This window comes from Solanum verrucosum, unplaced genomic scaffold (genome assembly GCF_900185275.1).
Source record: "Solanum verrucosum unplaced genomic scaffold, falcon-dt-bn FXZP01000109.1, whole genome shotgun sequence".
Classification (NCBI taxonomy): domain Eukaryota; kingdom Viridiplantae; phylum Streptophyta; class Magnoliopsida; order Solanales; family Solanaceae; genus Solanum; species Solanum verrucosum.
The window spans coordinates 853,049-916,065 of record NW_026020594.1 but is presented as its reverse complement, the minus strand read 5'-3'; the positions used below and the strand labels follow the sequence as shown (position 1 = coordinate 916,065).

Here is a 63,017-nt window from a genome sequence, read left to right as displayed (position 1 = left end):
GCCCAATTCATTCATAAAAAATCAAGAAATTAGTTTAGTCTAGCGGGAGACATTAAAAATTGACAAATTTTCAGTTAAACAACTAAGCCTTATATTTATTATACTTTATATATTTATACTATTCAAAATTTGTATTATTAAATATTTTTCGCTGATATAGCAAGGGTGAGACAATACATTCAAAATCAGTGTGCGAAGGTTTAAAATTGGTCAATTTATATTTCAAAAAAATAAATATTTTAATTCACTTTCTTTATTATTATTTTCTATACCACACACCATAATTGTCATTAATGTCATGACAACTGTATTAATTGTTATTTTTTCAAATTTGAAAATCGCCACCGTTATTATCTCCTTCTCTTTTTTCTTTAAATCTATTTATTACAACAATTGTTATCTTGTTCTTCGGAAAATAAAAATCACGATCACTTGATTCTCTTTCTTTTGTTAGAAATATATAAATTTTTAATGATATAGTAATCAAACTTGAAAATTAAGGAAAAAGAGAGAAAGAAATAAGGATAAAGAACGATGAAAACAATGGAAAATTTAATTTAAAATTAAAATAAACTCAAATCTCAAGCAAAAAAAATCTAAATATAAATATTTGTATGAATATAACGAATATAGTTGCCTAACATCTTTACATAACATCTCAAACAGTTGTTGCGATGATACATATCAAAACTATAACTATTGATCCTTGTTAATAAGGCACAAACTATAGCAATTTTTGAAAAATTCTATTTTATAGTATGAGTTTCTAAATGTCGTTCCCTTACATCTTTTCTTTTTTAATAAAAGCAAATCTATTAGACATGACACTTTTATCTATTTTATAATACTCCATATTTTTTTTCTCAAGTCCAACAAAACATAATTTTTAGATATGGAAATAAATAAAACAGTGCAAACTAAAAATTAAAAAAATACGGACCAACTTAGGATTTATTTTCCTAAATTGATACTATGATGTGAAAGATTAAAAATGTTAAATGCTCGATAGGTACACTAAAAAATTTATGCTAATAAGTATCCTATCATTCGATCAAAACAAGTGTGTATGAGCTGAAGGCTTTGGCATTAACATAGCCAAAACTGGCCTCAATCATGAGCAACAAAGCTTGCGCCACATGGCATGACATTAGCACCAAGGGCTGCGCATCCTGGCAAGACAGTGACATCAAAATTTACATCAAGGTTGATCAAGACATAACCTAGAGTCAAAAAAAAATCAAACATCAATTGTACAATATCAAATAGTAATATACACCAAGATTGAATCTCTTGATGCACAAATATTTGGATCAAAGTTGAATCATATCCTCTCCCTTTGAAAAATAATTAAATGGAACAATAATATATATCACACTCGGACCAAATTTTTGCCATATCATACCTTATAAATTTAGGGTTAGTAGAAAAATAATAAGCATCATCCATAAATTTCCTTTTGACTACACTTACGTAACAACACTAAAGTACCATAGTGATCGCATAGAGAACCAGTGAATCTATTACAAAATATTTAGATAATGGATAACTAAATTCTTCGCTCCTAGACAATATATATTTTATAATAAATATGAAAATGAATGTTACTTAGAGCCCATTTGGATTGACTTAAAAAAAAGTAGTTTTTAAGTCAAAAACAAAAAGTCAAGTTGAAATGACTTTTAAGTCAAAAAATAAAAAATAGGGGAATGCCTACTTTTGGGTTTTAACTTATTTTAAGTAATTTTTTTTACTTATTTTAAGTAATTTTTTACTTATTTTAAGTATTTTTTTACTTATTTTAAGTTATTTTTATATTTGTCAAATACTTCCAGAAACTGACTTAAAAGTAGATTTGACCAACTTTTAAGTCAATTCAAACACAATATGGTCTTTTTAGTGCACACGCACATCAAATAAAATTGACCCATATCATATTCACCAGGTAACTCGATCGCGCTACGCACGATTATCAAATATTTTATTTATGATGTACACTATATTTATTATCAAAAATTAAAGATCTACAAATACTAATGACCTATCGAGTTTGAAGGTCATAACACCGTCTCCATTCTTAAGCCACGAGCCTTGTCCACCATGTAGAGATAATAAATCAATATAGTGTTATGCATGAATATAAATTTGTGGTAATTTTTTATTTTTAACTACTTGAAAATAAAGTAAAAGTTAAAATTTTAAATATAATACCCTAATTTCATTGGGATGCTTCACAAATAATTGATCAAATTGATTATTTATTTTTTCTAATTATATATATAAATCATACACAATTATATGCATATTATACATGTACATGCCGTTTTAATTTTAAGCGGCTAATTGACCAACTATCTACATTACTTCGATTCATTGAGACATTTGTTGTATTGAAACTAAACAATGTTTTAAGTAATTCGTACTCTGTTCGTACTTAGATATTTTGGGTTTCATCACATTGTCTTGTGAAAGAAAGTTTAGCTACACCTTATTATATGATTTCAACTTACTAATAAAACATTATTAGAAGGAAAATATGTACTAATCCTTTTGCATTATTCTGGACTAAATTTACTGGCGAACTTGTACAAAATAATGCCTGCAATCAGTTGTATTGTGACACCGCAAATAAAATAGACAGATTTTTAAGAAAAAATTACCTAAATACATGTCTTATTTTACCATAATCTCTAAAATTTCCTACCATTTTCAAAAAAAAAAATCAAAAATCTTATTCCGAATACATCACTCCCATCTAGCTGATACATCCATATCGCCCTCTCGGATACATCTCTTTCCTCTATGATACATCACTCCCCTCTCAGATACATCTCTCCCCTATGTATCCGGATGTCCTATCCCCTCTCTGATACATCCCTATCCCCTCTCGGATACATAGGGGACATCTCTCCCCTATGTATCTGGATGTCTGCTGATGTCTTCGAAAGTCCAGTGATATATCCAAAATTCATAATTTTTAAGGGATTTTTATAATTTGAAGAAGAGTTGGGAAATAATATAATTAACTCTTAACACTATGAGATTTATGTAAATTATACTTTTTAAAAAAAATTGAATTGTGGAATGGGAAGAAACGAAATGAATAGGTAATTTAATGAGAAAGAAGAAGGTGTAGCATGTGCATATAAGAATTTGCAAATCTTCCTAAAAAATCAAATATATTGATTAAGTAAAATATTGAATTCATCTAAGACTGTTTGTTAATAATAAAACTCGAGGATTTCAGTATAGTAAATTATCATATTATAATAGTAATAAAATAAGTTTATCCTTGCTTAAATTATTTTCATTCAATTCATACTTTTTTATTGAGGAATAAATCTTGACTCAAACATAAGACACAAGAGTCTGAATTTAACCAAATAATTTTGAAACACTAAAACCAATCCTTCACATGTTGAAAGAATGAAAATAATAAAATTAATCAATTTTAATACAATAAGATAGTTTCCATCAGGGGCGGAGCCACGTAGGCTCCAAGGGTGTCCAATTGGACACCCTTTGTCGAAAAATTATACTATATATACACGTAAAATTTTGACTTTATATTGGTATATATAGAATTTGGACCCCCTAAAATAACAAAGTGATGCGCAGTGGAGTTGGCAATAGTTTGTGCAATCCTACTTTTTGTCCCGGTTCGATTCCCCGCAGGGTTTTATTCTTTTTCTGTAATTATTTTGACTTCTTGAATTCAATTAAGTAAATAAACATGCGTAATTTTAACATAAAAGTTCAATAGCTTAGTGGTTAATAGTATCATGAGGTCTCCAAGACACAAGTTCGAATCCCTCCTTTACTAACTATTTTTTTTCAATTAAAATTAAATTATTTTCTTAAATTTTAATACATTTTCCTTGTAGAATAAGATTTCCTTGAATTTAATACTTTTTCTTGTGGATTTTTTTCAATTAGAATTATTTCCTTAAATTTTAATACCTTTTCCTTATGGAATAAGATTTCCTTAAATTTTAATACTTTTCCCTTATGGAATAAGGTTTCCTTTCTCTATAAATAGGAAACTCATTTACCCAAATTATATCACAATATTATTAAGAATAGAATCTCAATAATTCTCTCTCTGTTTTTTCTTCTCGTTCTCTTATTTTATAACAAAAATAACCAACTTAATATTTTAGTTTCAAGTTTCAATACACATAAGAAATTATTATAATAGAGTACCAAAAAAAGTTTGACTTCTCTAAGTCAACCAAATAAAGAAACAACGGTAGATCAATTAGAGATGTTGTCACATTCTTCTAAAAAATAAAGCATAGATTTAAATACTCTAAAAATGACTTGCAAAATCGAATGGATGATGAGTTTTTAGACAGTTGTATAGTGCCTTATGTAGAAAAAAAAGTATTTCGTACTATTTCTAATGAGTCTATTATAAAAACGTTTCAGGATATGAAACCTCGTCGAGTATAATTGTAATAATATATTTAAATTATGTTTTCAATAGTAGTTTATTTTCTTTATGTTAGTTTTGAATTATACACTTGTAATTCTATTAAAAATATTCCTATATTTAACTTGATTATTTGTTTTGGTAATTTAAATAGTCGTTTTTTAAAAAAAATTACTATTAAAAGTTTGGACACCCTTCATTAAATTCCTGGCTACGCCACTGATTTCCATTCAACATCCATATTCAATCCTTTTTGATAATTTAGCACATCTTAATAACTATACTCATAAAAAAAATCGGCTTACGTAAAATAATATGGCAAAAAAATAATAAAGACCAAAGAGAATAAAAAAAGCAGAATAAACATTAATGAACATAAAGATTTTAAAAATAGCTGATGCCTTGCATGTAACTACACCTTAAAATACTTTGAAATTATTTATTATCCTATTTCTCAATGCGCAAACTTCTATCATTTGTCTGCTCTGTCTAGATCGAGAAGGAAAAAACAAATTGTTTCAATTAAATTTCATTTAGAATATTTTATTCATTTTATTCAATGTGATTGTATTTGATTGGATAACTTTTCACTTATGTAATATATATTAGTACTAGGGGGTGAGTGCCCGTGCAAGGCACGGGCGTGTTTTATATTTGATGTGAAAATAAAGAAGAATGTGGTTGTGTATTAAATATACAGAAAAGGGTCAAAATTGCCCTTGAATTATGTTTTATAGACCACTTATACTATAGATATAACATGAAGTTTCAGTAGCTAACAATCACTGTGTCTACACTTAATTTTTTTTCATAAGGTTCTCATGATATGCTAATTTATTTAATGACTTCTTCTTAATCTTTTCCCATTGTTGATTTGCAGATGAACTGTGCTCATTTAGAAAATTGCCTGCATGAAAAAACAGAGGAAGCTCAAATGCATCTGTGTACAACTAATAGAAGAGCCTCAAAGTTTTACTTTTTCGCAAGTTTCACACGTGAACAATTGATTGTTTTCCTTTTCTTTTCCTAACTGAACTATCACCATCTATGTATCAATCTTAATAACTGAACAATTGATTGTTTTCCTTTTCTTTTCCTAACTGAACTATCACCATCTATGTATCAATTTTAATAACTTTTTCGCGAGTTTCACACGGGAACAATTTGTTCTCCTTTGCTTTTCCAACCTTATCTATTAGTATCTATTTATTATAAGGGAAATAGTAATGGTTTTTTATGTTCTTTTGGATAGCATTGGACAGGTCAATTAATGCCTATGACTCAGAGTCGAAGTAATGCCTCTACAGATACTCTCATAGCCAAAATCAAACCTCTGCTTCTTCCGCTTCGTCTTTCCTCTGTTATTCTTTATGGTTTTGCTCTTTCAGGTATGAACTGATTCATTTTGCTATGATTTTTCCCTAATTTTTTTTTGCACTATATCCAGGTAACAATCAAGATGTGATATCTTCCTTTTTTCGGTTGTTAGTAATCTATCTTACGGGTGTTACTTTTTCATTATTTTTAATAATGTCTTGGTAGAATTTGGCAGACATCTACACCCTAAAAGACCACTAAGAGGTGACAGCCAATAATCAGGGCAGAAAAAATTGCTCCAGTTTACCCCAATAGTTATCCTTAGCTTACCTCGTATCAACTAAAACAATGTTAGCTATAACAAAAGTTGAAGCGCCAGAAGATTCTTTACACAAAATAACAAAGAACTTTTCTGCTGCTGCTGTCTATTTGGTAACATAAATACACTTGATCAGAAGACAATTTCTAAAATATATCGCCTGTTCTTGCTAACAGACAACAAAAGAACAATAAAAATAAGAGCAACAACAACACGAATGTAATCATACTCAGAAACGTTGGTTCTTTACTTGCAAGTTAAGTATTATCACTAGCTATGTATCATTCTTAATAACTCTTCCGCAAGTTTCACACGTGAACAGTTGGTTGTTCTTTTTTTCTTTTCCTCCCTGAACTATTTTCCGCAAACAACTACTTGTTTCTCTTTTTCTTTTCCTGCATGAACTATCACCATCTGAGCATTATGAGAGAAAGAGTAATGCCTTTTTATGTTCTTTTGGATAACGCTCTGCAGATCGAAAAGAACTAACTTATAATAATGTCTTAATTTGAAAAGTTCATAAATTGTAAGTGATGCCTTCATCTAGGAATGATATCGTCACCTAAAATGACAACTTACTAAGAGCAAAACCCGGCAAACTCCATACTGAACCTCTTTTCATTATTACACGTACCTTCTATGTAGTTTGAAGTTGAAGTAGATATCTCTCTGTCAAGAAATTGTTTCTTTTATTTTACTTTCATTCAATTAGTGAATAATTTTTTGGAAAATCTGAAACCCATTGCAGCAATAACCTTGGGATGCTTTCAGCAACAAATTTTCCCCAATTCAAAGTAACATTAGGTTTAAAAACATAAACAACAATTTAAATATAACAATTGGAACATTGAGAAGCACAGAAAGCAACAATTTAAGTAACAAAAAGAACATCGAAGGAAGCATAAATCGAAGAAATGAAGACGGAAAGATGCATTAGAACGACAAAACTCAACACAACAAACAACCAACGGAAACACAAAGGGGAAAACTGAAGACAGCAAACAAGCAAAAACAGAATGAAAAAGAGAAATTTGTTTGTAACCCTCATAAAAAACTCCAGTTTTTACTGCATCTTCAACAATTCACTTGTTAAGTTGGTGGACGACAAAATACACAAACAAATAATTTTCTCACTTGAAGTATGAATAACTTCTGACTAAGCCTGGTTTGAACATCTTTCACTGAGAAAAACAAATTGAAATTTTTTTGCAAGTTCAATTTTAAAATGTAAAATCTATGCCTCCCTCGGTTGAAACTCTTTCACAGTAACAAAGTTTTTTTATTCTCTCGTAAAACTCTCCGGTAAATTTTTCTTTCTTGGATTCCAACATAGCTAACACATGCAGAAAGAAACAACTCAGTCAAAATTAGAGAACACCAAATTCGAATATTTTACTTTCAAAATACAAAACATTGAAATGGCTAATAAAAAGTGCAATGGAAAAGCCATCTATGGAATCCTTCAAGAATAAAGCAACAAAGAAAATCTATATATATAATAAAGCTAAATATAATCTAGGTGATGTGGCACCTCTCAATGGTCACCATCCACTTTTTTTTTTCTCCTTTTTTCTCATTTTCTTATTTATTCTCTATTTATATGCTATATTAAAAGGTTAAAAATAACATTAAAATTATATTTTCTTAATTACACCTCCCTCATTTACTCTTCTTTATTTTTCATAATTTTTTTCACTTTATGAATTCCAAAAGTCTATCACTAATCCTCTAATAACTCCACCTAAATGGTTACTCCACAAAATAAAAGGATTTTTTTATCTTTCTTGTGATTAATTCGCATGACTTCACATATCACTATATAAGTATCAAAAATACATGCTACATTTGACAAAAATTGCTAATCTCAATGATTTAGGGTATTATGATTAAATATTTATGTTTTAATATTTTTTTTATGTATAAATTTTCATCTTTTACATGGAATAATTTGTTTCTAGCATATGGAGTCCAACTTCTTATTTTACAAGTAAATGTTTAAAGGAGCATGTTAGAGGAGCGCAAGATGGATCAAGATTCGAGACAAAGGAAAGGAGAGTTTCTTTTCAATATTAGAGAAGTGATGCACCTTTTTTTTTTAAATCAATTTTATTTATTTATTTTATATTTTTTTCTACAATTCTATTTACTTATTATTGTACAAAAGTAAATATGTCAATTAGTATTTCATCCTCCCATTTCTTATATGTAAAGGAGAAACATAGGGGAGGTGTTTCTCTTTTAGGTCTCTTTTCTTATTTAATCAATTATTTTATTGTAAAGGTAATTACTTAATTTATTCTACACAAATATTTCATTAGTAGAGGAGCAATTACAACAAAAACTCTTCACATATCTATTTACAAGGACTAAAAAATATCTATAATTCACATCTCTCTAATTTTCACTCTTAAAATTTTAAATATTTTTTAACCTTCTTTGAATTACAAAATGACAATGATCTTAATATTTTAAATTCATCTCTCTTTATTATTTAATTTACGTACAATCAATCTATATATCAATATGTATAATCTATATCTATATATTAGAATATAAAAATTATCTCTTAATTATATATTTTTTATTATTTATGTATTTTAATTATTGTACAAAAATGAATATGTCAATTACTACTCCTTCATTTATTCATATTCTTTAATATAAAAACTTAATAATCTTTATTTTCATTACTCTTATGACTTTTGATGATTATTACTCTTAAATTACATTAATAGTTAATATATATATATATAATGTGTTATGTTTACAAAAAAACACTCCTTTAATTTTCTTAGTTTATGTTACATATGCAATGTTAGAAAATTAGTTTTCTTTAACTCTTCTGATTAGGAGAAAAACTCAAAAGTCCCTTGGTTAATTAATATTTTCCCACGCTATTGCATTCATCCCATTCAAGCTAATTGTTGCTCTTAAATAACCTATAAATGGGTTCTTTAAAATTTCAGTTTTTTTTATCTTTGGTTACCTATTATAATTATCTATTTCAAAGACCTTTCTTAACCATTATTGTCATAATTACATACTTATAGTGAATATGTATAGCACCAAAATGATGTCTTTCACTATTTTTTATCCCCATGTGATGAGTAACAGATTTTATGTATAACACCAATATTTTTTTAGGGATAAGGGTCTGAAAAATACTTCAACTTTGGTCGAATTTGTTGTTACGATACCAAACTTTCATGAGGACCTATTACCCCCTAGACTATTTAATACCATATTTTAAACATGTATATGTGCCCACGTGGACATAAAAAATATTGCATAATTATAAATAGTAATGTGTCCACGTGGGCACATATATACCTTTAAAATACACTATTAAATAGTTCAGGGGTAAAAAATACACTATTAAATAGTTCAGGGGGTAAAAGGTCCTCCATAAAGTTTGGTATCGTAACAGCAATTTCGGCCAAAGTTGAAGTATTTTTCAAACCCTTTTCCCTTCTTTTTATTGCGTTATCGTAATTCATATTGTTTAAAATTTAATTGTAGGTTTGATATAGTTTTCAAAATTAAAGATAGACTGTACGTTTGTATTATCTTTTCGAACAAAAATTAAAGAGCAAAATAAACTTTTTGATTATTTATAATATTGAGGTATTAGATAAAGATTAAAGCGGAACGAGGAGTATGAGAAGAGAATTTTGAAGGTCAAATCGAAGAGATTTTTTATTATCGTGCGAAGCGCGAACAAGTTCACTAGTGGTAGAAGAAGAGTCAGAGAACATCCAAAGCTCACAAGGAAAATTCAGAAGAAAAAAAAAAGATAACACAAAATCTAAAGAAATCAGAATTAATTATAAATATGAAACTGATAAGGGTGACCAAAAGAGCAGCGGAAAGAACCGGAAGAAGAATCCAGGAAAGAGAGAAATTTGCAACGTGGGTCTGCAATAGCACTTGGAAAGGATGACAAATAATTGTTTTTTGTTTTTTTTTAAAACAAAAAATTTGGGGGTTAGAAGTGGCCCTCATTTTTTATTTATTTACGGAAGTAGCCTTAGACAAAGATTAGAATTGTTGAAGTGGGGTCCATATGTTAAAAGGAAGTTGGATAGTGAAAAGAAAACTGAAAAAATGAGGAAAAGACAGAAACAAGGGCCCACATTTTTCGGCTGATGTAAAGAAAAGAGGGAAATATGGGTGGGCTTTTATGTCCAATAAATGAAAAATTGCAACTGTAAAACAGTTAAGTACCATATATTTCTACATAACACTAAAAGTAAATTCCTATATTACCCCTGGCGACGGAAGACCTACGTGGTGATTTTTCATTGATTTCGTCGGACTGAGGTACACCACTTATTTAGAATGAAGTAGTGAATGTAGTATTAAATGATTTAAATAATATCTTTTAAATGATTGTATAAAGGAAAAAGGTTATTAAATGATAGTTTTTTATTTTTTAAAATTTTAGTTTTAAATAAAAATTTCATGTCAATAAATTTTATTTAAAAGTTTAATTAAATATGTTGACTAACTTTGTAAGTAAAACACATGTACTTGAGTGATTTTTGCCATTTACTGTCGTCTTCAGCATTTTTACAAATAAAAAATTATAGTCTTGCTCTAATACCAATGTAATGTGTTTATTTGATTAAACACTAATATGTAACCTAAGAAGCTAAAGATTGAAGAATAACTTCTTAACAATAATATATAAAATAAAGAAATAGTTACAAGAATTTAGAAAGAAAAGAAATAAGAGATATTGTTCATTAATGAATTATGATTTGAGTATGCATAGCCATAAACCATAGTTAGCTTTTAACCTCCCTTGACTATTAACTATTTGGGTAACAAACTCTTTGATAAGTATCCTTGTATAATGACTAGAATACCCCTCCTTATCCACATACTGACAAAAGACATGAATATCTTTTCTTCATAATTAGCATATAACATTTTGATTCTATATTGAGATTTAAAATTTAAAATTGTCAAACGTTTATAATTTATTTATTTAATTATATATCCAACAAAATTACCAAGGATACTGAACAAAATTTTCATAACAAGAAAATAGAAATGGCTTAATTTTGATGATTTTTTCGGGATATATAATTAAATAAATAATGAAATTTCTTCATAACTAGAGAGTAGAAATGGATCGAATTTGAGCTTGATTTCAGAGTTTTTGAATGTAATCTAGATATATATTCATGAGTTGATTTCTCAATTCTCATATGGTCACTTATTCCTGTTGAAGAAAAATGACATTTTGAAACAACGGCAATTACTGATTAAGTGTTGATCGATTTAAAATAAATCATGAACGATCCGAATAAATTTTGAAATATATTGGCGAAAGGTAAGCATGCATAATTGTTGAGATTCGTCAGAGCTATAATATGCTTGGGGATCCATTTCTCTGATCAGCTAACAAATCTTCAATTTATTAGTATTTGGAGGCAAAAATAAAGTCACATAATTATTTAACTGATAAATAATTCAAAAATTAGATTCTCTTACAGCATATATAAATAGCTAAATATCAGTGTACTGGTACTAAATACTGACCATTCTCTTCTGATACTACATAATTGATTAGAAGATTAAAAAATTGGATTATAAAATAGACAAAATAATTATAATTGTATCACATGTTCTCATTTGCAGGCCATGCGGGCTGCGGCATAACACGTGGTATAGATTAATATCAAGGATATTTTTGAGTTATAATATTGATGTCAGAGATATGTAGGGGTCGAAAGGTGAACGAAGGGTAATTTTATATCAATTCAGTTAAAGGAAATTTTAGGTCCTTCTCCTCCGTTATAGCTATTATACCAAATAAGTAAAGTTCCTTGTGATTAGCTAAAATATATCATTTTGGACACTTGGAGGCTTTTGGCTTATTTTTTATTTAATTGAAATTGTCACATTATTGAATACATGAAATCGACTTGTTGGTCCCGAATTTGATAAGGATGCCAAGTAATCTTGACACGGCAAGGATTTAGGCTTCAAAATAAATAAATCTTGCACTTGAGTTTTGATAAATATATAATTTTTTTAATAAAAGAGTACAAATTAGCTATCCAATCAAAACAAACATATATTTAATCCAATAAAATTTATATATTTATATATTTCACTTAGCCTAAAGAATTCAATGGTAAACCATGAACGGTAAGACTAATTGATCAACTAGCAAATCTTCAATAATCTTTTAGTATTTGTTGATAGAATAGTCTAGGGCTGCGTATCGGTTGGTTCGGTTTTGAAGTTTATCGATTTACCCTATTGGTTATCGGTTTATAGAGATGCTAAACCGTTATAGAACCATTAAGATATTGACTAATTGGTTATTGATTTATTTGTTATTGATCGTTATCGGTTTAACCGTTAAAATTTGACAAAAAAAATAATGAAAATCACTTAGAAACAAGGTAACAAACCAAATGAACCATGCACATAAATTCACAAGTTTTACATTGTAGAATAACCAAGAGTTTGCGACAAAGAGAAATAAAAGTAGGAAACCAAACTCCTAGTCAAGGACTTTATATACAAAATGGTATAAATATAATTATTTAATTTACTATCGGATTATCGGTTAACCCGTTAAGAAAAAACTTCAAACCGTTAAGAACCAATAACCCGATAAAAAAAAATTCAAAACTGTTATCAAAACCGCTAAACCAATAATCCATTACTGATAAACCAATAACTTTTTTCGGTTCAGATTATCGGTTTCGGTTCGATTTTGAACATCCCTAGAATAGTCCCATTAATTAATTAAAAAAATCAAAATTTAGAATCTCTTACGGCTTATAAATTAGATTAATTAAAATTAAATACTGAGCATCATTCTCTCTAATGACACTTGGCTCCCCATTTAACGAGTAGATCAATGTAGATACCACATGGTTAATTTATTACTTGTTCAACATTATATTACTGTTGGTTTTGTTTCTTTTTAGATAATTAAAAATTGTATTTTTAAAAAATAGACAAAATAATTATGATTGTAATTTGTATCACATGCACTCATTTGCAGGCCATGCGGCGTAACACATGGGTAGGAAAATCAAGACTTTCACACACACAATAAATAAATACAAAAAACAAATGAACTATTTTATTTTATTATTTGTTTTTTTCTAATCTAAGTTATAGACTACTTATAGATCTAATTAAGTCTTATTTTTTTGGAGTTAACATAAGATAATAAAAATAATGAAAATAAGAAAAATAATTTCTTTAGTAAAAGTAGAAAAAATAAGTTTACGATAACTACTTTAGTTGTGTCTTCTCCATCCTCCGATATATTTTATTTTACTCCGTCCCATCCTCATTCCCACAACCTACACCCCTATCCCAACTTTATTTTTCATAATATTTATTTAAATTATATATAAATATTTTTATTTATATTTCAAACATAAATAAATTAGTACAATCCGACCCCACTTATTTTCAACATAAAATTTTCCTTCATACCGTTAGTGGGAAAACAATTAAGGTGTCCATATGAACACATAAGATTGTAGTAGTTTTAGATTACTTGTCATTTGCTGTCAACAGCTACACAATGATAATACAAACTGGGAAATCAATATTATTGGTTAGTAATTCTTAGAAAATACTAGGCTAGTGACCTAGATAATTCTACTAGTCTTGGTAGTTGTCTTTGAATTAAACTTTGTATAAGTATTACTTTATTTTTGAACTGCTTCTATAAGTTTTTATAATTCGTACATTTATATTATTGTAGTCAATAGTCACTAGTCTATATTTCATAAATTTCTAATATTTTCAATGAAAAAATCTTTGATAGAGAACATTTTTTTTATCAAATCAATCCTATATTGTATGAATTTAGATTAATTAGACTTTAATGCTAATATTAAACACCAAATAAAAAATAAAATATAATTCTAACAATTGTTTTCTGTCATGTGTTATATATCAAATTATAACTTTTCCTTCCTCCAATCCTTTACTTTATTCATTCAGTGTTCAATTTAGAGATTATTAATACAGTAATGATAAAGAATGACGAAAGTCTCACATTGATGGTTAATGAGATGGGTGAACTACTTATAAAACTTGTGCAATCAAGTTAGGCATAAGACCTAATTTCACATGGTATCTGCAGAGCCCATCTCACCAAATATTGGGGCCCCAAAAAATAAAAAAATAGTCCAAAAGCATTGTGCGTGAGATGGAGTGTTAAAAATGACAAAAGTTCCACATTGACTTACTTGAAATACTTTTCTCATCAATATTTACTTGCAACGATGTGCCAAAAGTTTAATTTGTCATTTGATCTTTATACTTTATGAAATTTCATTAAGACATCTCAACTTGATTAAAATAAACATTTTAAAAATAATATTTATAAAAGTTGGGTTGCTATATATACTCTTTGTACGTTCTTGTTCTTTTTTGTAGTTTATCCCTAATATTTCATTACGAGTTTGAGTTTTCAGTCAGGAACATGAAAACGTCAATGTTTTGGCATGGATGCCTCATCTTTTTGAGGGATAGCATCATAGGGACATTTTCATTTTTCTCCCATGGTCCAACTTTAAGAGATTAATTAATTTCAGGAATAAATTTGACACTTGTTTCCTGGCAGGAGTAGACGACCAGACCAAAGATCAACTGGTGAGGAAGACATAATTCATCTTAGGTACCCTTCGTATAAGATATCTAGCTAGGTTTACCTTTGTCTTCTAAGGGTTGGAGTAAGATGGAGTGTCAACAATTGATAGACAAGATAACATCCAAGATCACTAGTGCTTATTCAAAGCAATTGTCCTATGCAGGTAGACTTCAAATAATTAATGTACTTTTTATCAATACATAGCTTTTGGAGTTCCGTATTCATATTGCCTCAGAATGTATTATAGAATGTGGACAAAAAATGTAGAGATTATTTGTGGGGAAGTACTGAGGAAGCAAGAAAAGTGCCATTAGTTTCATGGGAACAAGTGTGTATTTCTAAGAAGTTTGGTGGCTTGAACATCAAAGGTAGTAAGTTGTCGAATATGGCCTCCATTGGTAGACTGCTCTGGCAACTCGTTGTGAAGGAAGATGTGTTATGGATCAAGTGGGTACATGAAGTGTATATGAAAAACAATGATAACATATGGATACATACTCCACAATTAGACTTAAGTTGGTACTGGAAGATGGTTAATGCCTTAGTAGAGATGCAAATTTGGTATTCATCTCGTGCTTACTTGCTCACTCCCGAGGGAAAGTACTCACTGTAGACACATAAATTTTATTAGATTAAATTCATACAAAATTTGAATTAAATCCATGCTCATTTGGGCTAAATGATTAATTTGGGTTTTACAAATAAATGAAGCCATTTTATTAAATTCAAATCCAAGGTTCATTTCACCTTAAAGCCCAAACCCATGTCACGTGTCATAGTGACTAGGCATCCAAGACCAATAAGATGGCACCACGTGTCCAAATGAGGTGGTAGTCCCAATCAAGTGCAAGACCCAATCACAATCTGCCAAGTGTCAAAATGACATTCTTTGGCCAATCATATGCAGCCTTGTCCACCTCCTACAACTACAAATAGGGGATGTCCATGACATTCTAGAGGAAGAAAACTCTTCAACAAGCATTATGCAATTGGATAAAGCTACAACATCAACTACATAGCTCTTCTAAGGAGTGATCAACATATTTCTTCCCAGAGATCGACTTGAAATGACGAAGCGCTTTCCGACGTTCCCGGAGATCAACAACATCTCAAGAAGGTCTACATCATCCAACAATTAGAGAAGTACGCTACTGAAGGCCCTTGAATCTTAGAGAAGTTTAGGAGAGTAGAATCAAGAGAACAACAGAATTGTACTCACAACGATTCATCAATAAAAATTATATTTTTCTTTTATTTATTTTTCTTGCAGTCAATTTTCAGTTCTTAAGGAAATTTGTTGCGAAAAAATTTGGCACGCCTAGAAGGACCAATTCTGCTCTTCATCTCATTCTCTTGCAAACCAGAAACTACAAAGTCAACTATTGCAATGGCCTTCAGAAAAAGTAGTGATTTTTCTTACAAGGACTCTATTGATGTCGTATCTGTTGATCTCAGTCATGTTGGCCCGATTACTCGGCGTAAGTTCAAGAACAGTGAGCTAGATGGATCTGAATACTTCAGTTCTTTGGAGACGGTGAAAAACAACAACTCTGATATGATGATTGTAACTGCAACACCTGGTGTAGCCTTACCATTCGAATTTTTAAACTTGGAAAAACAACTTTGATAGATTGTGGAGGGATATTTGGTGTCACATTAACTTTAAAGAGTGATGAAGCTTTTCTTGAAGTTAGTCTCCTTTGGTTGATAAGGAAGCATCGTCTTTTTTCGAACCTCTCAAAATTATGTGGGTACTTCGTCTCAACAAAATCTCTCGATGGGATGGCCACCAGTCTGAATACTCGCGAGTCATTAAAGACCCCTTATTGGATGGACGCATTGGTATGATGATCTTCGAAGAGCTTCCAAGATGAATACATGAATTCTATAGTTGCACCAAAGCAAGCAATGAATCATCATAATGGTGCTTTATGAGTGCACCAGGAACATTTTGACAATACCCAAATTGTCGACTAAATCGGTGAGGGCTATAAGGCTCCACAATTAATTCATCATCCAGCCTCAAAGTGACAAAACTTGAACGGAGGCCTATAAGGAAATCGCTCCAGGAAGTGGACAATTTTCCACTATCATCAATATGCGGCTCTTTTCCTTGTAGTATGGCCAGATTGTGGAGGTTATGCAGATTCACTTGTTGAAAATAACTTGCGAGCGTCAACAAGGTCAAAATGTTTTGCCATCTTTTCTCCATAAATCTATCACATTCGCACACCTCGTTGGGGGCGGGTAACACGGTAGTAGGTCTCAAAATACTCACATATACATAAGGAATGGGAGTAGTATGTCGCAAGCACCCAAGTTTGAAGAAGTGGATATATTTCTGAGGCCACGATAGATGCTTGCAAGGACCGAAACCGCCAAAGAAAATATTTTCCCATAAGCCATCAAACTTGCAACTTTGAAGACACTAGCACGAATACAATCAACTTTCTTGTTAGGAAGAACTAACTTGCAAAGCCAACATGCAAGAAAAACCGCAAGATAAGTCTCATCTCTGATTGATTCTTTTGCGCCTAGCTCGACAAAATGAGCATTCTCTTCTTCAGTTCGTGGTAAAAATATCATGTGAATATTTCCAGAAGGATCATGATTCATCCTTAGCTTCGTACGATTTTTGGATATCATTGGTGAAGGCTCAACATATTTTCTCGATCTCCTAAATCAGAACTTTGTCCATTCTCGAAAGGAAACTCCATCGATGGAATATTTGGTAAGTCGGTAGAACAACGAAAACAAGTAGGAGCAGCTTCTTGGGAGAAAAGACTTCCCTTGATTATCTACATGTGTCAACTCCTTATCTCAGGGTGTAACTTTATCATAAAAGGAACCATGAACAGGAAGGCCTCACATGATTCTCGAATCCCATAAAGAAATAGATAACTCTTTGACGAAGGTAGAGACTTTATTGGTGGATGGACGTTAATTATCGCAAAAGGCCTGGAAAACATTTTCATTATGGTCACATGTGAACAGTGAAGCAAATATAGCATCATAAGTCTTGATGTTGTCCAAAGTCTCCTTGCAACGGGCAAACACATCCTCTACCCACTCTCAATAGTCAGACGTATAGCAAAGCTCACCAAATCTGAGAGGAGGAACACGCCAGCTGCTAAGACTCTTATCACGGCTAGGAGGATGGCGGCAACAACATTTTGATGAGTGGAAGACTTCAAGAAGAAAAAATTTTCAGGTGTGACTTTGCCAGAAGAATTGTCCATGACGTCCATCATTTCTGTTGATGACTACTTCGAGAGATGATGAAAATTTTCCAACAACTTTCTAACAAGTGGGAAGGCGCCGATCAACAGAGGATGAACTTTCAAGGTGAGAACTTTGGCGCGCGAATGTTGTTTGTTCTCCAGGATCTCAAGGCAAAGGTATGGTGCCTCTCGTTCACTAAAGTCCATTTTTGTTGCTTGAAATCAAGATTGCACAACATGGCTCTAAAAGAGTGTTACTTCGGCGAAAACATAATTGGAGAAATCAAAAGACAAAAAAAATCTAACAATCAAAAAGGGGTTCAACATTGAAGATCAAAACTATAGCAATTAAAGAGGAATTTGGCTACAAATATTTTATATGTCGTATTTTCATATTTCTAGTTTCGAAAAAACCAAACGGCTTGCGACTTTAATTTTTCTACAATGAGATATGAATTTTACACTACGGACACACAAATCTAACAATCAGAAACAGGTTCAACATTGAAGATCAAAATTGTAGCAATTGAAGAGGAATTTGGCTAAAAAAATTTGTATGTCATAGTTTCATGTTTATAGTTTCAAAAAAATCAAACGGCTTCTGATTTTGATTTTTCTATAATTAGATATGAAATTTACACTACGGACGTACAAATCTGACAATCAAAAATGGGTTCAACACTGAAGATCAAAACTGTAGCAATTGAAGAGGAATTTGGCTACAAATATTTTAAATGTCATAGTTTCATGTTTTTAGTTTTGGAAAAAATCAAACGGCTTGCGATTTCAATTTTTCTACAATTAGATATGAAATTTACATTACAGACGCGCAAAGTTGAACTATCAAAATGGGTTATTGCTAAACAAGATTCAAAGTTACCTGCATGTCGACAAGTCTCAAAGTAAGGGGCATTTGTAGACACATAAATTTTATTGGATTAAATTCATACGATATTTGAATTAAATCCATGCTCATTTGGGCTTTACAAATAAATGAAACCATTTTATTAAATTCAAATCCAAGGTCCATTTCACCTTGAAGCCCAAACTCATGCCACGTGTCACAGTGACTAGGCATCCAAGACCAATAAGGTGGAGCTCCGTGTCCAAATGAGGTGGTAGTCCCAATCAAGTGCAAGAACCAATCATAATCTGCCAAGTGTCAAAATGACATTCTTTGGTCAATCATATGCAACCTTGTCCACCCCCTAAAACTATAAATAGGGGATGCACATGACATTCTAGAGGAAGAAAACTCTTCAACAAACATTCTGCAATTGGAGAAAGCTACAACATCAACTACATAGCTCTTTGAATGAGTGATCAACGGAGTTCTTCCTGGAGGCCGACTTGAAACGACGAAGCGTTTTACGACATTCCCGGAGAGCAACAACATCTCAAAGAGGTCTATATCATCCAACAATTCGAGAAGTACACTACTGAAGGCCCTTGAATTTTGGAGAAGCTTAGGAGAGAAGAATCAAGAGAACGACATAATTGTACTCACAACGATTCATCAATAAAAATTACATTTTTATTCTATTTATTTTGTTTGCAGTCAATCTTCAGCGCTTAAGGAAATTTATTACGAACACTCACTCACACAGAGTTATAATACACTAGTGGGGCAACATGCTAGACTTAGAGTGTGTGACTTAATTTGGACTAAATTTGCTCAACCTGAACATAGATTCATATTGTGGCTAGCTATGCAAGGTAAATTACTAACCAAAGAGAGACTTAAGAAATTAAATATTCCAGTGGAAGATGACACATGTTGTTTGTGTGATAAAATCAGTAGAGGAGACACATATTCACTTGCTTTCTACTTGTGAATGGATAGTGAGAGTCCAAATTGAAATGTAACAATGGTCTGGGACTTTTATTCCTGTTGAAACTGTCAAACATATTCTAAATAGACTTAGAAGGAAGAATTGACAACAGTTTCACAAGGAACTTATTACTGCATTGTGCGGAGCAATGATATACCAGGTTTGGAATGCAAGGAACTGGAAATTGTTTATAGGCATCACTGTAAATATATACAACTGTGACACAAATTAAGAAGGAATTTGTAGATAGACTTGAGATAGTTAAACGGTTTAGAAAGGCAAATAAGTATTGTTGGTTGTTGCTGAAATTTGTGTAATTAGAGTTCTATAAGAGGCTTAACTCTCCTAATATCTTTCTTAGAGGGTGATTAGGAGATTGAGTGCTCTTTAAGTGTATTTGTTTTCTGTTTGTTAATGGTAATTTACATTGGTTACCAAAACAATAAAATAAAAAATTTGACACTTCTTCATAAAATAATATTTGTATAAAATAAAAAAATAATGTGGCAATTTTTATCTAAATGGATACTGATATTTTGTTTTCATAGATAATTATGACATAATATATAAATATACCTTTGAACTTGATCTTATTTTATATTTATGCCCTTTAACAATGAGTTTGCACTAGTAAACACTTAAACTTGTATAAAGTTGAACAAGTAGACATATGAGTCCTATGTGACATAATACACGTAAGACACCACGTATGACACAAATTGCCATATATGATGCCACATACGACACGTGTATCTATTTGCTTGAATTCATACAAGTTTAAGTATCTACTTGTGCACACCCAAAGTTGAAGGTCATAAATATAAAATAAGGTCAAGTTAAATGACATATTTATATATTATGCGATAATTATTTTTGAATGAATGAATCCCCTAAATATGTTATTTAATTTTACTTAAAACGAGGATGATGATTCATTTTTAGTGTATTAAGGGGTTGTTTGGTGTGAGGTATAAAAATAAATAGTCATAAGATAAAAATTTGATGTCTTGTTTGGTTGCCATGTTTGGGATAACTTATCCCGCCATTTATACCATAGTGATGAGATAAGTTATCACATATACATGGAGGGATAAGTTATCCCAGGATAATTAATTCTGGGATAACTTGTTCCTAACCAAAGAAATAGTCCATGTATCATGTATGATATTATTTAGTACTATGTCTGGTAGGAATTTGAGCCTATGCATAACTAATCTATGTATTAGTTATACATTCTACGTGAAATTATAAGATGTATTACTAATACCTTTCATTTGGAGGTATTAGTAATACATAAGATATAATGCCATGGGATAAGTTTATGCAAAGACAAAAATATCACTCAAATCATTTTAATTATTTTGTTTATTTACATGATTTTATGTTTTATATTTGTACTTGTTAATTTATTTAAATAAATCAGCTTACAAATTATTTAGAGAGAGTTGTTTGATACTAAATAAATCCAATATAAATCAATACAAATTTGAAATGTGAGTTATTTAACATTTACTAATTAAAAAGACAAATATATCACTACATGATGTTTGCGATTTTTTTTTTATATATATATATATATATATATATATATATATATATATTTGTGTAGTTTTCTATCTATTTGTATTTTGAACTATTTAAAAAATTATATACATATTAAAATTATAACTTGCAATTTTTATGTGTAAATGTAGATGGTTTATTCAATTTTACCATTGTTAACCATCTTTTCGATTTTAAAAGTAAATGGTTTATCTTTTTTAAATTGAAAATTGACATGTTGTGAGTGATTAATTTATAAAGATGACAACTATTTATCCTCAAATAATTCAAGTGTAAAAAATAGCAAACATGACAACAAAATTGTTCTTCCCATAACTAGTTAGAAGGCCGTAAAAAATAATATTATCCGGCAATTATCTATCTTGACCCAATGACATAATAATTCAAGGGTATAATTGGAACGAAGATTTTTAAAGAGTTTAATTCAAACACAAGATGATGTAGGAAACAATGAACCAAACACTTAATAAAAATAAATTCTCCATTACTAATCTTTACGCTACTAATCCATGTATTACTATTCTCTGTGTTATAAAGTTTTGTACCAAACGACTATTAGGAAAAATAACGCATTCATTAGCATTGTGTATTACTAGTACCTTGTTTGGTACTCTTTTCCAACCTATGTATAACTAATGTTTGCATTAGTTATACACTCTATTGTGTATTAAGGTGTGTATTGCTAATACCATGGATTTCTAGGTATTAGCAATGCAGTGGTTTTAATGCATTAACTAATGACAAAACTACCCTCTAATAATAATAATAATAATCAACGTTACAGGATCACTGACCTGATACCAACGTTACAGGATCACTGACCTGGCGGTGGTCCGCCCAGTCATAGATCAAGCAAGTCAATATCATTAGAGGTAGTCCAACTACATAAGAAGAGAAATACACAAGAATTTTAACATAGTTTCTCGGACTGCATGGTTTAATTATTTTACCCAAGCAAATGTCATGTCAAGAAGCTAATACATACTTTTATTAAGCCCATGTGTCTGATAGTTCTAACCGGGTATGAGGCGCCCTACTTATTAAACTCAATTTCGGGCTAAAAACCACGGCTCATCAGACGGAGTCATAAAGACAAAGCCAATAAAAGTAGTACTAGATCTGACTGTACCTCAATCTCAGAACCAAGTCGAGAAGTCATACTAAAATTCTTCTATATTTAAATAAAGCTTAGATCCGTTCATGATCTATATAAAAGAGAAGTTAGTTATCCGGCATAGATATAATTACTTAGCCGGACATAGTCACGGCTTAACTCAGATATAAAAACTAAAAATAAAAAGAAGTACCTTGTAGCAAACAACACACTATACTATTCCTCCGGCCAAAGTCCGGTAAACTTACGATACTTGAAAATATTTTACAAGTGGGGAGAGAGAAAGTAGAAAGAAGGAGAGAGGGTTTCTAAAAACCTGCCCTCAATTAAAGAAGAACAGACCTATTTATAGAAAAAGAAAAACATCTTTGTACAGGATACCGGGCCCCTATCTGGGTCCTGGTAACAGTGTATTTACTGTTAGTGAACAGTGTTGCTACAGTAAATACACTGTTACCAGGACCCAGATAGGGGCCCGGTATCCTGTACAAAGATGTTTTTCTTTTTCTATAAATAGGTCTGTTCTTCTTTAATTGAGGGCAGGTTTTTAGAAACCCTCTCTCCTTCTTTCTACTTTCTCTCTCCCCACTTGTAAAATATTTTCAAGTATCGTAAGTTTACCGGACTTTGGCCTGAGAAATAGTAAAGTGTGCTGTTTGCTACAAGGTACTTCCTTTTATTTTTAGTTTTTATATCTGAGTTAAGCCGTGACTATGTCCGGCTAAGTAATTATATCTATGCCGGATAACTAACTTCTCTTTTATATAGATCATGAACGGATCTAAGCTTTATTTAAATATAGAAGAATTTTAGTATGACTTCTCGACTTGGTTCTGAGATTGAGATACAGTCAGATCTAGTATTACTTTTATTGGCTTTGTCTTTATGACTCCGTCTGATGAGCCGTGGTTTTTAGCCCGAAATTGAGTTTAATAAGTAGGGCGCCTCATACCCGATTAGAACTATCAGACACATGGGCTTAATAAAAGTATGTATAACTTTTTGACAGGCCCTTTGCTTGGGTAAAATAATTAAACCATGCAATCCGAGAAACTACGTTAAAATTCTTGTGTATTTCTCTTTTTATGTAGTTGGACTACCTCTAAGGATATTGACTTGCTTGATCTATGACTGGGCGGACCACTGCTAGGTCAGTTGTACGACTAAGAATAAAATCCTGAATCTCAGGAGGCCTTTGAATATGAACATCAGGCTGTTTTGACGAAGAAGCCTGTTCCGAAACTTGTTTCACAGATTTTAGCTTACTATCAATTTGAACAATCAGATTAGACATACTATCTAATTTTTTGTCTAGAGAACAAATATGTTCACCAATATCTTTAACATATAGGCCCAAATAATTATTTTGAGAAATAATTTCATTTATACTTACTGCGGCGACATCATTATCAATAAATTTATGAAAAGCAGTAAAAGTAATACCAGTATTATTTGGTAAAATAAACGGAGCTTGAGGAGGATAAATGGATTGAATAATATTACCCGATTCATTTTTGTAAGATCGTTCAAGAACGTTGATGAATAAAGGTAAATAAGTGGTTATAAACCAGGGCACAAAAAACATAATATGATTATGTAATGCACAAGTTTCATAAAACTCTTGAGAAATATTATTTAAATCTTCTTTACTATAAGTGTCAAAAAACCAAGTTTTAAACCGGTTCCATTTTTCATTTAAAAATTCGTTTTGAATATATTTTCTTGCCAGTGAACTTGGACTAAAATCAATTTGATGTTCACTCATCATTAAGTATCATTAAGATTAAAATCTATCTCGGATACAAAAGGAATATCCTTATCAGAAATATGAGATGCTTTATCATTCGTTTGAACAATGTTTAATCGAGGATCAATTTTAATTTTTTGTTTTTCTGTAGATATAACTGTTGATAAAGTATGTAATGAAGCAATGCGATTTCTTGCTGGACCATAACAAGGTTCTATCGGAGAAATATGTTGAATAGTCAGTCTTCTATCAGAAGCAAAAAAATGTCTACTATAAGGAACACTTTTTTCATCAAACTGCATACAAATTTTTTCATCGAAATTTTGACTAATATGAGAATATTCAGAATTAGTGACAACATCGGTCATTTGCTCAGGGGGCATAACAAAATCTAAAATCCAAGTGGTAGGAAAATTAATTTCTTCCCATTTTATAGGTCTTCTAGTAGTGACCTTAGATCTGACGAAATTAGTTTCTACTAAAATAGTTTGATCATATGTATCATATAACTTACATCTAGGATTCAAAGTAGCAAGTAATTTATAATAGATTCTATACGACAAGCAAATTAATTCAGATCCAGGTGCATAGTTATAACCATGCGTTTTAACATTCAAGGTTAAAGCATCTAATATATTAGAATCAGTCAAAGATAACTGCAAATTGGGCTGAGCATTAAAATAAACTGGACCATAAGCCACCGTAGATTCTATCGAACCCATCAAGGATTGACGAAAATTTAAATTCCTCGCATTTCGTAGAGCAGCTAAGAAAGTCTTTGGTAACCCTTTAAGAGTTAAAGGTTTAAAAGCAATTTAAACCATGCCAATATGCAAAAATTTATACTGAGATATATATAATTCAATATCACGCTTATTTAATAAACGAATGGTTTGTTCGGACGAGTTTAGCGCCAAGGATTGTTCAGTTGTTTTAATCAACTGCTTATTAGAAATCTTATCAAACCAACCATAATCATAAATGATTTTAATATTAACTTTCGGAATAGTCCATTTGTTTAATAAATCAAGATTTTGAGTTGTAAAAGAATGTGGGTGTATTTTTGTAAACAAATATTTTTTTAATAGTCTTTATACAAGACTTGCTATTTCCAATACATCAAACCAAACAATGTATAAGAAATAATGCAAGCATAACTAATGCAAGCATTAGTTATGCTTGTTTTACTAATGCATACATTACTAATACATCATATTCAACATTATTCTTATATACTCTACCAAACGACTCCTAAGTGTATTACTTGAACTACTAAGTAATAATTATTACAACAGAATAACTAAAGTAAAAAAAAACATTGGTAGATCTATTCGGCATGAATTATCTGACATGAATTTAAATTAGTCAAACACCGCTAAAGAATCGTCCAAACAAGGGGTAAGAAAACGAGTGAGGGGATGATGATGTATTCATTCATCCGCGTGTACAGGTAGTTGAAAATGGCGGCTCCGGTAGGCAACTTTCCATGGGGGGAAGATTTAAATGTAGAAACAATGATTGAACTCTCCCTTCCTTTTTACTGTATGCTTTCTTCTATCTCTTCCACTTTCTCTCCATTAATGCCTATTCATCTTCAATAATATCACTTCACCCATCTGGATCCACACTTTCTGGCCAATTCATACGAGTTACCACGTACAACTACAGCTAATTTATTCATATTGTTGTTAATACGAAATGGGTCATCATCATAACAACCACCATAGCCACCACCACTCCACCGCCACAGATGGCGTTCCACAGCGGGTCAATAGTCCACGATTCTCTGGACCAATGACTCGAAGAGCTCATTCTTTTAAGAGGACCAATAATACTAACCAAAACGCCCAAAATACTGGTAGTAGTAGTAGTAGTACTGCTACTTTGAATACTCATCATGAGATTGATGTACCGCTTAACTCACCTAGATCTGAAACCAATGCGAATATTGCTGATGGGTATGAGATTTTAGGAGAAAAGAAGCATACCCATTTGAGTAATGTTATCCAAAGGGTGCATTTGAGGAAAAAATTGGAATCTTTGACTGTGGATTTTGGGTTTGGATTGGAATTGAAAGGAAGGAAGAAGTTGGGGCACTGGATGTTCTTGGTGTTTTGCGGGTTCTGCTTGTTTATGGGTGTTCTCAAGTTTTGTGCCTATGGATGGTTTGGATCTGCTATTGAAAGAGTTGCGTACAGTCAGGTTATTTTGTAGTTCTAGAAATGGAATTCTTCACTCCCATCCGTGTTCATTTGTTTTTCCTTCAAATTTGGTTTGTTTTTGGGTGTTTTTCAAGATCAATTGGAGCTTAATTTAACACTTAGTTTTGAATGATTAAATATTAACTGCAACACTTTCTGTTCTTCTTGAGGTATTTGCTTCTCAGTAGTGGTCGACTTTTTTTGGCTATTAATAGTATGCTTGCCTGTAGTAAACCTTCAATCTAGTTGGTTGTTCACGTGATATGGTCCTGAATGTATCCATTACATGATTCCTACGAATTTTCGCAACAAAGACAGTGGGGATGTGACACAACAGTGTGTATCGTCTTTGATGCAACTATCAGGCTTTAGGTGAAACATGTAAAATAAAACATATGTTACATAGAGAACGAAGGAAAATGATGAGATAGGCAGATAGATAGCTTTGGGTTGTGTTAGATTTTAATCACGAGTTTCTTTGTTAGCCAAGTCTCTGTTTTGAAAATGCAACTAATGATTTTGCTGTTCTGCACTCTACTAATATCAAGACTAGTTGCATCAGTAAAGTTATGTTTTTTCAAATGTTCGACATTGCCCAACAGGATTCATATGACTCACTGGTCAGTCAGCTACGTCTAAGGGATCAAAGCACTCATGCCTATAGACATATGGAAGGAGATACCAAACATAGTGGAGAACGGAATCATTTGGAACAGACTCTAAATATGGTTGCATCGGGTGTTGTTGGTAACCAGAATAGCATGCTAGATGTAAGTTCTATCACAAATCTTCCAGCTTGTTAGTGCTAAAGGAAGTAACACTTCTAAATGTTGTTCTCTTTTTCCCTTTTCAGTTTTCAGAAATATGGTTGAAGCCTAATAGTGAAAATTTCACTCAGTGCATTGAGCGGACAAAGAGTCAGAAACGTAAACACCTGAACAACTGAAATTCGTTTTTATTCAGCCTATTAACTGTTTTTACCTTACCCTCATCCTTTTTGCTTTCTTTGGCAGTTGTAGATGCAAAGACAAATGGTTACCTTCTGATAAATGCAAATGGTGGCTTAAATCAGATGAGATTTGGGGTCTGGTTGTTATAGGTTTCACGCTTCAATTCCTTTTATTAAAGATTCCTATTATCTCCATCTGATGAACAAATAATTCTAGAATGCAGATCTGTGATATGGTAGCTGTTGCTAAAATCATGAAGGCAACACTTGTACTTCCTTCTCTTGATCATACATCCTACTGGGCGGATGAAAGGTGCTCTGCTTTTACCACTTCATTGAAATCATATTCATTATGAAATGGTTATTTTGATAGGCAAATGTTATGGAAGAAACCCACCACCCACGGCACATACTTTTTTTTTTTTTTTTTGATTTGCACCGGGTGTCCGAGTCTCTTTGAGCCCCGACTAATCCCGGGGGTGCACAGGCCCTCGGCAACCCACGGCACATACTTTAGTTAGTTTGAATAACCAAAATTATATGTATCATGTGTGTTGGATTGTTTTTCACCTTAGTAGTTTCTTGTTGATCCTTTTGTGTAATGTGTACTGACTGCACCCTACTTAGTAGACCCATTCTTGTATAAAACTTATAAAGATCATTATCCATATGTAGAGCTCAAAACTATGGAAATATGGGCCCCTTGTGAATGGACAAAAAGTCTAGCATCAAAGAACAACATAGAGTCCTAAGTTCGGGACTCTGGTTACAGGTGGTTCTATTTATGAAGTTCGCAGTCTCATATGTCTGGAGCTAAGTTGCTCGAACTCTTCACTTTTGATGCCGCACCCGTGTCGACACGACATGGGTGTGTGATCTGTGTCCGATTTGGTCAACCAATTTTGGGTAATTTGACCAAAATCGATGGGGAAAGTGGATAGTTTTAATGATTTTTCTAATCAATACAAAAGCTAAGGTGAAATTGTAGAAAATAGAATACCTTTTATATAGAAATTTCTATGTCACTCCTTTTCCTTTAATCTCCTTCCAGAATTCTCCTCAAGTTCTCCACATAATATCTCATAATTTAGGTTTTATAACTCTATTTTTAGATATTTCAATTATTTTTAGGCGAATCCCCGCACCCGTATCCATACATGGATCCATATCCCTGCATCTTAAAAATTAAATCACGAAGGATCTGACCTCTTGATCCGCACCCGTATCGGACACCTGCACCCGAGTCTGAGCAACTTAGGTCTGGAGAAAAATGAGAATTTTGGGATTCTAAAGTAAATAGATGACCTTTGGCAGGTGCATTAGTAGATGTTGAAGGGGAAGCTTTAGTCATTGGATGATTCTTAGTTTCTCATTTACATGGTTGATGGTGGTCCCGTGTTGCAGCACTTATGTGCTAAGAAATTCATGCGTCTAGCTTTGAGAGAAACTTTCAAGATATATCTGGGAGAAGAGAAGAAAAACAATTAAGTGAAGGAAGATCTCTTTTTTTTTTTTTATTGACATCAAAAACATAAAAGGTGTATTTAAGAGAGTCATGTTATAATACTTGGAGTTTGTTCCCTTGTTCTCAAAGTAATCATTGAAGGAGAAATGAGGTAGAATGGGTGAATCCACCGTCTGATGGTCTTTAAGAGGGTCATGTTAGGTTAAAGACAAAGTGGTAGTCATTCTTTTCTGTGATCCTATGACCAATACAAACGAGGTTAGTGTTGTTCAAGCCCACAATGTAATCTGATTTTTGCAGTTACATTACCAATAATTGACTGCGAATGGTATTCTTTATGGAACCTTTTCTTGATATACGTTACACAATTATGCTCACGATAAGAGAAAGAGTGTCTTGTTACTTGATGAATGGAAGCATCTCTCCAGGGCTGAGACTGATAAATCAGTTTCGGATGCATGTTGAGTATCTAGAGTTAGATAGCATGATTTATGAATGATGCAATGATGGAAAAATCCTCCTTCAAAGGAAGATTGTAAAGAACGGGCCTAATACTCAATTTTCTTACAGGTTTATTAGCCTAGAAATCAGTTGGCTAGTAGTGATGACACTTCGGGTTCGGGAAACTTAAAATAGAAGTGGTAAGAAAGAAATGTTAACTGAGGCATCACAATTCGATTTTGGAGGATCTCCTTTAAGATACAAGACGTTGAGGCAGTTGAAAGAGTCTCATCCTTGGGCTGCTACTTTTCTCTTTTTGTTGGGTAACAATTGTGTGTGCAATATGTTATTGAGAAATATACCCAGTACCCAGTATACCATAAGGGAAGCCACTTAACACAATATGACAGAAGTGTATTTAAATTCCACTCGCTGCCCATATTAGGTTCTTAAATCCAACTTTTAAACTGAAATTCCATTGTATACCACCATCATAGGAAAAATGCTAATTCCCACCTTTTTAAAGGGATTTTGTTTTAATTATACCCGCAGGTCCAATTTCAACCATTTATACCATCAATTTCTCTCTCTTCTTTTAAAAACTTTACTTGCAACAAAATCAGTTAAATTCATACCCAGTTTCTCTATATCTCTTAAATATTTCACACACAAAATCGAAATAACATATATCCCTGATTTTTGACTCTTCATTCAAGTATTCAAATCAGTTCTACTATATTCAGATAAAACTATACTCAAAACAACACCATTCAAATAAAAGTTACAATATAACAAACCAAACTTACCAGTACTCAAATATTTCCCACATTCTCTTCTACATGCATAATATATGGCATTTTATTTTCTTCTTGAGGCAAATTCAATTCCTCCATGGAAAAATTTGAAATGACAGATTGTTTGTTCTACACCAAAAGAATGGCGCAGAACACAATTTATGATAAAAAAATATCAATTAATAGATGAAAAGCTTGATTGTGGATAAAATTGATAGAGTAAGATGTATTCCCATGGAAGCAACTTGTCTCGAAAGTCCTAGAAATGCTTCGTACCAATGCAGAATTAGCTAAAAATAGGGCATAATGAAGAAAACGATCCATATAGGGATAACTACTATTTGAGGATAGGTTTTAGACTTGTTAGAGAACTTCTAATATTACTATTATTACAACAACATACCCAATGTTATCCCACAAGTGGCATCTTGGGAGGGTTGGGTGTACACAAACTTTACCCCCTACCTTGGAAGATAGAGAGGTTTGTTTTTGATAGACCTTCGGCTCAAGTAAACACATTTACAAAGCAGTTCAAAAAACAAAATCAGTGGGAGTGAAGAAGCCTAGAAAAAATGCTAAAGAACGCATGACAAAGCATCCTTAAAAAGGAATTGTTACTACAACAACAACAAACCTAGTGAAATCTCACAAAGTGGGTCTGGAGAGGGTAGAGTGTATGCAGACCTTACCACTACCTCTCTAAGGGAGAGAGACTATTTCCTTAAAAACCTCGGCTCAAGCAAATCAAAGTAGTAATGAAAAAGAAAACATGACAACTAATAGCAAAGTAGTGCAGAGCATATATGCAAGGAACTGTAACAATAACAACAAGGTGCAGTCACCTAAACACAGTAAACCGCAGATGATGTCGCGCAGCCACTGCCCGCTGCTCAGTTCTCACTTCTCAGGCTAGTATGCCGCTCATTGCAGTGCTGAGTGCTCGCAAGCAGCGCTGCTCAGTGTTCTCAACCACCTTGCGGGCCGCTGCTCAGTGCTTCGGTCATTGTCTCGCAGAGTCGTAGGCCACTGGTGAGTGGTGACTGGTCAGTGCTCATCGCGTCCAGCATTAGTTCACAACTCTCAACTCTCATCTGAGCTCACGGTCTCTTCTTAGTCGGCTAAGTTTGTATCTCACACTTAGAACTTCACTGAGAGACTGCGGTGGCCATCGTGTAGCAGTCAACATTCGATTACTATGCATAGAAATTGCAAGTTGATACTTGCAAGATGTCTAATGCTTCTGCGTTCTGCCTAGTAGATTACTATGCATAGAAATGATAAAAATCTGTTGTTGAGTATGGCACAATTCAATTCCTTTCAAATTCTAATTCCTGATGCGGAGGTTGTTAAAGAAAATTCCTTTTAGAGGAGGTGATTGCTAAGCTTTGAAATCAAATGGCATCTAGATGATCTTGTTGCTCTATTGATACTATTCTCCATGTGTTCTGTGAAGGGGAACTGCTAACTATTTTTGAGCTTTTCTTGAACTGCCAAAACATTTGCAAAGCAGTAGAATTGGATGTGATTTGTAGTAAGTTGTAAGAACTTGAGAGGTTGAAGAAATTGAACAAGAGTGATTGAATTTTGAAAATGTATCATTGTTTATTAAATTTGGTTAAACCGAAAATCGAACCGAAATTGTGATAACTGAATCAAACCAAATTTATTTCAATTTGGTTTGGTTTCACATTTTTACCAAACCGAAAACCGAAAAACCGAACCGAACTGACCAAACACCCATTCCTAGCTGGAAAGATATTGGCAGCAGAGATGCCAATGGGGATTGGAGGAGATCCATCCCAACTTGTGATTGGTGAACATTGTGGAAGGAGAGAAATTTAAGATGTTTTGAAGGCAAAGGGACCAACAACCAGGAGACTAGAATCCAATGCCTTAGTTTACTTTATTTTTGGTGTAAACAAGATATGGTAGGCGATATAATAGACATAGTTGACTTCATAGGTAACTTGTAAAGTTTTTTGTTGGGTAGTCCTCACTGAGGAAAGTGCACACACCATGTGTGGATCGTAAAATGATACTCATCATTCTTTGTTGATGAGTTTTTTGTTAAAACAAAGTTACCTTTACTTAAAAAAAAAACTTCCCTCAGAACTCTGTCATAAGCCTTTTCTAGATAGATGAACACCATGTGAAGGGCCCTTTTCCTCTCGCTATATTCTCTACTAGTCTTGAACTCTCTGACATGAATCCGAACCGGTTCTCGAAAATAGATATGCTCCTCCTCACCCTCATCTCTACCACCCTCTCCTAACTTCCATTGTGTGGCTTAACAACTTGATGCCCTTATAGTCGTTGCAATTCTGAATGTCACTTTTGTTCTTGTACAACGGGATCGTCATACGCCACTTGCATTTTTCTGGCATCTTTGCCGTCTTCAAAGTAAGCTAGCTTAATATTAAACAACTAGTCAACCATTCCATGTATCTGCGCTCATCCAAAATTCCACTGGTATCTCGTTTGGCCCAGTTGCTCTCCCCCTACGCATCCAAATGAATAACACCTTTAACCTCCTCAATCTTTATACACCTACAATACCTAAAACCACAACACCTCCCGAAGTGCTCCAATCTCCGTCCCTTTTTTCGTTCAATAGTTTAGGGAATAAGACTATCATCTCCGTCTAATAAGTGCCTCATCTACCAATACTTTTCCATCTTCATCTTGATGCACTTCACTAGGTCCAGGTCTCGATCCCTCCTCTCCCTCATCTTAGCTATCCAGTGAAGCTTCTTATCTCCGTTTTTGTCCTCTGGAATTAGGAAGATGAAAGAAAGAAAAGCGGAAAAGGGGGATACCCCATAGACCAAAAGGGCATAGATCGATAAGATCCAAGTTAGTTCTACATATAAGCATTCAAAAGTTGCTATTTTTCTCGCCGTAACTGCTAACTTTGCCTCCTTCCACACCATCCCCTTCCTTATTCGTCCACTTCTCCTCCTCATCCTTCTCTCCACCAACTTCGCACATGCCACCTTCTTGGCTTCCACTTTTCCTTGGACGTCCCCATTCCACCATGAATCCCCTCGATGCCCACCAAACTCCCAATCGATCCCAATATATTTGTAAATGAGGTGTAGTTATCGTAAGGCGTAGCTTAGGGATTAACTCACTTGGCAAGGGTAGAGGATTTGAGGCTTAGGTCACAAATTCGTAGCCTACGTCCGACAAACAAGCCTAGTTTTTGAGTTTAAAAGGGTAGAGGGGCAGACCCATCATTCTCGAGTTTCGAAGGTTGCGGTTGATCCTAGGAGTTTGCTGCAAATAGATTTTTTGGTATCAAATAAAAAAGAAAGAGAGATCGAGTAAGGTCAGTTTTACGCAAGAAATAAGATTAGAAAACGGAAAATGAAAAGGAAAATATAACAAATATTGAAGAAAAGCAGAAAAGAAAGGGAAAATAAGAGGAAGAGTCACCTTCTCAAAAAAGAAAAGAAAAGAAAAGGAAGACTCGTAAGATGGGGAAATATATGATTTTCTTCAAAGGAGCTGGTGGGTCCCTCCAGAATTTTGAGTCTTAGCTACAACGAGCACATCCAATCATCTCTTAAGATTGTGGAGGCGTCTTTAGCCACATGGAGACTTCTTAAAAAGTTATGTGGATGAAATAGTGATGGCAAAATGAAGTCAATTTTCACTTACCTGCCCATATTTAAATAGGTTGAGTGAGTGACATTGATAATGAGTGAAGTTTGGGTTCAACCCATATTTAAACTGTGCAAAATTGGTCAGTCACAGGTCTGATTTGGGTTGTCTGCAGCTAAATCACTCACAGCTGCATAGGTAACTAGTTAAGATTTAATTAGTGTGCGTCACTCTTGAGATTTTTGAGGCCTTTGCGTCAGTTGTTTTTCCCGAGTTTGCTCTAGTACTTTTTAAGAAGTCTTTTCTTTAACTTTAAAAATAGTTTGCACTGGCATGTTTTATAGGAAATATATGCCATTATTAGCTCTTTGAGGATACATACATGTCCATGTGTCATACTCCACCTTCTGAAGCAATTATCCGTAGCTTTTTGCTATCTGCATCCTAAAACATAGACCCTACTTCCCTTCGGGGTGGCCCAGTGGTTTGGGCTTGGGACTTCCATGTTGGAGGTCTCAAGTTCGAAACCCCTTGCCAGCGAAAGCAAGGGGTTTGCCTTCTGGGTCGAGCTCGTCGCACCGGGCTTGCCTAGTGCGGGTTACCTCTCCTATGTGGTTTGCGAGCTATTGCATAGGAGAGGAGGTTTTACCCTGTGCGCACCCAAAGGGTAGCGGCTGTGGGTTTCCCTTGTCATAAAAAAAAAAAAAAAAAAAAAAACATAGACCCTACTTTTTTTTTGGTACTTGGTAACTTTGCATTATATCACAAAATAGTACATGGGTTGTACTATAACCTTATATACAAGTGTGCTCCTGATTTCACTTCTCTACGTCTAAATTGAGTCTAGCAAATCAATAATAGAGACAGTGTCATTAGAGTATAACTGATTACACCAAAAGACTAAAAGTAAAATGCAATTTAGTTTAACTTCTGCACATTGTTCTCTATGCTCTCAAAACGTCTTGAATTCCTTTCTTTCCAAACAGCCCACCAGATGGCCCTTGGGATAACTCTCCATCTACCTTTGTCCTTAGCATGTACACCTGCTTCCTCCCAGCATAGTAATGCCTCAGCCACCTTCCTGGGCATTGTCCAGGAGATGCCTTTTAGGCTTAGGAATATTCTCCATAGATGATGGGTGTACTTGCAATGTAAAAATAGATGGTTAACAGTCTCAGATGTTTCACCACATAGGAAACACCTGGAACACAAGGTTATCCCCCTCTTCATAACATTGTCTTGTTGTAAGGACTGCTTCCTTAGCCATTGACCAGACAAAAAATGAGACTTTGTCAGGGATTTTGCTCTTTCATATTTGCTTCCAAGGCCAACTTGAGCACTATTGATCTGTCTGATCCATCAACTTGTAGGATTTGTTGATTTGAACACTCCCTTGTCATCTCCTGTCCACCACAATTTATCCTCTCCTGTTTGTAGTCCAGTGAAAGTGTCCACAGTGTTTAAAAATTCAGCAACTCTCACTTTCCCAATCATTAAGGTTCCTTCTGAAAGTGAAATTCCATCCTTATGGTGACAATAGATCTGCTATAGTGCTTTGTTGAAACATGATTAGGTTGTAGATGTCTAGAAAGAGATCTGCCATGTTGCCTTTCTCATGCCAAATGTCCTTCCAAAATCTGGTCTTACTCCCATCCATTACTTTTGCCTTTGAGTTACTTTTAACTTCATTCCACAAGCTTTTGATGGACCTCCAGAGGCTAGCCCCATAAGGAGTGGTTACTTCTTTAGTTATCCAGTTGTCCTCTTCTTCATATTTAGCTCCAATTACTTTCCTCCATAGCATCTGGTTGTTGTTTGCATACTTCCACAACCACTTCATACTAAGGGCCTTGCTTTGCAATTTCAGATTCTTTATTCCTAGACCTCCATTTTCCTTGCTTGTCATGACTTCCTCCCATTTAACCAAATGGAAGCTTTTTTTTTCTTTGTTGCCTTGCCACAAAAAATTCCTCCTGATACAATCCAACCTTTTAATGACCCCTGGTGGGATAGGAAACAAGGACATCATATAGGTTGGCAAAGCATCAAGTACTGAATTAATAAGGGTCAGTCTACCCCTCTTTGATAAGTACTGAGACTTCCACTTGGCCAATTTCTTCTCACACTTCTTAATCACACTATTCCATATGTCTATGGACTTGGATTTCCCCCCAAAGGCATTCCCAAGTATATAGTAGGCAGAACTTCTATTTCACCACCCATAATTGATGCTAAACAACTCATGTTGTTTACTTCATTTAGGGGATACAACACACTCTTCCTCCAGTTGATATGCAAACCAGAAATACCTTCAAATAAGACTAGAAGCACTCTTAGATACTTCAGTTGTTCCTCCTTCCTCCTCAGCATCACAGAAAATCAGGGTATCATCTGCATATTGCAAGTGTGTCACTTCTAGTCTCTCAGCACCTTCTCTGGCCACATCAAAACCCCTTAACCACCCTCTTAAGTTGGCAACTTTTATCATGTTGTTTAAACCCTCCATAGTAATCAGGAACAAAAAAGATGACGAGGGATCACCTTGTCTGAGACCTCTTTGGGTTTGAAAGAAACCTGCAGAGTTACCATTAATGAGTATTGAGAATCGAACCGTTGATATGCAAAGCTTTAATCCAGTTCAATCATTTCTTCACAAAACCCATCAGATTCAACATCTTCACTAAGTATTTCCAGTTAACATGGTCATAAGCTTTCTCTATATCCAACTTACATAGGACACCTGACTTCTTTTGGTTATTTCTGGAGTCAACTGCTTCATTTGCAATCAAAACTGCATCCATTATCTGTCTCCCTTTAACAAAAGCCATTTGTTGTGAGTCTACCAACTTGTCCACCACCCTTTTCAGCCTTTCAGTCAGAACTTTGGAGATAAGTTTGTAGATGCTACCAATTAGACCAATTGGCCTGAAGTCCCTCAACTCCTTGGCACCTTTCTTTTTGGGTATAAGAGCTATAAAAGTTGCATTGGAACTCTTCTCAAAAACTTCATGTTCATAGAAGTTTTGAAAGGTGTCCATGATGTCTTGCTTTACCACATCCCAATATTTTAATAAAAAAAGGGAACCCATAGTAAAACCATCTGGACCTGCTGCTTTGTCAAAAGCACACAACTTCAAACATCTCAGCCCTTCACTTTCCTCAAAGTTGCTTTGTAGAGCCTGCTTATCTTCTTCTGTTAGGTTAGGACATTGCACATTTATGTACTCAAGTATCCATTGAGATGATTCCTTATACAACCTTTTATAATATTCAACAATTTCCCCTTTAATTCTGCTTGGCTCTTGATTCAATTCTCCCTGTATCATAAGTTGATCAACGTTGTTGTATCTCCTATGTGCTTTTGCTATCTTGTGAAAGAATTTAGTATTCTTATCACCTTCCTTCAGCCATAGAGCCCTTGATTTTTGTCTCCCGGAGATTTCCTCCTTTTTGATCAACTCTTCATATTTCAACATTAATTCAGATTTTTTGGCGGACTCCTCATTAGTAAAGATAGACCCTATTTTTCTAATCCTAGTTGAATAAATAATTATGTTGATCTTAGTGTAACAATGTCTAAAATCATAATTTGAACTGTACAAAAATTAAATAAATTGTCAAAAAACTAGCATCAAGTTTGAAAATTGTATAGAAATACTAACAATATATATTATTTTAAACAGTTTACCTATTTGGTGACTCTTCAAGGTTATAATATTACTAACTTGATAGTAGCATTACACTGATGTACCTTCATCGGATATATTATAATTGTTGCAAACGTGCTACTTTTAGAATACGTTTATTATCAAAGTTTCGCTATTAACAAAAATAATGCTTAAATTCATATTTGGTAATGTATAAAATCTAACAACAGAAGTTTTCATAACCCCTATATAAAATGGGTCAATCTTACCCAACCCATTTATAAACCTAATTTTTAACCCGGTTAAATATGGGTGGGTTGAATTATGACTGTTTTTGCTCAATCTGTTTTCTACCCACCCATTTGCCACCACCATACATTTATTTTTGAGGATAGTAGCAGTAATCTATATATTCACATGTATACTACATCCAAAATATGTAGTTCCCCTTCAAAAGGTATTACAGACTAATCATATTGCCGCCTATCACCTCTATTTCCTACAAATAATCTAAAACATCCAAGATATCTTCTGCTTGGACTAAAATATTCTGTTTACACCAAAAATAAAACAACTCTAGACAATTCATCTTGAAGCTCTGAAGTCCATTCTTCTTGTCTTCAAACACCTCTGATTTCTCTCTTTCCATGCAGTCCACCATATGCATGCTGGGACACTCTTCCATCTCTCCTCCTTTGTTGCTGCATTACCATCACTATTCCAACTATTGAGGACTCCTCTGATGTTCCCTGGCTTTACCCAATTTGCCACCACCATACATGAATAACAGAATTGTAGCAGAGGTAGATGGGTGCTAGTGCACCTTACCTGTATACATTGGTCATCTTAACTTTTGAAGCAAAACAACCATCTGCAGCCTACTTCAACTCTCATTGGAGTGGCCAAAGTAGCTACAAAAAATAAAAGACTTGGGTATAGTGTTCTAAACTTGGCAAATCAGTGGCAATGAAAACATGCAGCTATTAATTTACTAGATATTAATAAATCCAACTGACAGTGTTTGCAGTCAAAGATTGGGCCATCTTTTATCTTCTTGAAGATTGCTTTTATCTTCTTTTCATCTTTCCTTTCTTTGTGGAAAGCATGTGAAATATTTTGTTCTGTGGTTCCACTGAGACTTGAACCAAGAACCTTTGCTGCCATCTAACCGTTAATCACCTCATCTAAAAATTCAAACGGGTTGATGCGACACAATTTGATTTATCTAATTTATGCGAACATCGTCCTCTCCACCCCTTCCCCCAATGCCAATCAGCAACAATAGAATAAACAAGGGGCTCATGATTGTTTTATTCACAAATGCTTTGCATCTATATTATCTTGTTCGATTTAAGTGATAACTTTAGATGTTTTTTCATTGACTTGGCTCCCCTTGATCTTTACCTTTGTTTCCTAAATGCAGTGGCTTCAAAGATCTTTTCAATTGGCAGCACTTTATTGAAACTCTAAAGGATGACATCCACATTGTTGAGACATTACCACCAGAATTTGCTGGAACTGAGCCTTTCAACAAAACACCTATATCCTGGTCTAAGGTGAAGTACTTAACTGATTTATATGGGTATTTTTGATATTGATTGTGAGTACTCCTTTGAGTGAAGTATGAAACTAACAACAGATCCAAATGTTATGGTGTGGCGATGAGTATCCTGCCATACTTACATGATTCTCTTAGTTGATCAGGTTAGTTACTATAAATCAGAGGTCCTCCCTCTACTGAAGCAGCACAAAGTAATGTATATTACTCACACTGATTCTCGGATAGCCAACAATGGGATACCCAATTCTATTCAGAAGCTGAGATGCCGTGTAAATTACCAAGCATTAAAATACTCGGCCCCCATTGAAACTTTGGGAAGGATTTTGGTTTCGAGGATGCGACAAGATGGTAATCCTTATCTTGCTCTGCATTTAAGGTCAGTCGCGGCCTCTTTCTCTCATAGCTGTTAGAGCTATAGTGACATACAACTCTGTTATTGCTTGTCATTACTTTTGATTAATGCTAGGATTATAAAATGAAACATAGTGCGAGTCGAACATCTCTTGGGATAAAAAAGAGGAGGAAAAATTCTGGATGCCACTTTTCATTTGAAGGATCAGGCCAGTTGATGTACTAGACATGCCATTCATTGTGTTAACTTAGTTTGATTCTTCATTTGAATCAAAATACATTAAAAAATGGCTGCTAGACCACGTCATACCTGTATCATTATGCTTGTGTTAGCTCTCTGTATACCACTGTAACTGAACTATGACAAAATTATCTAAGAAAGTTATGTAACTTTGAGGTCATTATTTTTGCAGGATCAGTATTCATACTTTGATGCTTTAATTGGACACAGTTATCTTAGTTTTACTTCTAATCTTATAGGACTGTTGCACTCTTAAAGCAACGGCTTTGACTGAACTTCTTTTTGTAGCTGCAGAGTCGTAATATCAGATAAATGTAGTTCAATTTGTTTCTCAATTATTTTGATGGATATAAAGTCATTTGGATGATACATTGCACAAATTATAATGCTGATGTCTTATCTTAGCAGAGTCTGTTAAAACTGTTGATCTGAATCCTTTTCTCATAAGCAGTTTATGATGCTACTTGCAGATACGAGAAGGATATGCTTGCTTTTACAGGCTGCAGTCATAATTTGACAGCAGAAGAGGATGAAGAACTCCGTAGCATGCGTTATGAGGTTGGCCATTGGAAGGAAAAGGAGATCGATGGTGCAGAAAGAAGAAAGCTTGGTGGTTGCCCGTTGACCCCCAGGGAGACTGCCCTTCTGCTTAAGGGGCTGGGATTCCCATCCAGTACGAGGATTTACTTGGTGGCTGGTGAAGCATATGGGAATGGAAGCATGCAACCTCTTCTGGAGAATTTCCCAAACATCTTTTCCCATTCAACTCTTTCAACAGAGGAGGAATTGAACCCTTTCAAGAATCACCAAAACATGTTGGCTGGTTTGGACTATGTTGTTGCTCTTCAGAGTGATGTTTTTGTCTACACATATGATGGAAATATGGCAAAGGCAGTGCAAGGTCATAGGCGCTTTGAGAACTTCAAGAAGACTATTAATCCGGACAGGTAATTATTCTTGCGATCTGCCTATTCCCTTGTTATCTGGCTAGACAGATTTTCTGTTGTCAAACTACGAGAATGCAATATTCCCAAATCAAAGCACCTTCGTCAACCTAACTTTTGGAATCTAATCATCCTTTTGTAGGATGAATTTTGTGAAGCTAGTTGATGAACTCGATGATGGTATGATCTCGTGGAAGAAGTTCAGCTCCAAAGTAAAAGAGCTTCACGAGACTCGTTCTGGGGCTCCTTATATGAGAGAGCCAGGTGAATTCCCGAAGCTGGAAGAGAGCTTTTATGCTAATTCCCTTCCTGGCTGTATATGCGAGAAAACCCACAGATAGCAAAGTTTGAACACAAAGTACGTAGTCTCTTGATCCCCTTGGAGTTCAGCTTGGGACATTATGGGAGGTATTGCCATGCATATGTTTTAAGAGCATGTGGATCGAGTCTCTACTAAAGAATTCATCTCATTGGGACTTCTCCCTGTTTAGAAACAGGTGACTTGTATATATGCAGACCATCAAGGTCAAATTCAGCATTTTGCTGCTGGTGCAGAGTTAAGTATACCGTTCAACCATACAAGACATTAGACCTTTTGTTAATTGGACATTTTACACGATAATTTATTGGCAAGGAGGATGGTGCTGCCAATATCTACATACGGCAGTGTATGCACCGCACCCTGCAGAGCCAAATGATAAGTTTTGTGGGTGGTTGATATAGAATGTATTATTTCTTGAGATACAAATGACCAAATTACATTGTTAATCACACATTTTTTCTGGCCTCCTTTCTATTAAATTGCTTGAGATGAGTTTTAATGCGGTGACATTGTCAGTGAAGATTCTTACCGCCGACTCTAACTTGTGTGAGAGTGAGACTGAGACTGAATTGTTTCTCTATTGAATAGCCATACTTATAGAAGTCATCAGATTGAATTTTTTTTTTCCGACTATCTTTATGTTTTTTCACACTTTCCTTGCTGCAAAACTTGAATTTTAAATACGAGACGACAGGTCTTGCTCTTACTAATTCAACGTGGTTGCAGAACATATAAATGTCATTTTGATTGTAATCTTGAATGGGCACATTGGTAACATCTCTATCGGGGATGAGAATCACTAAGATTATGCTACCAATGGTCTCCCCAGATCATTGATGAAACAACAGAACGTCCCGATGCTATTCTCAGTGAAGATGTTGACTTGCTAGACTTTGGAACTTCTCTTAATAGAAAGGGGAAATTCGCACAGATTCAAAAAAATGAATCTATAAACAAAAGATTAGTGTCAAAGCTTCAGGAGGCAGAACTTCACAAAGGAAAAAAGAAAAAAGATTCTAAGAAAGAGCTAGCTCAACTTCCAAAAGAAGAGAACAAAACAAAACCCTCCCGTAGTATTCCATGATTAGTACAATCTTTTGGAATATTAGGGGAATGAGGTCCAAAAAAGCAAATCACAGAATCAAATACTTGGTCCACATTAACAAGGTGGTTTATTTGGCTATCCTTTGGTTAATAAGACTAAGATTGAGGGATACAGGAAATTTCTTGGATTCCAATATTGTCTGGATAACACTAATGGCAAGATTTGGTGTTTTTGGAATCACCTAGATCAAGCTGAAGTCATAGCCAATGAAGAACAACACGTTACCATCAAATTCAAAGACAAAAATGGCGCTAACAGTAGGTATGTATCTGCTATTTATGCCAAATGCACTGACGGGGATAGAAGAGACTTATGGGACAACATGGAAAATATAAGTAGCTCTATTAATGATCCATGGTGTGTAGGAGGGGACTTCAATGATATCATGGACCCTGATGAAAAGTTAGGAGGCAAACCTCATAGGGCAACAAATGTTTTGACTTTATTAGCACTATGGAAGCTTGTGGTCTATCTGATTTGGGTTTTGTTGAACCTAAATATACATGGTGCAATAATACAAGACCTAGTAAAAGAATTTGGAAAAGGCTTGATAGAGTTTTTGTTAATGATCTATGGGCTCAAAGTTATCATACCAATACCATCAAGCATTTAGCTAGGACGGGATCCGATCATAGGCCTCTTCTCATGCAAACCCTTTCCAATCAAAACGACTTCATCAGATACTTTATATTCTTAAACTTATAGACTCAACGGTCAGATTTTTTTGAAGACTGTTCAAAACTCTTGGAACATGAATGTGGCAGGCAATGCACTGTGGAGACTCCAGTGTAAGTTAAAGGTTCTAAGCAAAAATCTTAGTAAATGGTCTAGAGAGACCATTGGGAATGGGAGACCAGAGTCCAACTTCTTGAAGAACTGGACACTCTAAACAACAATGAACAAAGCAGGGAAGATTTGAACAGGGAGCATGCAGAATATGTTAAATGGCTTGAAATGCAGGATGCTTTACCAAAGCAAAAAACTAGAATCAATTGGTTCAAAGATGGGGACTACAACAGTAAATATTTTCACAGTGTGCTAAGTGACATAAGAAAGAGACTTCTTATTCACAGAATCAAAGACGACAGAGACAACTGGATTGAAGGGGACAACATGATTGCAAGGACTGCTATTAGACATTACAAGAATCTCTTCAATATGGGGCAACCTAACCTGGACAGTAGCACTTTGGATTGCATACCAAAGCTGATTACTGAAGAGGATAATGATATTCTTCACAGAGCACCCATGGAGGATGAAATTAAAAATGTTGTGTTCAGTATGAGTGCAGAAAGCAGTGCAGGACCTGATGGCTTCAATGGTAAGTTTTTTCATTAATGTTAGGATATTATTAAATATGATGTTTGTGACTTTGTTGTTGAATTTTTCTCGGGAAAAAAACTCACTAAACACTTCATTCACACGTTTTTGGCTCTTATCCCTAAAATTGAGTCCCCTTCTAACTTTTCTGAATTAAGGCCTATTAGCTTAAGTAATTTTTCTAACAAAATTGTCTCTAAAATTCTAGCTAGAAGGCTCAATCCTATTTTGCATAGACTCATATCTGTTAATCAAAGTGGTTTCATTCCGGGCAGATTGATTACTAAAAATGTCATGCTTGCTCAAGAAATAATTCATGGTATGTCTAAGCATAATACTGGTGGTAATATTGTCATCAAATTAGATATGGCAAAGGCATATGATAGAATGGATTGGAATTTTCTAATGGATGTTCTTAGAAGATTTAGCTTCTCAGATAGATGGATAAATTTAGTGTGGCATTTAATTTCTAATGTGTGATATTCTATTTTGATTACTGAATCTAGAAATGGTTTTTTCTCTTGTGCTCAAGGTTTAAAACATGGTGATCCTCTGTCCCTCTCTTTATTTATTTTGGGTGCTGAGGTCCTCTCTAGAACTTTGAATAGTTTACTTACTCATGATAATTTTATCCCTTTCTCGATGCATCAAAGAGTTCCTCAGATTAACCATTTAGCATATGCTGATGATATTGTTATTTTCAGTAGTGGTAAGAGCAAATCTGTTAAGCTCATCATGAAACAGATCAACAACTATGAGAAAGTTTCAGGGCAAGAAGTCAATAAGAATAAAAGCTTCTTTTTGACTAACCCTAAGGCTAGTGCTTACAAAATCAACAGGATGAGACAGTGTACTGGTTTTTTGGAAAAGAATTTCCCTTTTACTTACTTGGGTTGCCCTATCTATATTGGTAGGAAAAATATTTCTTACTTTGATGATATGGTTACAAAAGTGGTAAAAAGACTCAATGGTTGGCAGGGTAAGATGCTTACCTATGGAGGTAAAATTGTTTTGATCAAAAGTGTTCTTCAATCACTCCCTATTTATACTCTCACAGCGATTAATCCTCCCATTGGTACTATTAATCTGTTAGAAAAGCATTTTGCACGATTCTTTTGGGGTTTTAAACAAGCACCATTGGAGATCTTGGAAAAATCTTTGTGTTCCTGAAGATGAAGGTGGTATAGGTATTAGAAACATGGATGACATCTCTAAAACCTTGGCCATTAAAAGATGGTGGAGATTTAGAACCAATAAGTCTCTCTGGGCTGATTTTATGAAAGTTAAGTATTGTCACAGAGTTCACCCTTCTGTTAAAGCTTGGACCTCTAGTAATTCACAAGCTTGGAAGTTCATGGTCAATGCTAGACACGTTGCTGAACCTAACATTCTCTGGAAAATTAACAGTGATAGTTGTAATATGTTGTGGGACAATTGGTGTGAGAAAGGGCCTCTGGCTATTTTGTACCCTGACAATGTGCATAACAACAATGCCAAGGTTATGGACTATATTGATGGTGGTAACTGGAACATGAATAAATTAAGGGAAGATCTCCCCGAACATATAGTCCTATATATTGCTAACATTTCTATCGGGGATGCTAATGATAATGACTATGCTGTTTGGAACATTACTCAGGATGGTCAATACACAAATTCTTCTGCTTGGCAGAGCATAAGAGAAGTGAGACAAAAAGATGTCATCCTGAGTAAGGATTGGCACAAGTGCTTACCTTTCAAAATATCATTTCTTACCTGGAGAATGATGCTAAAAAAGCTACCGTTTGATGAGGTACTCCAAAGATTTGGTAATCCAATGGATACCAAATGCCTATGTTGCACAATACCTCAAAAATGAATCAATTCAACATGTGTTTAGTGATAGTGAGATGGCTAAGCATATATGGAATTACTTTGGAAACCCCTTTGGAATTAATCACCAAGGAGGTAACATTAGAATTCTCTTTAATGTTTGGTGGAATATGAACACTGCCAACAGTGTGCACAAACTGGTACAACAAATCACTCCCATGTGTATAGCATGGGAAATCTAGAAAAATTGGACATCTTGTAGATATGGAGATCAGACCAAATATTTGATATCTAGAATGGAAGTGCAAATTTTATGGAACATCAAAGCAGCTATTTGTGTTGTCTTCCCAACTTGTGACTTAACAGGAAAATGGGTTCAAATCTGCACAAGAATTGAAAGGTACAGACCTATTGTAAGATGGAGGCAAGTCGTTTGGACCAAGCCTGTGACCGGAAGGATCAAATTCAACACAGATGGAAGCTATATGCAAGAAAGTATTTCCAGGGCCGGCATTTGAGGGGTTCTTAGAGATGACACTAGTCATCTCATTATGGCTTTCTCAGTCCCAACTCAATGTAAAAGCAACAATCAGGCAGAAGTAATGGCAGCACTCTATGCAATAGAATGGTGTAATCGAGCTGGATACGACAAATACGATCTAGAGTTGGACTCAATGGTGGTTACAAATATGCTCGAAGAAAAAGACACCAACAATCTGAAGCTGAAAAACATTATCAAACGAACTGTCAACGCTAAGGAAGAGGCAGAAGTGAGCATCTCACATTGCTATAGAGAAGCCAACCAGGTGGCTGACTTCCTAGCCAAATTAGCTTCATCGAGTAGAAATGGTACCTTCTACTTCTCTTATCAACAGCTCCCGAAAGAAGCGAAGGGACTCTTTCAACTAGATAGATGGCAACTACCTTGTATAAGAAGAAGATATGACAAATGTAATTTTTTTTGTTAGTTGAATCTTGTATTTTGCTTGAGTGGAAGGTTATAAGTTTGTTGCCTTCCCTTTTTTGATGTCCTAATTTCCACTTTCTATTTTTGCCAGAGGTTAGGTACATGCCTCCCTCTATTTTTGTGTAACTTATGTTGGAAATTATAGACTTGGTAGGGGTCAAGCCAAACCCCTCACACCTAATAACTTTAAGCTGTGATGGTGATGGCTTAAATTAAAAAAAAAATAAAAAAAATACTCCCTCCGTCCCTATTTACTTGTCCATATTTCCTTTTTTAGTTGTCCCTATTTAGTTGTCCATTTTGACAAATCAAGAAAGGACAACAATTTTTTTCCTATTATGCCCTTATTTACACTTCTTGAAAATTGTAAAAGTGTATGATGTTTCCCTCCAATTTATTTCACTTTAATTCAAATAAGTGGTTGTAATTTTGAAGTGAAAAGTTGTCATAAGGGTAAAATTGTAACTTCACTGTGCTAATCATTGTTGCCTTAATCTGTGTGCCATTTCTAAAGTGGACAACTAAAAAGGGACGGAGGGAGTATCACTTTAGCCTTTATGTAGATTGTTTAGTTTATCCTCGGTGTTCTCTATCAAAAGTTAGGTCCATGTCCCCCTCTGCTTTTGTAACTTTTTGGATGTTATAGATAGGGGTGTACATGATCGGATTGGTTCGGATTTTTCAAATATCAAATTAAATTATTTGTGTAAAAAATTTAAATTTATAAACCAAACCAAATTAATAAAATTTGGATTTTTTCGGGTTTTTCAACCTCGGGTTGGTTCGGGTTTTTCAAATACCAAACTAAATCATTGTGTCGAATTTTTAATTTTATAAATCAAACCAAACTAATATACCTTGGATTTTTTCAGATTTTTGGATTTTTTCCGTAAAGTTTGCATACAAACATATAATCAACTTGTGCTCCAAATATTTCTTTAGTCCGATCAAAATACAATTATCCAAAGTGTTTCTTAAGAAAACAACACAAAATATGAGATAGTACTGATGACACTAAAATATTCAATAAAAAATAATAATGAAATCATCATATAAAATAAATATTGCAAAGTCATAATGAAAATGATTATTATTTAAAAGTACTAAATCATGCTAAAATAAGTATTAGTTACATTACTAAATATTTAAGGAAAATTAAAATTAGATTATGTATTTTAATTGTCTAAACCAATGTAAAACTAAAGAACAAATATTCAATATTATTGTCATTCACTCATTCTTAGTGTTGAATTGATTTTCTTTTTACATTAGTATTAATTTGATTTTGATTTAAGTTTAATTATAATAATCAACATCTATGAACTATAATCTTTATTGGACCATTCCGAATTCTAAGTTTTAAACTTGAAATAATATATTAAAAGATAAAAACTATGAAATAGTATAAGAAATATTTTAAATTATATCAAAGTAAATATTTTTATGTATAAAATAAAATTTTAAAATTACATATATAATGTCGGGTTGTTTTTTTAGTTAAAACCAAACCAACCCAAATATAGTCGGATTTTTTCCCCAATACTAAACCAAGTCAAACTAAACCACTAGTCGAGTTTTTTTTTCTGATTTGACTCGATTTGCAGTTTGGTTCGATTGTTAGGGGTCAAGCCTAACCCCCCCCCCCCCCCCCACACACACACCGTTAAAGTGATGGCTTAATTTATTTATTTTTAAAAAAAGAATAGGCAATTACAAGTGCATTAAAAGGAACTCAAATTGCATCATCCCTAGCTGGGGAAAGCTTAGTTAACCTCCAATTCCAAATATAACTACCATTACTTTTCCTCAAATATAGTCTTTAAGCTAAGATATAGACTGGCATTTCCTTTGCAGTAACACACGCACACACACCAAAGGAAGCAAACTTGTAAAGAAGTTTCTTCAATTACAGAGAATGCTAGCATAAGGTGGTACAATTCAATAATAAAAATCATGGAAGTTCATATAAATGGGTAAATTCTCGAAGGGTCGGACAAGTTCCCACATCTTTTGGGCTTTCCCTGTCCATCATCAAAACCATCTTCTCCTCACACAAACTAATCAATGAATGATGAAAGAAAGAAAAATAATTGTAGAAAATGAATTGAATTACAACATCACTAAAGCTGCAGAATAGACTCAACGAGCTCATAGAGAGGTGCAAGCTCTGCCTTGTCAATTAAGCGGAACTCCTGTATCAAGCAAGAGCATGCATCAGTTTTCCTCAATCTACACTAACCACAATCTACTTGTATAGATATATGATGCACTACAAATTCATGAAATGCATTAAATCAATAACATCAAATGTACTTAGTATACACTTACCCATGTGAACAGAACAAAGTGCTTAAAGCAAGTATTCATATGAGCTTCTTCTTTTAGACTGATAATCTTTTGGAAATGTGAATGATAGATATGAGCATATACACGAAATAATCGCTTAAATATTGTCTTCACAACATCCTGGAAGTTAGACGGAAATGGCGCACCTGTAGAGCATACCCTTGATCAGACAATGAATTTGGAATTTTTTATCAGAGTAATATGCACAGCATAAAGAGAGATTACCCACCCAAATTTTGGGGAAAAATTGATTCATCATCTAGCTGAGTTTCTATCCAACCCATCAAATAATCCACATATTTTGGAGCAGAAACTTCTATGGGTTTCTTTATATTAACTCCATCGGCCCAACGATACTCGTACCTGCCAAAAGTTATATGCAAAAAATGTATCAGCCATGCCAATTGCCAGAGACTGGAGGACCACAAGTTATTCCAGTGAGACAATCTAGTTATGGTTTGATTACCCATTCTCTTGTAGGGGAGTTCGCGTGGATCTTAAGGTGGCAAAAGCCACAGGAGTTTTTCTATAGAAATATAGAGTGGCTTGTAGGGAATGAAGAAGAGAATAGGATGACGGGAGGGGAAGCGGGGTGAAGTTGTTTTAAGTTATCAAGTCATTTCACAGGGTGCCAAAGTCTTTTTCCAGGTTCAGAAAGACTGGTATTTGATTGAGCATGACGTGGTCTGCTAGTCGCGTTAAACCATCCAAAGGAGTACTGTCAGCCCCCAAAAGTGTTTTCCTTCTCGCGCGAAAGAAAAAAGACGTTTAGCTTTTTTGTCTGCCTCCAGGCGCGATAGCTTCACTCTTAACCCGCATTATCTGAGAAAAGCATAGAAACAATTCCCTCATCGCGACTCAGCTTCTCTCTCCGATACAGGAAATCATCTGGAGAATGATGTAGGGGGAAGATATGGAAGAAAATATGAGATACCAAAAAACTGAAGAAGGTAGTTTTTTTCACTTGGTGTGCTCTGAGGGATGCAATATTGATGACAGATGACTTAAGGAAGAGAATAATAATGGTTATGAGTTGGTTTTCTCGGCGTAGACAATTGAGAAGACAACTGTCCAGTTTTGTTGAAAATTCACTACACATGTATAAAATCTTCCATTTCCACTACTCAATGTTACAGTGGAAATACCCAGAAGACTGGAAGAGACTATTATGAATAGGAGGATTCATAAGATCAATATATGAAGAAAGGCAATCTGAAGAGTTAAGCCGTTATGCATTTTGTGACAGTTTGCAATGAATGAAATAGAAGATAGTGAGAGATACAGATAGTCCAAAATATTCTTTTTGTTTGATGAACTTTTTGGCGTAAGGAGGAAATTTCCATTTGCACCATAATGGTGGTTAAGCCACTCACTCACTTTTTGCATTCTTTTACACAAAGTTGGTGTTTTCAATTAAACTACTCTGATTTCTCCAAAAACGAAAATCGGTTAGCTAAATACACAACTAATGCACTTCTACTTTGTTTGTCCTAAACCTGTGAACCAGCATCACCCCCTGATTTGTTGAAAGACATAAAAAATGTTCCGAGATGCTTGTCACTAGGTTGCAAAGACCTGGGGAAGAGCAACTGCAGACAAAGTGCAATTGAGTTTTGATCTAGGACTCAAAAACACAGCATAGGAAAGAGGTTGTTCAACAGCTACTCAGTCTGGTATCACCAAAGCACGTGGCACGCAAGTTGGAATTTTGCTTAACATCGTGGCTATCATGCAATTCTTCTAGCAGTTCCGAAGCTGGGGTAATACAATTCTTAAAATATCTTTCTCATCCATTCCTCTCATCCTGAATGCATCTCTAAATGATCACTTTTAAAGTAGAAAATCATCAGGGTAACGACAATTTAATCTCTCGTTACTTTATATTTTGTTCAAGAGGAGGTTTATGGTACTTAGGATCTAAGAATATGTTACGCTCTGCCACTTGAAGAGTTTCACTTTAACTCATATTTTCTTGGAGGGTTTAGCTATATAGACAGGGAATGATGAAGCTTCTTTCATCAATAGTGTCATGCTTAATATACCAAGATAAGTAATGTCAAACATGTTGGTCAAATGATGAGGAAAGTTCAAGGGTATTATATTATTGCCATCATGTTTTCATGCTGTGGCTTCTCTGCAGTATGTTCCACAATATCATAGTTACCAATTGACTCTCTTTGGACATAGAGAAGCCAAGACTTAGCATGTCAGGCATAGTTTTTCGAAAAGAAGAATGGACCATGAGTGACCTTTGTTGGTGACTAAAATCTTAGAATAGGGGTTGTCCGAATTTTCTACTTTGTTGATTGGGGACATTTGCAACATCGTATCAGTTTCAGAGGTCTCTGCAGACACACATAATAGAAAACTTGGAAGCATAGATAGGTGCTAAAATTTTTGGGACAAGAATCCCAAATAAATATAGCAGTTAGGAATCGAGTTTGGCATTAGATAAGAACAGGTACAGCTAGTTCAAAATTTTGCAATGTTAATGGGTAGTAACCTTCTCTTTTGATGATAATTATACCTAGAGGGGTTTAGTCCACTTTAACTAAATTCTAAGCAAACAGATTCAATTATGATGGATAACATTGCCGTGTAACATATCTTACAATGGTTACTTATGTACTTAATAAATAAATAAATAGGATCTACCACAAAGTGAATAGATTAAAAAACTTACTTTGGCCCTGCAGACATTGTCGGGCAGCTCGATGGAGTGCAGAACTCCGTGAGAGTGCCATACAAGATATTCACTTGGTTGAAAAAATCAACAGCTGTAGGAAAAAAGAAATATAAAAGTTAGGATCAACAGAAAGGTGCTTAAGATATTCAAAAATCATCATATGTATGGATGCACAATATCTGAGTACTTGGAGCAAATATACAGACAAGGGAGGACACCAGACAACTTAATCTCAAAGGATATTATGGTTTATGCTACAAATTGAAGAGAGGAGGTTGTGGGATAAAAATTCAACATAGATGTCACAAAGGGACACCAAAAGTTGTTAGAAAGCAGTATATATCCTTATTATTAAGTCAATATCATGGACACCAGTTCTGATACTGTCCCCAAAGAGTTGTCACAACGAACAAGATTTATTGACATCTGTTATTGTCTGCCTTTTCATTGTACGAAGCCTCTAGAACGTCTGAAACAAAATCACTCCTCGATAGAACTTTTAGAGAAAATTGTACCATTTTCAAGGTTATATGGAAGAAATTTGTGGTTCTAGCAATTATCAAAAGTTTTGATTCATCCGAAACCTAATATGTAAATGTCTGCAGGCTAAGGTGAAGTTAATGACTAAGTGAGGTTAATCCACATTCTCACAAGTCGCGACATGAGAGATTCTAAAAAGCCTAGTGTCAAATAATTAACCTGAAATTATTTATAATTTCATAGACACACCATCTGCCATCCGAATACTCAAACAAGTATAGAGAATCAACAAAACAGAACAGAAGCAATTGATATTTTACAGTTGCATTCTGAGAACATACTATTTACAGCGAGCCACTCATGAAGATCTTCTCCAGGCGGTAGGCGTACTGCTTCCCTCAAGTTCCCACTACCCAAAGTAGCATCAATGTGTTTCTTAAGTTGTGCACCCTGCAATTTGGAAATAAGATAAAGAGAAGAAAATCACAGGAGCAATAACAACAAAGGTAAATAAAACTATTTGTCATCTATCATTAATACTGCTAAGATGTGGTAAAAGATAGAATTATAACATCAAATATCTAACCTTGCTTCCTGATGGAGCATTCTTTTTAGGACGAAAAGTCTTCTGGTTTCTGAAATTGATTGCAAAATTAAACAAAATTGGTGCAAATGGGGAACATCAATTCTCAAATTGGGGATAATCGAAACAATCGCAAATAGATATACCTATTAGCAAGGCCAAAAAGACTCATGATTGAAGATAGTCCAAACAAGGAAAAGGGTATGGAATACTCCTAATTTGTAGTCATTATCATGATATGATGATTGATTGATATAAATAAAAGAGGAAATGAGTGTGTTACAGACTGGCACTACTGATGAAGGACCCATTCTCCATCTATAGGCCAACCAAGCAGGCAGGTCGTCTTCTTTCTTTGCCATCGCCATGCTTACCTGGCTCTGCCCCGCCATCTCTTCCTTTTTCTACTACACATTCGGTGTTAATGGTTGGCTCCATACTAAATACACATCTTATTTTATTACTATAATTTTTGAAATTTTTTATTTATTAAAAAATCTCCTCTCGAATACATCAATATCCTCTTGGTGATACATTCCTATCCCCTTATCAGATACATCACTCCCCTCTTGTTGATACATCATTGTTCTCTTTTGGATGCATTCGCCCACCCTCGGATACATCTCTCACTTATGTATCCGAATGTCCTATTCCCTTTATGATACATGGCTCCCCTCTAGGATACATCTCTCCTCTATGTATTTGAATGTCTGTTGATGTATTTGGATATCATATCCCCTCTCTGATACATGCTTTTCCTCTTGGATACATCCCTCCTTTATGTATCTGGATTGCTGATGTGTTCGGAAGTCTAGTAATGTATTTAAAATCCATAATTTTAAGGGATTTTGTAATTTGAAAAAAATAAAAAAAATAATGTAATTAGCTCTTAACAGTATGAAATTTATGTAAATTACATAAAATAAGAAAAAATATTTATTTTATTATTTAAAATAAGACTTACGACTACCTAGTAAAGCAATATATGCTATGTGTTTATTATATATAAGTATATTTTAATAAAATTATAATTCGTAGGTCAGAGCTATATACTATCCATTTTATATTTATTTTTCAATTCAAAAGTGTATCTTTCAATTAGCGTATTTCTAAACTTAATTCTAAGCATTGTATTTATCAATTATCTATCTTTCTTCTTTTCTCTCTCCAAATTAGTGTATAACCCAAATTAATACATTCTTCCCTCTTTCATGGGTGATTATTTTTTTATTCTTTTCTTTCATGGACGATTCTTTTAAATTCTTTTCAAATTCAAATTTATGACGTTGTCTTCCTTTCTCCGATAAAGCGTCATTATTATTGACTCGAGATGATTTCCGAAACTTCATTGTCAGTCATGAGAGAAAGCTTTGAAACTTAATTTCAAATTACAGATTCATGAAATTGTTACTACAATTAATCAATGATATTTTAAAAGATTGGATATATTACGAAGAGTTCATATCTCAAATTTGAGGGATTTTTGGTGCAAATTTGAGAACTTTTCAAGGAATCAAACACATACATATATGCATTCTATTCATGTATCAATGTACCTATATTTGTATTGTATTCATGTATTTGAGTGTATTTGTTTCACTGTTACTGCATCAAATGTATTTGTTTGTATATAATATTGAGGCGAAATGGTCTGATTGACCATTGTACTTGTATGCATTTGTATTCTGGATCCTTCTACTTAACTATTTGTCAATTGAACCCTTAAATTCAATGTAACTTAGCATTTTAAACCCCCTTGGCTCTGCGTGTACTTCAAACTCTCAACAAAAATGACACATCATCATCCACGTCAGATTTAAAATTACACATCATTTATTATTTATTTTTTTTAAAAAATCAATTGTGTTTGATTTAATAAAAAGTAAAACAATAAAATTTAAATTTATTCCTTAAGCTAAAAAAGAAACCCAACATATTTCCAAAATAGATTAGGCAATAAGCTCTTCAACTTCTTCTGAACTTTGACAATGGTGGTGCCGCCGCCGCCGCAGATCTAGTCGAAAATCTCTTCGCTATCGTAACTAAATCCTCCAACCCTCACCCGCCTCATTCTCCACTGACTAGCATCGTCTCTCTCACTCTACTGCGAACTAGTTTTCTCCGACGAGCACCACCAACATCGACCTCTCCCACTAGCGGTGATTCAATGGATTCAAGGAGGTTTCAATGCCAAGATCTTTTAAAGATGATGACAATAGTATGAAAAGAAAAGAAGAAAGAGTCGAGGCATGTAGATGGCTGCAAATGAAGGTGGAGTGTGGTGAAGAAGATGGAGACTTTTTAATTAATTTTTTAATTTTTGTATTATTTTATTCTTTTATTAATATTTTTAAAACTGAAATATAGTACTCACTCACCTTAAGGAGCGTGAAGTCACACACTTTCGCCAACTCAGCCATCTTAAAGACACGTAAGCATGGTCAATGGTCAGAAGGGTTCGATAAATTGTGTTTTATTGAGTTTAAGGGTTCAGATGACAAATAGATAAGTAGAAGGGTTCAGAATACAAACTAATACAAGTACAAGGGTCTATCAGTTTCGCCTAATATTGATCACACATTTGTATCAATGTATCATATTTATTTCTTGTTATTCATTTTGTACCAATGTATTATGCATCTTCCCACTTGTTATAAATTTGTATAATGTATCAAACCTATTAGCTCTTTGTTTTACATTTGTATTATGTTTTTTTTTTGTCATAGGTTTTTTTCACTTGAAAACATTGGTATACATTGATATAAATGTATTCTAGTAATGAATACACTATAGAAATACTCAAATATATTGATACAAAAAATATATATGTATCAATGCCATACAAGTAATAATTAGTGATACAACAAAATCAATGAAAAAGAAAAGATTTTGTAGTACAATTTCTTTGTTTATTATGGAAAAATACTGTGAGATTTCATAGTTCTATTGATTATAGAAGATTGAGATATTACACTAAGTTTCCTTTTTAAAAAGATATTGTTGCACAATTAATGTACTACATTAAATGTTGTATTTATATTTGAAGTAACTGTCTAAAAATAACATATGTATGCTAGAATACAACTACCAAATACGGTGAATACATTTAGATAAAGCTAGATAGCTAATTAAAAGTTAGTTACAAATAGTAATTATCTTAATTATAGTTAGTGGACTTTATTAACCCCTATACTATAGTCATTTATGTAAGTTCCTCAAATATAAATTGAGGTAAAACAAAAGTTTTAAAGTTAACTTTTAAAAAAAAAATAAAAATTACTCTCTTTCTGTTCATTTTTTTCTTTTTCACTATTTTAAAAGTAGAATTTCATTCTTACTTGTCACTTTTAACCTATCAAGAAATGACAATAATGTTTTCTATGTTTTTTCTTACCATTAATTATTTATTTCTCAAATCAGTTTTCAAAGATTTAATAGTAAATATCAATTAATATGGATAGTAGGATAAATTGTCATGTTAATCATTGTTTTTCTAATGAATGCGTCAAATCCAAATATGATAAGTAAAAGTGAACTGGTAGGGGTGTCAATAGGACGGTTCGATTAGTTATTTAATTTTTTTTATATCATCCCAATTCTTCGGATATTTTATAATGTATAACCACCCCAATCATATCGGTTTCTCTTCGATATCGGTTCGATTTAGTTAATTTTCATTTTTTTTACTTTTAAAGTATCACCTCAAAATACATCATTATTAAAATATTTTTTTTCACCATGTAAAACCTTGTAGTTGCATTGTTTGATCTTAAAATTTTAATAGGAGTATTTGCATATATTTTGTTGTATTATTTGATGGAGTATCTATATAGTATATTTTAGTTTTATACCTAATTAATTAAAGGCTACTAAAAAGCAAAAGGCCAAAGTCATCCCGTCACCAGAAGCGTAGGACCTAGTTTATATTATATTTGAAAAATGTTATAAAATATATTTATATATATTAAATTTAACATATTCTTAAAATAAAATATATATTTTCATACATGTAAGGTTATTCGGTTGATCCCAATTGTTCAGGACGATTATACACTTAAATAAAAGTTCATGATTTTATTGAAAAATGATATAAATTGATTCGATACGATTAAATTCGATCGATTTTTCATATTCTTTTGACACCTAAACTGGGAAGTAAAATGGTCGTACTATTTTATATATGATAGATTATAAAAATTAATGCCCGTTAAATTGAAAAAAAAAGAAGAAGAGGGAATAATTATTTTCTTTCATGGTTAAAGATTCAATTACCCCTCAATTTTTTTAAACATTATTTCCACCATATTTGTGGAGGACATCTTTGTAAATAAATAATTTATTTTAAGAATATGCAATATATGTTATTTTTAATACACCAAATCAAACAATGGATAATATATGCATAATTAATACACTCCATTTAGCATTATCATTATAGTGCACCCTACCAAACGATGATAATATCATTGATTTTCATGTATTAGTAATACACATCTCAGTACATAGGCGGAAAAAGTATACCAAATAAAATATTATTAATACACAAATTAAACTAATACATGCATTATTTCTTCTAAGTGACCCCAACTTCAACTTTCAAATGTACCTACATAAATAGGGTTTATCCTAGGTGGATTATACTGTACTCTGCATCATGGGTACATTAATTGACAAGTAGCTTCTAGTTGGTATTATTCTGTTGAATATATATGAAGACAAGTCAAAGACGTGCAAAATCAATTAAATGAAAAAATAATAATTCTAAAAGAAAATTAATAGTGTCATGAATAAATTCATCCTTGTCTTATTTAACACAATTGAAAAATAGAAATTTCAAAATTATAAAATATAGAGCAAAAATAGAAATCATAGGGTTTTGTAAAGTTTTTACTGGAATAAAAAATCCTATAATCATATTCATGCTTCCGCCTAATGACGAGAATCAACAAAATAAGAATATTTCAAAGATTATATGCTACAACTTTAGTTACAATGATTGGAAAAGCTAGTCCAGAACAAAATGTAATGGGCTTTCTAAAGCATGGAGGTAGGTAGGGTTTACTTAAATAAATTTTGTTAGTTGGATTTGATTTGATTTGATTTTATTTCATCAAATCCTCCTTGTAGTGGAGGGGTTTGGCATGACCTCTAATCTCTATCAATATTTTTTTTTTGGAGAACTTACGTAAATTTCACTAATTTAGGATATAGTCATTTTATTATTTTTAATGAAAGAGGCATACATACATCACCATATAATTAAAAAAAAATTTAATCAGATACACTATCATTTACAATATTATGTATTTTTTTCGAATTTTGGTATGTTCAAATACGTTCAGATACATCTAGATACATGTATTTAGGGGCTTCATGAGGTCAAGATCATGTGTAATTTGTTCTAGATACATTGTATCAAAGTTGATTCAAATGTTTCTAAGATATATAACAAATCTCCACCTCTCTCCCATCTTGCTCGCCACTCTCCTATGTATCTGGTATCCCTGATACATGTGAATCACATCAGATACACAGACACATACATGTAACAGACAAATACATGTATCTATCTATATATGGTGTGATTTACATGTATCTGAGATACATAATGAATATCGTTTGTCTCTCTCCTCTTCTCTCTCGCCTCTATTCCTATTTTTATGTATTTGATAGCAAAAATACATCTATCGAAGTGTATTTTCCTTAATTATGGTGGAGAACTCTTAATTACTTGTAAGATGCATAATATTTTAAAAATACATGTTATAATAGTATATATGATAGTGAAGTATGTCTAATTATATAATTTTCCCATATTTTTAAGTAAAAAGAATTACACAGGAGGATGAAGCCTTTGTGTGCATTGTGGAATGAACAGTCATTCCATTTGTCCTATCAATGTATACAAAATTACTAGGCAAATATTTGATATAGAGTCTTTTCCTTAGTGGGTCTATATGTTCCCAAAAAAATTCTTAGGTTTAATTTTGAAAGTTTGTCAAGCCCATCTAATCCATCTTCAATTGGGCCCTAACATGCCTTAGGCAATGAGACATTTCCGCAATGAATAGTTCTACTTTAATCTAACCCACCCCTCTTAGTGAGACAACCAACAACCTGATTTATTTTCTAAAATAATGATAGATTTCAAATTGTTACACAAAGAGGAATTATGAATCTTGAATCTTCTCAAAAAGTTGTCCAAAGGAAGTTTATTCTCCACCACTCCACATAGTTTTTCTTTTTGAAAAGAAGCTTGTTATGCCAAATTTTGTGTGACATCTCGCTAATTGAAAGAACTAGAAAGAGTTAGAATTGGAAATAGTCATTTTAGGAAAGAATGAAAAATCTGGAAATTTGTTAAGTTTGGGTTTTTGGTCAACTTCAAACGACCATAACTCCTAGATCAGGATGAGTTAGGTGTGCTTCCAGATATCGTAGGAAAGATCTTGGAATTATCTTTCCAATGTCGTCGAGTTTGCGTGATTCTGAGTTCATATGAATGAGATATGCCCATTCAAAGTTGGGCTATTCAAATAAGGAAAGGGGTAATCCGGATTTTGGAAGGGTAGTTTGGTCTTTTCCTTACCAAATTACTTTATTTCGTTTTTAGGAGATTAATTGGGTTCTAAACTGAACTTGGTTAGTTTACGCTTTTGAAAACAAAGTTAGGGTTTTGAGAGAAGACAAAAGAAGAAGAGAAAAGAGGAGTAGGAGCAAGAATCGTCAAGTTCTTCAAGAATCGCTTGTGGAATTCGTCAAGGGGTGATCCCTACGAGGTATGTGAGATCACATAGCGTTGGGTTAGTTCACTCACGCGCCAATCATGATTCAATTCAACGAAGTTATATTGTTTTGAAAGTAAATCCTATGAGTTCTTGATGCAAATTCGATTGAAATCTTGTGGGTTCTTGTTGTTGAAGTTTCTTGAGGTTGATTCATGTTTTTAGGTGTGATTTCGAGTTGAATCTTGTATACATTGAGGGTATAGTCGATTCTAAGTGTTTGGGGAAAGAACCAAGTTGATTTAAGGGGTTTAAAGTTGAAAAACGAGCAAGAAAAGTCGGAACCCACCTGGGCAGAGGCCTGGGGTGCCTCCCCAGCCAGAGCGCCCCAAAAGGGGCTCTGAAGTTTGGGCTCTGGGGTGCCGCGCTAGCCAGAACGCTAGGGCCGACTCAACAAGATTGGGGGCCTAAAGCCAAACCTTAAAGAGGGCCCCTAATATTTTTATTTAAAATCTAATTTTCTTGCCTTTTTAGATGCGAGCCGCTTATTCTTTGAGGTGACAAAGCTCTCCACTTGACGCAAATTGCTGAATCAACACTAGGTAGTATAGGAGTGCTTTCTCTGATCGGCGTTCTCCAGACCAGAACTGAAAAGTCATTAATTACTGTTTTATAATCGATTTATTTTAGTAATTCATTGTCAATTGATAATATAGCTAATCCATTTAATCTCTCTCGAGACATTGTTGATCTTAGATAAGATTTTATCAATTTTAGTTTGAAAAACTTCTTTCGGCTGAGGTAACAGTTACATGAATTGTTAATATTATTCTATAAACAATATTTTTTTATTCAGATTTTTATTATTTGTTAAAAATCTATCAAGGGCTCCTTTTTGGGATTTATTTAATTCTTCAACTTTTCTCTTTTTCTCTCTTTTTGTAAATCCGGAATCATATTTTCTCGTTAACATATTTAAATTTAATAATTTTAATAGTAACTAAAACAAGAATATATATACTTATAAACTAAGAATATCAACAATAACAGATTTTTCAAGAAAAACTATAAAATAAAATTAGAATAATAAAACATGGCTCACAAATTTGATAAGTTGATAAAACAATATTGAAAGTATCGTGTTCCTTCAATATAATGATTGCTTGTTGCACTTCTTGAGATTTTGAAGAAGACAACCACAAACAAATTTTGTTCTTTTGTAAGTAAGCAACAATAAATAAAAAGCAAATTGTAGAGAATAAAAATAATAAAATAGAGAATAAAAAAGATGAGTATAATGTAAATAATAATATAGGGTCAGATTTTTAGGAGATAAATAAGGAAACACAATTTCCCACTTAAGGAAATTATTCCCAAAAAATGTTTCATTCCCTTAAAAAACTGGGAAAACTAACGGTCATTGTACATGATTTTTTTTTAATAAAAAAACTTAAAAGTATATATAATTTTTTTTAAAATAATATATATAAGTATTTTAAAATAAAATAAAATTGGGGCCCCAAGCGTGGCCTAGTGCTTAAGACGACCCTGCAGAGCGCCCCAACTGAGCCCCTGAAGTTTTGCCTCTGGCACCCCACGTCACTCAGAGTGCCAGGGACGCCATGTTTCCCACCCTTTCCCCCTTCTTTCCGTACTAGCTCCTTAGCAACGTACCTATGTTTTCTAGTTGATTCCAACACTCTAAGGTACGTCTAAACATAATGAAATCATCCATAAACATGAGATCATGAACCTTGAATCCATAATTCATTTCAAGGAAAGTTAAGAGTCAAGTCAAGAGGTTAAGAGTTAAGTCAAGAGGAGTTCATAGAGTTTTTCAAAAGTCTTTCACAAACGTTTTAACTTTGTTTTAAGACTTGAGCAAAGAGTAAAGAGTTAAGTTCATTTCTTCAAATGTTTATACGGGAACTAAGTATTCCCAAAAGTTAAAAATGTTTTCACATTTGAGCAAGAAGGAAACACCAATTTCCAAGAGAGTTTTTAAGCTAAGTTTTGAGTAATTATCTCAAATCAAAGAAAAAGTTTTGTTTTTACAAACACATGAGCTAAGTATATTTTGGGAGTAGTATTGAGCACCGATATGGGGACGCGAGTTCATATTAACTCAAGTCTCCATAAACCATATAGCCATTATGGGTAGAAAAGGTCATACTTTTTAGATGACACCTTAAGTGCTTTTTAACAGACTGTTGGATCCACTTAGTTAAGGCGTTCTGTATGACGACAAAGTATATGACAGTTCTGGCAGCATGGGCAATACGCTGTATCACCACTTAGTCTCATAGTGGTGGTTGTCGGTTAGAGAATCTCCCACAGTATTATATTACTTTTATGTAATTGAGTTGTTATTGTATTTTTATTTTTTTTATTAACAACTTGCTTTATTAACCAAAAAGTGTCAAATTACAATGCCGGATAGAAGTTGACCATCTACCACCTCATAGACCTATCAGTAAACTAATCTAACCAGTTAACTCTTACAAAGAAAGAAAAACAATCATAAGGCTATCTCCTAAGGGAAGTGATTCAAAGAGCTCAACATGGTCGGCAAAGATGCCTTGTTTCTTCCTTGAATGTGCAGGTGCATTGCGATGTCTTTACAGGTATGTGAAACTTCTACTTGTCCCCTCTTGAACCTCAGAGTGCTCCTGTCTTTCCAGATATTGTAAATAACCATTGCAAAGGTACAACATATAGCTTCAGCTTGAGAAGTTTTCTTCTTTGCTATTCGACTCACCCATTCTATTTCTTGTTGCCATGGACCAATGCTTCTGTAGTTTCCCATCCATTTCAGCATTCTTGTCCAGATTTGATTACTATAAACACACATGAAGAACAAATGTTCAAAAGATTCCACCTCTTGATCACAAAAAATGCATAACATTGGAACTTGGATTCCTATCTTCTGGAGCCTCTCCACTGTTGCCAATCTCTGTTGTATTGCAAGCCATATGATGAATTTGAATCTTGGATGTATGGCTTTATGGAGAGTGATGTTCTTCCATGAAACTTTAGGCAACTGGGGCTGCATAGCTACATAAGCTTTCTGTATTTTGAACTTGTCACCCTGCACCATTCTTGCCAAAGTCTGGTGAATAGAACCTTGGAAGTATGTTGTGTCATAAGACTTTGTCGGCTGTCAATAATCTTCTTTACAACCCAGGCTGCATTACTGGGACTGACCATCAACTCTAAATTGTTCTGTTTGATATAATAATAATGCACCCATCTGATCCACATAATGTCTTTCTTCACAGATATGGCCCATATGTGTTTCAGAATGGCAGCTTTGTTCCATAGCTTTAAATCAATGATATGTAAGCCTCATGCAGATACTAGTTGACAAATTATGTCCCATGCTACTAGTGACTTCTTTGAGATTGCACCTTGGCCTGTCCAAAGATAAGTTCTACACACTGACTCTAACATTTTAACCACTTTGTTTGGCAAAATAAAGATTTGTTCCCAATAGCTTTGCATTCCAAAAAAGACTGATTTTATAAGTTGTAACCTCCCAGCATATGATAACAATTTAGCAGACCAGCAATGAAGTTTAGCTGTAAACTTCTCTACTAATTGTAAACATTGTGATACAAACAACTTCTTTGTGGACAAAGGGACCCCTAGATACTTGAAAGGAACCCTTCCTTCCACATACCCTAGCTTTTGTATTATTTCTAATATGATGCTTTGGTTAGTACCTGCCATATAAATAGAGCTCTTCTCAAGATTAGCCTTCAATCCAGAAGCATATGAGAATTTGTCAAATGTTTCTTCCAATAATGAAATTGAATTCATATCAGCCCTGCAAAACATTAGCAAATCGTCAACAAAACACATATGGACTTTTGCATCTGGGTGGAAGTGGAACTGTTTGTTCATAGCTAACTGCATCATTTCCCTGTGTAGATATTCCATGGCAATCCCCCTTTAATTGTTTCAAATTCTCCCATAGAATCTCCATTGCATTTCCTCCTCTTTGCCTTTGCCATACTTGTTGTACTATCCCTTTGAAGTTGGGGTGTTCCATGATAGTTACATATAATCTAAATGGCTTAGGATGCAAGTTTGTCTGTTGCCTGCAATGAACTACAATAGGAGAATGATCTGAGACTCCTGGTTGCATATATTTAGCTTCAATATGTCCATTCTGCTGCAGCCATTCGAAGTTACCAAAGACCCAATCAATTTTGCTATACACACTATTTACCCCCTGTTGCTTATTGCACCATGTATAGAAGTACCCTTTTGATCTAAGTGGAGTGAGTTG

General features: G+C 33.7%; 2 protein-coding genes across 3 annotated transcripts; one reads left to right on the top strand and one right to left on the bottom strand.

Annotated features, from left to right (window-relative positions):
- The first annotated feature begins 25,749 nt into the window (after window positions 1-25,749).
- On the top strand, window positions 25,750-41,194 carry LOC125811301 (O-fucosyltransferase 35). Of its 2 annotated transcripts, none has more exons than XM_049490808.1 (9): window positions 25,750-26,385; window positions 26,987-27,154; window positions 27,238-27,310; window positions 27,404-27,468; window positions 27,558-27,646; window positions 38,707-38,839; window positions 38,988-39,220; window positions 39,907-40,383; window positions 40,523-41,194. In XM_049490808.1, exons 1-9 carry the CDS (start codon window positions 25,882-25,884, stop codon window positions 40,719-40,721), a joined length of 1,941 nt encoding a protein of 646 aa, XP_049346765.1. In that variant the 5' UTR covers window positions 25,750-25,881; the 3' UTR covers window positions 40,722-41,194. The 2 variants fall into 2 exon arrangements, with proteins under 2 accessions (XP_049346765.1, XP_049346764.1); XM_049490807.1 differs by having other exon boundaries at window positions 27,398-27,468.
- A 6,576-nt stretch (window positions 41,195-47,770) lies between these two features.
- Window positions 47,771-52,418, bottom strand: LOC125811305 (MOB kinase activator-like 1A). The gene is made up of 7 exons (XM_049490816.1): window positions 52,148-52,418; window positions 52,005-52,053; window positions 51,760-51,868; window positions 50,936-51,029; window positions 48,482-48,615; window positions 48,235-48,398; window positions 47,771-48,098 (listed from the first exon to the last, which is right to left on the bottom strand). Exons 1-7 carry the CDS (start codon window positions 52,171-52,173, stop codon window positions 48,027-48,029), a joined length of 648 nt encoding a protein of 215 aa, XP_049346773.1. The 5' UTR covers window positions 52,174-52,418; the 3' UTR covers window positions 47,771-48,026.
- Window positions 52,419-63,017: the final 10,599 nt, after the last annotated feature.

Excerpts from the sequence above, each read along its gene's own strand:
- LOC125811301 (XM_049490807.1), top strand. The coding sequence starts at position 25,882 with ATGGGTCATCATCATAACAACCACCATAGCCACCACCACTCCACCGCC. Across the intron at positions 27,311-27,397 it reads GCGGACAAAGAGTCAGAAAC|TTGTAGATGCAAAGACAAAT; the intron begins GTAAACACCTGA and ends TTTCTTTGGCAG. Across the intron at positions 40,384-40,522 it reads AAGACTATTAATCCGGACAG|GATGAATTTTGTGAAGCTAG; the intron begins GTAATTATTCTT and ends ATCCTTTTGTAG.
- LOC125811305 (XM_049490816.1), bottom strand. The coding sequence starts at position 52,173 with ATGAGTCTTTTTGGCCTTGCTAATAG. Across the intron at positions 48,616-50,935 it reads ACAATGTCTGCAGGGCCAAA|GTACGAGTATCGTTGGGCCG; the intron begins GTAAGTTTTTTA and ends AACTTTTGGCAG. Across the intron at positions 48,099-48,234 it reads ACTTTGTTCTGTTCACATGG|GAGTTCCGCTTAATTGACAA; the intron begins GTAAGTGTATAC and ends TGCTTGATACAG.